Genomic DNA, 72,089 nt, shown 5'->3' on the forward strand with positions numbered 1-72,089 from the left:
GACAAAATCACCTTAAATCCAGTAGTCCCCAAGGGAGCAACAAAAACTAAAGCTGATTAAGGGAAATCGTTTTTCCAACATTGCTTATAGTGCATCTGTTATGTAATTGCTTGTTCTTCTAATTCTCCCCTAATTAGAGCTGTATTCTATGGCTACACTCTTGAGGTTTGGCGGGAATAGGTTCTTTTAAGTTATGCTTTTTGTATTTGGGCTGGCCCCTTGCTCAATTCCTCAAACTTGTCTAGAGAACTTTGAAGGTCCTAGGTTCCCTTAAAATAAAAATAAAAATCACATGAAAGGCTTGCACATTATCTGTATATGTTGAATTTCCTCAGGGTGTGGTTCTTGGGGCTCGTCTAGGAAATTTACACAATCATACCTGCAAAGCTACCAGTTACCATTAAATTTAGTAGTGAAGAATAACTTGGTGGCAATCATGTTGTCAGACCTGAGTTCCATCCCCATGTTTTGTTTGGCTAAACATATTACAACATGGAAGCATTGCAGTTACAAACATGCGTAGAGTTTTGACTGTGGGCTGTATTGGTCAAATATATTCTAAATACTTAAAAGTGCAAAGCCTTGTGATGTACTACTAATACTGACAGGCTTGTATATATGTTGGTAGATGCTGTCATCCATTCTTTCAACAACTCATAGGATCCATAGCATATACACTACACAACAAAGCAGTATTCTTCATTACAAGGCCTGCAAGCCAGTGGTGGCTTCCATCAATCTTAAGTGCTGTTCCCTGACTGATTGTCTTTTAGGCATGTGCAAAGCTTTGGCCAAAACCAAATACTCTTACAGCCCCCCTGGCATCACACAGAGGCAACCATTCCCACTGTGCAGCTCTGTGCTTTGTTCTGTGCTGGTGAGCCTCTTTTAAGAGAAATGGAGCCCCGTTGAGCCCCAGCCAGCACTTTGTACATGGAGTGCTGGGAAATAATTCCATCATTCCCAATGCCTTCCCCATAGAGCTGTATGGGGAAAGTGCTGGGAAGGACTAAGTGTTCTGCATATACTTTCCAAGATGGCACAGGTTTATGTTTCTCTTAAAGAGCCCCCGACCCCCCCACCAGGGAAAGTGCTGGAGAAAGTGCAGCATTGCACAGAGGTCAGTCTGGTGGGAAATAGCTCTCACATTGACAAAAAGCTTTAAAGTAGCCCCTGCTTGAAAGCCAGCGAAGATTGCTGCAGTAAAGCATATTAGCCATGACTTCATAGAATGAAGAAGTTCATTCTTTCTACGAATATCCTCTGAGAATTCTAGAACTGTGCTATTTTTTCAAGGGCCGTAAGCACAAAGCGACATTGAACTAAAACAAAACACTACACACATGAGATCAAAGTAAACAATTTGTTATGATGTAGCACAGTGGTCAGAGGAACAAGTCAAATCTTGTTCTCTGCTCCAAGTTTGGTCACTGTGTTTCTAGTCACAGTCCAGATATACATTTTAGCCTGTTACTGACTATCATTTGGGTCTATAACTGGTGAGGTATGAATTCTCTTTACAGAATTTAGCAGATCCTAACAAGGCATACTTGTTCATGGCCCCAGCAACTTGAGTTCAGATTTTTGCATTTTTCTCACTTTGGTAGATAACTTTTAACGCGGGTTACCTCTAGTTCTATGTACTTTTTCCTTTTTAATCCTTTTTCATTCTGGTGATTTATTACTTGTTATGGACTTACTCCATCTCTTTGATTCAATTCATTTTATGTGGTTTCCTTCAGCTGTAAGCATTCTTAGAGATCTCTGTTGGGAACTGAATGTTCATTTTACAAGAGGGAAGATCCAGCCCCTATCCCCCCAAATTTTACTAAGTCCTGCTTGTCTAAAGAGTATCTACCTTACTCTCATTATTTAGCTTACTCATATTAGTCACCTGTAATATGTGTGCTGTGTTCAATAGATTACAAATTTATTTAAAATATTTCTGTACCGCCTTAAACTTGCGTCCATATCACAAACTGAGGCCCAATTTCTAGAGCAATTATTTTGCTTTTCCCCTTAAAGTGCTTGTGTGATGTACTGAAATGATTTAAAATTTTTATATAGAATTTGCACTCAGTTCAAAATGTGCGCTCAGGATACTGAGTGCAACTCGGTATTCTGAGTTTTAAACTGCCTTGAGTTGATTGGCAAAAAGGTAGGTACATGGATGTAGTGTACCAAAAAAGAAAAAAGAGAAAAAGAACACCTCCGACCGAAACACCATAAAATAACCTAGCCACTAGTGACTATCCAGACATGACTATGCATAATTGAAATCGGAGACAATTAGACTGGATGCTATTTTTTTATCTGAGGGTTGCAACTGGTTATCCTCTTGAAGCAAGCTTTGTGGCTTTGACAAGTAGAAGTGTAGCAGGTGCTCCATTCTCAGCATGGAAAACCTCATGGTGAGTGGGGAATGTACACCTGCAGGTAGAGTATATTCTAATGTGCAGCTGGACACATCTTGTGCAGTGGGGGGAAATTTTGTGCAGTTGGAAATATCAGTATTGAATAAGAAATTGTTGTAGAAATAGGTGAGGAAGAAATAAGACTTTCCATCTTCATAACTTCTAATCAATAGCAGATTGATATACTGCTTGACTGGTCAAAACCAATTCTACACGCAAACAGCATGGCTGTGATATAGGTGGTGCATGAAGCATATCAGCTAGCAAAGCTGCTATAGGTGGTGGTGCATTGTTGGATGGTACAAGCCAGCGTTGCAGAAGGCCTGGTTTTGTACCAGCAGTCTTGATGTTGTTTCATTCTGATATAAATTAGTATACCAATTGACTTACCAAGAGGATTTTAAAAGTAGGAGTGAATCCAAGGGATACAACTGAATGGCTGTAAGACAGCAGAATAACTAAATATGTAAATCACACAGCACAGGCCTTGTACTTGCCATGTCCTAGCCAGTAATAAACTCTCTCCAAAGACAAAGCGGCTTAGTGAAAGCTGAGCTTCTTTAGCAAGTTACTCTATCAGCTGCAGTTCTCTTTAGCAGCTACCTCTGAATGGACTTCTTCCTTCTCAGCCCTTCACATTTTTAGCAGACAGCACAAAACAGGCCAGGCCAACCGTGCTTCCAGCTCTTTCCGTAGGCTTCTGTTTTCCTCGTAGTTTTACTCTTCTATCTCCTCCCAACTACAATAGCAGCAGCTGCAGTTCAGGACTTTATTATGACATATTACAAGTTCCAGGTTCCTTTGGGGCCTTGTTATTCCTCTTTATCTGCATTAGTTTTGTGCCTCCTTCACCCTCCCTAAGAAATGTAGAATTCTTGAAAAATGCTCATATCACATTCCTAGACTTCCAAAAAGTTTAGTTCAGGAGGCAACATCTCAGAAAGACCCTGGGACTGCAACAAGGCCTAAGCCCAGCAGTGTCAGGCTTTAGAGACTATCGATTGTTTTACAGGTTGTGTCTAGAAGTCCTGAGGTCTTAGGCCACATCCAGCATTACAGACTAGGTTTGGCCCAAGATCTCAGGACTTCCAGACACAATGATTATATCTATTGATAGTAATGTACATTTCCAGAGAAAAATAAGACAAGGAGTTTATTTTTACACTATAGGAGGAGTGTGTGTCTGTTTTGCTTGATAGTCTGTATGGTTATCTGCACTCCCCTACCTTCTAGCTCCATTTTCTCCCCTTGTGGTAAAATGTGTGGCTTCTGAAAGGTTCTCCATCAATTCCTGGTGAACTTATTTCCAAATGTTTACCCTGTTAGATGAAAGTTAGATATTTTTGTGTCCAAGTCAAACCTCTTCATGTTTTGTGGTCTCTTCAACAGGTTTGCAGCTAAAGTACATTAAGGGCAGGAACAGCTATGCAGTTTTTGAGCAGTCTTGTCACGAGCCTTTATTCTGTGGCAGCTTTAGAACTTTCAACATATTTTGTAGGACAACCATTTTGCTATACAGTACACAATAAATTTTACAGAGTATAAATAATCACCTCCCCCAATTACACTTTTTGCAGAGAGGGAGTCCCAGTCCCTATAGTTTAGGGAAGGTAAATCATCCATCCATCATACACTCCCCAGAGCCTTTGGGTAGGGCAGTATAGAAATGTAGTTAAATACTTTGCAAGGCACTTTCCTTTTTCTTTTGTCTCATTTTTCTATCCTCCCTCTCTGAATCTTCAGTTGTTGTTATATTTATATCCTGCTCTTCCTCCAAGGAGCCCAGAGCAGTGTACTACATACTTAAGTTTCTCTTTCACAACAACCCTGTGAAGTAGGTTAGGCTGAGAGCAAGAAGTGACTGGCCCAGAGTCACCCAGCTAGTTTCATGGCTGAATGGGGATTTGAACTCGGGTCTCCAGGTCCTAGTCCAGCATTCATTTTTATTTTCCCCTCCCACTGTTTTTTGTTTTTTTAAATCCCCCCCCAGAAAAAGTGGGAGGCGCTTATGGATTGGGGATGGGGGGGGCTGCACCAGTTTGTGCAGTTGGAAAAAAAACTTAAACCAGGGCTGCTCAACTTTGGCCCTCCTGCAGATGTTGGCCTACAACTCCCATCATTCCTCGTTAGTGGCCACTGTGGCTAGGGACTATGGGAGTTGTAGTCCTAAAATTGCTGAGGGGCCCAAGTTGAGCCGGCCTGGACTAAACCCTGCTGCAGGCTGCCTATCGCAGCCTTTACTGTGATCTATGTTCGTGCTCTTCTTTGTGAAGCGCGAGGATGTGTCAGGCCAGCGTTCCATCTTAGACGGGCCCGCCCCTTTTCTTAGCCGTGCCGAACACTTTGAGGCGAGACTTCGCAAGGCACCGCCTCTAGTGGGCGATGGAGGAGAATCGCACGGCTACTTCCGTGATTGTCTATTCATGCCATAATATTCCGGCTTCCGTAGTGGGTTTTCGCCGGTCTCGTGTGTCAAGGGAAGAAATAAATCCACCTGCCGCTAGAGGGCATCAGGCGGAAAGGCGATGCCATCGAGACAGGAAGGCTCCAACATATGCTCGCCTCTTCCCTTCCCTGCCCAGTGCTTTTCGCGTTGGCTTTTAGTAAAGCTCGATATTGAAATTGAAAGCCAGCCGGGGGACTTGGGGCGCGGTGGTTCTGCGCCTGCGCCCTGGGGCCGGCAGGTGGCGGGTGTTGTTGTTCGGTGGTAGTGGCGGCAAGATGGCGGCGCCCGGAGGCTCAGCCGCCGCCGCCTCGGCGCTGAAGGAGTTAATCCAGCAATTCACCGCCATCACGGGTGAGACGCGCGAAGACTCGGAATAGGCCCCGGAGGCCCGAGGTCCCCTCAGCCTTGGGAAGGAGGGCTGCAAGGCCGGGCGCGGGGAGAGCTCCGGAAGAGAGCGATGTCTGTGGGGGTCTTGGCGGGAGACAGAAAGGAGGGAGCTCAGGCGGGCGGCGGCTCCGGCCAGGTGGAGGGATGGTGGCGAGCGGGGTGGGGGACCCTGAAGAAAATGGGGCTCTGTCAGGGGATCCGGGATGGAGTCTGAGGCTCTTGTTGCTGGAGGAGCCCTGGTTAGTGGAGGAGTGTTGTATAGGAGTTGAGGGGAAATCCCTTTGTGGGAAAGAACATAATGGAAGGGGCGGGGGGGGGGCACTGCAGCGAAGGCGCTGAAGGGGAGGCTCGATTCCTGTCGTGCAAGATCTGTCACTAGAAATCCCCACCCGTCTCCCACTCACTCGGTGTGCGAGAAAAGGCAGTCATTACCGTCTCGACGTCTTGCTTTCTGTAATGCTAATGAAGTTGCCATTGAGCTGGGGGAGTTGAAGTGCAGTGTGGAGTAATTATTGATGGAAGTAATACCTCAGAACAAAACACCCTTTTAAGTAGATTAGTCATCAGGTGAAGCTGCTATTACTCTTGCTAGGGACTGTGTTTTGAGAGCAAGAAGGTCTTTCAGACACACTCCTTATTATCAGACTTCTAAACCGTGCTTGCCCCATGTATGTGCCCCACGCATCAAAATGGACTATGGTATGTATATTTAAGGTGAAATTTTGCTAAATTATGGAGGGGAAGATAATTCAGAATGTAAAGATTGCCTTCCTAGATCAGAGCAAAAGTAAAGTTGTGCTTTCGAGTCGGTGTCGACTCCTGGCGACTGAGGCCTACTTAATTCAGCATTCTGCCTTTCACAGTGGCCAGCCTTACGTCACATCTCCAACCCCTTCTGGAGCGCAGAAGCACAGCATGATAATAGTAGTCAACCCGTCACTTGCCCCTAGTGTCTAGCAATTAGAAGTTTATTGCTTCTGAATATAGAAGTGCCATTCAGCTATTGTGGTTACTAGCCTTTGATATAAAAGCCAATGGTATGCGTATATATCAGGTTTTTTAAGCTAATAAAGCTGAAATATGTACACTAGTGCAGCATAATGGATTCAAAAAATAACTTTCCCTCGTTAAGCTACATGTTGTACCAATAATATTTTGAATGTTCCAGTTGTGTGGATCTGTGGTAATGATGTTGTTGTGTGAGATAACCACTTGAAATGGGCAACTTACAAACAGCATTTACTGGTACAACATGGAGCCTAGCCATGGAGAAGTGTGAATTTTGGCGCTGTTGATAACACATTAACTGTCCTTATAGCTTAGTATTAGACTTCACAACTTATGTGAAGAAATACTTTATTTTGTCTCTCCTGAAGTTACTGCTGATCAGCTTAACTGAATATTAGTATTCTGAGAGAGGGAAACTTCTTTAAGAACATAAGAACAGCCCTGCTGGATCAGGCCCAAGGCCCATCTAGTCCGGCATCCTGTTTCACACAGTGGCCCACCAGATGCCACTGGGAGACTACATGCCGGAGTTGAGGGCATGCCCTCTCTCCTAATGTTACTCCCCTGAAGCTAGTATTCAGAGGCATCCTGTCTCTGAGGCTGAAGGTGGCCTATAGCCCTCAGACTATTAGCCATTGATAGACCTCTTCTCCATGAATTTATCCAAACCACCATTAAAGCCATCCAGGTTGTTGGCTGTCACCACATCTTGTGGCAGAGAATTCCACAAATTGATTATGCGTTGTGTGAAAGAGTACTTCTGTTTGCTGGTCCTAAATTTCCTGGCAGTCAGTTTCATGGGATGACCCCTGGTTCTAGTGTTCTGTGAGAGGGAGAAGAATTTCTCTCTATCCACTTTCTTCACACCATGCATGATTTTATAGACCTCTATCAGGTCTCCCCACAGACGTCTTTTTTTCTAAACTAAATAGCTCCAGGTGTTGTAACCTCACCTCATAAGGAAGGTGCTCTAGGCCCCCGATCATCTTGGTTGCCATCTTCTGCACCTTTTCCAGTTCTACAATGTCCTTTTTTAGATGTGGTGACCAGAATTGTACATAGTACTCCAGGTGTGGCCGCACCATAGTTTTGTATAAGGGCATTATAATATTAGCAGTTCTATTTTCAGTCCCTTTCCTAATGATCCCTATCATGGAATTGGCCTTTTTCATAGCTGCCACCCATTGAGTTGACACTTTCAACAAACTGTCCACCACGACCCCAAGATCCCTCTCCTGGTCAGTCACTGACAGCTCAGATCAATCAGCGTATATGTGAAGTTGGGGTTTTTCATCCCAGTGTGCACTACTTTACACTTGCCAGCATTGAACCGCATTTGCTGTTTTGTCTCCCACTTACCCAGTTTGGAGAGATCCGTTTGGAGCACCTCATAATCTGTTTTGGATTTCACTACCTGAAAGAGTTTGGTGTCATCTGCAAGATTTGGCCACCTCACTGCTTACCCTAACCTCTAGATCGTTTATGAATAAATTAAAAAGCACCAGTCCCAGTACAGATCGCTGGGGGACCCCACTTCTTACATCCCTTTATTGTGAAAACTCTCCCTTTATACCTACCCTGTGTTTCCTGTCCCTCAACCAGTTAGCAATTCACACATGTACTTGTCCCCTAATCTCATGATTGCTAAGTTTTCTCAAGAGTCTTTGATGAGGATCTTTGTTGAAAGCTTTTTGGAAGTCCAGGTATACTATGTCAACCGGATCACCTTTATCCACACACCTGTTGACACTCTCAAAGAACTCCAAAAGGTTAGTGAGGCAAGATTTACTTTTGCCAAAGCTATGCTGGTTCTCTCCCAGCAGGGCCTGTTCTTCTGTGTGCTTTACAATTTTATCCTTGAGAGTGCTTTTCATCAGTTTGCCTGGAACAAACTAGCTGGCCTGTAATTTCCTGGATCACCCCTTGATCCCTTTTTGAAAATTGGTGTTACATTTGCTATTTTCCAGTCCTCCGATACAGAGCCTGACTGTAGAGATAATTTAAATATTTTAGCAAGGAGGTCGGCAATTTCACATTTGAGTGCTTTGAGGACTCTTGGATGGATGCCATCTGGCCCAGGTAATCTGCTAGTTTTTCGTTTTTCCAGACAGGTTAGAACATTGTCTCTTGTCACTTCTATCTGACTCAGTTCTTTAGCCTCTGTCCTCGAAAACCCTGGTTCAGCAACAGGTATATGCTCAGTATCCTCTGCCATGAAGTCAGATGAAAAGAACTCATTTAGCTTCTCTGCAATCTCCATATCCTCCTTAATAATCCCTTTCACTCCTTCATAGTCGAACGGTCCAACCACCTCCCCCTGGCAGGTTTCCTGCTTCTGATGTATTTGTTATTCCCCTTGATGCTTTTGTTATTTGTATTTGATGTTTTTGTTATTTCCCCTTGATGCTTTTAGCTAAATGTTCCTCAAACTCTCTTTTTGCCTCCCTTATTGTCACCTTGCATTTCTGTTGCCATAGTTTGTGCTCCTTTCTGTTCTCCTCATTTGGGCAGGCCTTCTAGTTTCAGAAGGAAGTTGTCTTCTCCTTTATGGCTTCTTTGACTTTACCTGTTATCCGTGCTGGCATCCTCCTGGACTTAGTGGTACTTTTCCTCCTTTGGGGTATACAATCTGACTGGGCTTCTAGTATTGTGGTTTTGAGTAAACTGCATGCATTCTGGAGTGAAGTGACTCTCCTGATTTTCCCTTTCAGCTTTCTTTTCACCATACTCCTCATTTTGGAGAAGTTTCCTCTTCTGAAATTCAAAGTGTGTTTGACTTCCTTGGTGATTCTCTCCTCACATGTGTGCTGTATTTGATTGCACTATGGTCACTGTTCCCTAAAGGGTCGGTGACACTGACATCACGCACCAGGTCCTGGGTGCCACTCAGGATTAAGTCTAAGGTCGCCTTCTCTCCAGTTGGTTCCATGACGAACAGTTTTAGGGCACAGTGTATCTAGAAATTCAGATTCAGCGTATCTAGAAATTTGACCTCTTTGTCATTACCTGACTGTGAATTTACCCAGTCTGTATGTGGATAATTGAAGTCACCCATTATTACCCCCCTGCCTCTCCTTGAAGTCTCCCTGATTTCCTCTTGCAACTCCCAGGCACTGTCAGCATTTTGATCTGGAGGGTGATAGCACGTCCCCAGTAGCACATTTCCTTTTAGTCCTTGTATTGTCACCCACAGGGTTTCTGTGGAGGACTCTGGTCCTCCTAGGTTTTCTAGCTTGCTGTTTTCTATCCCTTCTTTAACATACTGTGCTACTCCATCTCCAAGGTGCCCCTCCCTGAATGACACCCAGGACCTGGTGCATGATGTCAGTGTCCCTGTTGACCTTCTCTATACCTTTGATAACTTTATAAATATCCTTTATTTCACTATCTCACTCTCTTTTCTCTCTTTCTCTTTCCTAAATCAGAAAGCCCCAGTCTCTTTAGTCATTTCTTCTGGGGAATGCTGCAATCCCTTGACTATTTTTGTTGCCCTTTTCTGCCCCTTTTCTAGCTCTGACTGATTTCAATTAAACTTTGCTAGACTTTGTGCACAGCTTAACCTGGTACCGTAAAACATCATAGAAACAGTCATGCTTATGTTTTGGAAGCCCCTTTTTCATGCCTAACTTTTATATCAAAATAGATTACTCCTCTTGCTACAAATGTTATCAAAAGGTCTGTATTCAGGTCAAGAGGGGGACACTATGCCCTCCTAAAGAAAGAGGCATAGTATGTGTACGTGTTATAATCTATTGCACCAGGTTAAATCATCCTCCTTTAATTGGTTTTGCTATTGAATCCTTGGTACTGAAGCAGCTTTACCCTAGGGAAGCTAGTGTGCCTGTGAAAAGTTTTATTTGTTAAATAGAATGTGGTCATAATAGTAAACTGAATATTCATCTTAAAACAACATATTTGTGTTTTGCTCAAGTTCTTTCACCTGACAAATGGTTCTGATTCTGTGTCCGGGGGTGGGGAGAAACAAATATGGTATCACAGAAATTGTGTTAAATAATAGCTATATTCAGACTTTTTTTCATGTGTGCCTTAAGGTATCTGTACATGGTACATGTTTTTGTGTGAATGATAGTATGTGCATTCATTTTAAAAGTGGACTTAGGTACAGGACCCCTGAAATGCAGAATACAGATAGGAAGTGTTCTGCTAGACGTGCGTTTAACATGACATGAATAAGTGCACATGCACTGAACATAACATGTAAATAGGTCTAATGAATATGAAATTGGTGACATTGACTTCTCTAACTTTTTTTTTTTTTTGGTAGAGTTTGATGCATTTTGTTTGGGGTAGATTAAATACAATGGAGTTGTATTGCATAGCTATAAACCATTCTGGTATAAATTTGCTGCTTTGTTAATAGAGGGGCAAAAAGAAAAAGTATGGCAGATGATTTCCTGACTTAAACAATTACAAAAAACATTTCTGAAGAAAACCAGAGAGAACGGCTTATGTTTGGGATCTCATGTTCAGATGCTTTTATATTGCAGTCTTTAGACTCCGTTTTTTCCTTCGAATTCCATTTAACTACACTACATAAAGATGAAACCTCTTTTGTCTCCTCAATATTATGAGGGAAATAATTTGTTTTTACTTTGAAAAAATCCTTTATAGACACAATGAATGCATGTCTCATGCATATCAAGTATAATCTCTTTATAACTGTGCACTTAATGCTGGGTTTTAAAAGGTTGCATTTGGTTCTTCAATGTTTGTCAGACTGATGTGTCTGGTACAATGTTAGCCACATTATAGAACTTGTATTTGCTGCAGATCCCATGAGTTTTCTCAGCTTGGGAAATCATGACCTGGTTTAGATTATTGCTGTCAGGCCTCCAGGTTGCGTGCTAACCACCTTGATGACCTCAGAGTCCAGTATAAGGAGTGGGGAGATATCTCTGCAACTACTTCCATTGTCTCTTTGTTAGCATGATCAACAATCTTCTGGCTGTATTTCAAGATTCCCTGGGAATCTTGCATTTCTTAGGACAGTGCTGTTCTCCTTACATGTTAAGATTTATCGTTGCCCACCTGAACTTTAAATAGTGCCCTACACAGCTCTCCATAAGAACATAAGAACAGCCCTGCTGGATCAGGCCCAAGGCCCATCTAGTCCAGCATCCTGTTTCACACAGTGGCAGCCCATCAGATGTCGCTGGAAGCCTACAGGCAGGAGTTGAGGGCATGCCCTCTCTCCTGCTGTTGCTCCCCTGCAACTGGTACTCAGAGGCATCCTGCCTTTGAGGCTGGAGGTGGCCTATAGCCCTCTGACTAGTAGCCATTGATAGACCTCTCCTCCAGGAAGTTATCCAAACCCCTCTTAAAGCCATCCAGGTTGTCGGCTGTCACCACATCTTGTGGCAGAGAATTCCACAAGTTGATAATGCGTAGTGTGAAAAGATACTTCTGTTTGCTGGTCCTAAATTTCCTGGCAGTCAGTTTCATGGGATGACCCCTGGTTCTAGTGTTCTGTGAGAGGGAGAAGAATTTCTCTCTATCCACTTTCTTCACACCATGCATGATTTTATAGACCTCTATCAGGTCTCCCTACAGTCATTTTTTTTCTAAACTAAATAGCTCCAGGTGTTGTAACCTCACCTCATAAGGAAGGTGCTCTAGGCCCCTGATCATCTTGGTTGCCATCTTCTGCACCTTTTCCAGTTCTACAATGTCCTTTTTTAGATGTGACCAGAACTGTACACAGTACTCCAGGTGTGTCCACACCATAGTTTTATATAAGGGCATTATAATATTAGAAGTTCTATTTTCAATCCCTTTCCTAATGATCCCTAGCATGGAATTGGCCTTTTTCACAGCTGCTGCCCATTGAGTCGACACTTTCAACACACTGCCCTCCACAACCTCAAGATCCCTCTCTTGGTCAGTCACCGACAGCTCAGATCCCATCTGCATATACTTGAAGTTGGAGTTTTTTATCCCAATATGCATCACTTTACACTTGCCAACAATGAACCGCACGTGCCACTTTGTCACCCACTCCCCTAGTTTGGAGAGATCCATTTGGAGCACCTCACAATCTGTTTTGGTTTTCACTACCTAAAAGAGTTTGTTATTATCTGCAAATCTGGCAACCTTGCTGCTTACCCCTACTTATAGATAATTTATGAATAAATTAAAAAGCACCAGTCCCAGTACAGATCCCTGGGGGACCCCAGTTCTTACTTCCCTCCATTGTGAAAAATCTCCATTTATCCCTACCCTCTGTTTCCTGTTTTTCAGCCATTTAGCAATTCACATATGTACTTGTCCCCTTATCCCATGACTGCTAAGTTTTCTCAAGAGTCTTTGATGAGGAACTTTGTCGAAAGCTTTTTGGAAGTCCAGGTATACTGTGTCAACTAGATCACCTTGATCTACACACTTGTTGACACAATCAAAGAACTCCAAAAGGCAAGATTCACCTTTGCAGAAGCTATGCTGGTTCTCCCCCAGCAGTGCCTGTTCTATGTGCTTTACAATTTTATCCTTGAGGACGCTTTCCATCAATGCCTCTGCTAACTGGGCAAAGAGGCACCTTTTACCGTGGTGATTCTCATTATTTAGCAGGGGGAGAGTAACTGGCCCTATCCACCCCCAGCACAGTACTTCCAGTAACTGTTGCTGGTGTGTGTCTTATGTTTCTTTTTAGAATGTGAGCCCTTTGGGGACAGGGAGCCATCTTAATTGTTTGTTATTTCTCTTTGTAAACCGCCCTGAGCCATTTTTGGAAGGGCGGTATAGAAATCGAAATAATAATAATAAAGCTAACCCATCTGTAATTTCCCAGATCGCACTTGGTCCCTTTTTGAAAATTGGTGTTACATTTGTTACTTTCAAGTCCTCCAGTACAGAGCCTAATTGCAGGAATAAGTTATATATTTTAGCAAGGAGATCAGCAATTTCACATTTGAGTTCTTTGAGAACTCTTGGATGGATGCCATCTGGCTCTGGTGATTTGCTAGTTTTCAGTTTTTCCACACAGTTTAGAACATCATCTCTTGTCACTGTTATCTGACTCAGTTCTTCAGCCTCCATCCCTGAAAAGCCTGTTTCAGGAACAGGAATATGCTCAGAATCCTCTGCCGTGAAGACAGACGCAAATAATTCATTTAGCTTCTCTGCAACCTGCATATCCTCCTTAATAATCCCTTTCACTCCCTCATTGTCCAGCGGTCCAACCACCTCCCCCTGGCAGGTTTCCTGCATCTGATGTATTTAAAGAAGTTTTTGTTATTCCCCTTGATGCTTTTAGCTAAATGTTCCTCAAACTCTCTTTTCCCCTCCCTTATTGTCACCTTGCATTTCTTTTGCCAGAGTTTGTGTTCCTTTCTGTTCGCCTCATTTGGTCAGGCCTTCCAATTTCTTCCAAAAGGAAGTCTTCTTCCCTTTTATGATTTCCTTGATATTACCTGTTATCCATGCTGGCATCCTGCTGGACTTAGTGGTACCTTTCCTCCTTTGGGGTATACAATCTAACTGGGCTTCTAGTATTGTGGTTTTGAGTAAACTCCATGCATTCTGAAGCAAAGTGACTCTCCTGATTTTCCCTTTCAGTTTCCTTTTCACCATACTCCTCATTTTGGAGAATTTCTTCTTCTGAAATTCAAAGTGTCTGTATTAGACTTCTTTGGTGATTCTCTTCCCACATGTATGCGGAATTTGATCACACTATGGTCACTGTTCCCTAAACGGTTGATGACACTGACAGCCTGCACCACAGGTTCTGGGTGCCACTCAGGATAAAGTCCAAGGTCGCCTTCTCTCCAGTTGGTTCCAAGGCTTACTGTTCTAGGGCACAGTCATTCAATGTATCTAGAAATTTGACCGCTTTGTCATTACCTGACTGTGAATTTACCCAGTCTATATGTGGGTAATTGAAGTCATCCATTATTACTGCCCTGCCTCTCCTTGAAGTCTCCCTGATTTCTTCCTGCAACTCCCAGTCACTGTCAGCATTTTGATCTGGAGGGCGATAGCACATCCCCAGTTGAACATTTCCTTTCAGGCCTTGCATTGTCACCCACAGGGTTTCTGTGGAGGACTTCGGTCCACTTAGGCTTTCTACTTTATTAGATTCTATCCCTTCTTTAACATACAGTGCTACTCCACCTCCAAGGCGCCCCTCCCTGTCCTTTCTATAGAGTTTATATCCAGGGATAACAGTGTCCCACTGGTTCTCACTGTTCTACCATGTTTCTGTTATGCCCACTATATCTATTTCTGTGTTAGTAGCCAAGCACTCCAACTCACCCATCTTGGCTCGGAGGCTTCTGGCATTGGCATATAAGCACCTATATACTCAATCTCTTCCCTGGTGTCTGCTATCTTTCTTTTGACTCCTTGACCAGCTGGCACAGCCTCCTGTCTGCTCTTTTCGTGGTTCTGCTCTGTCCCATTCTGTTCTATCTGAATTCTCTGCCCCCTCGCACTTTAAGGGATGGCATTTGCCGAACTGGATATTGTCCAGCTCCTGTCGGCTGTTCCCCAGGAATCATTTTAAAAGCTGCTCTGCTACCTTTTTGATTTTAAGTGCCAGCAGTCTGGTTTCATCTTGGTTCAAGTGCACCATGTCCCTTTGTACAGGCCTTGCTTGCCCCTTAATGTATCCCAGTGCCTAACAAATCTAAACCCCTCCTCCCGGCGCCAACATCTCATCCACGCATTGAAACCCCTCAGCTCTGCCTGTCTTATTGTACCTGTGCGTGGAACAGGTAGCATTTCTGAGATACTCTGCCTTGTTTAGGGTAGGAACTCCTGCCTTGTGCGAGTTCCTCTTTTGAGTTTTCTGGCCCCAGATTCTCCCCTGCATGCAACCCTGTTGCCCCAGCAACCAGTAGCCACTTCTCACTGTTTTCCACCAAAGTGCCATCTGACAGTGAGGCTGGTTCAAGCTTGTTGGGAAAGGAGAGGGCCACACAGAGGCATACCCACCAGGTTCTTGAGATTTGCAAAGAAGCTGCATGCTTGCAGGCTTGATTCAAACAATAATCAAACCATTATTTAGATTATCATGAACACAAGCCACAATGAGCCTTGTGTTTGCATGCTCCCCCTCTCTTAATCTCTGCACGAAAGCTTTCACTTTAAGAACAAGTCATAGTTCTCTGTTGCATATGAATTCAGGGAACTGTAGTTTAACAAACTAGAGTTGGGAAAAGTCAGATAATCAAACCATACTCAAACTGTGGTTTCATAGCATGGCCTATTTTAACTCTGGTTAGTTAAAAACTGCAGTACCCGCATTCAAATGCAATGAGTACAAATTTAACTGCTTATGGCAGGCATCCTCAATTTTGGGTCCCCAGATGTTTGACATACAAACCATGTATGCAACTGCGGCTGGGGATGATGGAAATTGCAGTCCAGTAACATCTGGGGAACCAAGTTTGAGAAATTGGCTTATGGAAAGAGGAGAGATGATGCAATTAGTAATTGATAGAACACATCAATGTAGATCTAAGGGCCTTTATTCTCATCAAAGTAAAGATGCATTCTGTCTATGGAAGATGCCACATTCATTCACTCTTCTCTTGCTATATGAATTGCATGAAGCTGAAGCCAAGTTCTGGGAAACAGGTGTGTCCAACCCAGTTATTTCTGGTTGATCTGCCTGGTTTTGTTAAAAAGGAAATACCTTATATGAACAGGGAGCGCTTCCTGTTTGTCCTGATGTCACTGTAGGCACAAGAGTCAAAGAGAAGTGAAGTCATAGCCTGGAGTCCACAAATTTTGGCTTGGTTCTGTAGCCAGGGCATTATATTTGTGGTTACTGTTGACCCTTCCCTCTCCAAGGTCTCTGGTGTGTGCAGAAGACTCAGATAATGGGTTTGAGGATCTCCTGTCATGCTGAGCTTTGAAGCATGCAAAAGAACAAATGAAGTTTTGAGAGCAGGAAGGTCTTATGTTGTACTTGTCTTTGGAGCAGGCACAAGCTTCTGTTTTCTCCAAAGCTCAGTACAACAAATGAGAATTTCCTTGAGTTCTCTGCAATTCATGAGAACTTGTGGGAGGAGATCTCTGTGTGTGGCTGGACATCCTAGAGAAGAAGCTTGACAGAGTGCTGGGGTACTCATAGCTTTGGCAACCTGATAAGCAGACCTGTGAAGGCCTGGTCATAGCTCCATATTATTACAGGCATTTCAGACTGCAAGGGGAGCGAGGGAGTGAACCTGGGAAGCTGCCATATATTGAGTCAGACCATTGGTCCATCTAGCTCAGTATTGTCTACACAGACTGGCATCAGCTTCTCCAAGGTTGCAGGCAGGAATCTCTCTCAGCCCTATCCTGGAGATGCCAAGGAAGGAACTTGGAACCTTCTTGCTCTTCCCAGAGCGGCTCCATCCCCTAAGGCAGGGGTGGGGAACCTTGGTGCTTCAGCTGTTGTTGAGCTACAACTCCCACCATTCCCAGCCACAATAATTGGAAGGCCAAGGTTCCCCACAGCTGGAGGGCCAAGGTTCCCCACCTCTGTCCTAAGGGAAATATCTTCCAGTGCTCACACTTGTAGTCTCCCTTTCATATGTAACCAGGGCAGCCCTGCTTAGCTAAGGGGAAAATTGATGCTGGCTACCACAAGACCAGCTCTCTTCCTAACATAGGGACATAGGAAGCTGCCATATACTGAGTCAGACCATTGGTCTATCTAGCTCAGTATTGTCTACACAGACTGGCAGCAGCTTCTTTAAAAAGAGGGATGTTGTATTGGAATGCTTCCTGTCACCAATAGGATTTGTGTATGTATTTAGTATGGAATAAGTCCTGAATTCTTCCCTGTGGTGCAGAGCAAAAAGATAATCCTAATTGTGCTTTGGTAATATGTGTAGGCTGTTTCAGATAATCCTTTCAAAAACACAAAATTCAAAGCAAACTTTCTATACAATGAAATGGTTTTTAATAAACTAAATTGCTTTTTCTAAGTGTTCATCTACTGTTTTACTTTTTAAATATGTTTGAAGACTGACCTTTCTCTCTCTTCTGTTGTAGGTGCCAGTGAAAGTGTAGGCAAACATATGCTTGAAGCATGCAATAATAATCTGGAAATGGCTGTCACTATGTTCCTTGATGGTGGAGGCATAGCTGAAGAGCCCAGCACTAGTTCAGCAAGTGTATCAAATCTCCGACCACATGCAGAGTACGTACCTTTATGAAATATCCATAGGAATTAGCTTTGACCTTTGGAAAGTACAGATACTGTGGGCTTATTGGTTTCGCTTAATAAACTACTTCTGTTTTGTTATTGCTCTAGGAGTCTGTCTAATGGCTTAGTCTGTTTTGCACATTTCAAAGAAATGGAAAAGGCAGAAGTTCCAGGTTATGCAGTGCCAGGCCTGCTGTCCCCTTTTAAAAAGTTCCCCCCCAACTTGCTCTTCATTCCTGTTCAGTCTTCATTCCTGTTCAGATATAATTGTAAAAATACAATTACAAATCTGACATTATATTACAAGAGAAAAGAGTTGACTAGATTCACCAAAGCCTTTGATGTTGGTACTAACTGCATGCAATTAGACTTTCTCAGGGCAGATGAAACTATTTTTAAAAAAATATCAAATATTTTAAATGTTAAATCTGATGTTCCTGATTTAAATCGGATCTTTTAAACATGTAAGCTGTAACTTTCTATTTTTAAAATAACCTGGTTTAAAATATGATCTGAAGGCAAATGTTAAATATCTTAAAACTGAACTTATGTCCTGCTTATGAAAGGCTGTTTTTCTCTGTAAAGAGAGATCTGTGGGGGAAACATCCTCTTTAGTAGTCCTACAGCACAGTAAGAACATGAGAAAAGCCCTGCTGGGTCAGGCCAAAGGCCCATCTAGTCCAGCATCTTGCTTCATGCAGTGGCCAACCAGGTACATCTGCTTATAATTATGACTTAATTATAATTACTGGAGGCCAAGGACTAGCGTGTCACCACAAGTGTCATCTACAGATCCATTTGGGCACAGTGACTTACCCATTGACTTCCTTCTTTGAAAGTAGGGATGAGGTAGGACCACAGAGCAGCCATAAGGAAGAGAAGGGGCAAATTAAGACAGAAAGCAACACTGGAAAGAAGAAGCACTCCTAGTGTTGATTCCAACTTGTATCTGTTTACAAAAGCCTGCCAGGTCTGCAGAATGTAAAAAGAGACCCAATTTTGGAATACTTTGAAAAAATCTCTTCACTGGCTAAAAAAGGAAAATATGGCAAATGTAAGGGAATACAACAATGAGAAGTGAGATCTGGTTGTTGTCACAGTGAAACAAGATTAAATCAATCAATATATATATTATGGTTAGCGCAATGCACTTTTATTTAGGAAGTATCTGAATAATTTTTAAAAAAAGTTTAAATCTGCCTTTTTTCCTTGGTGATTATGCAATCTTGATTTAAATCAATCCACTCTGCACATTCCCCCACTTCTGCTGTTGCATCTGAAGTACCATCTCACTTGCATTTCTTCTGTCTTTTCTAATTTCTGTATAGCAGCTCTGAACATCTACACTTGTCATGCCCATGTAACTGCAAATGATGGCAGTTGCTTGGCTATGGAAGTGAAGGGTTCTTAAATTAGATTTTATCATAGGTAAGTTACTTCTTGACTCTGTTTTATCAAAGGATGTTTGCTTGATGTGAGGTAAGGGCTTTATAACATTGAAGTACAGTGAGGGAAATAAGTATTTGATCCCCTGCTGATTTTGTCCGTTTGCCCTCTGACACAGAAATGACCAGGCTATAATTGGAATGGTAGGTTTATTGTAGCTGGGAGAGACAGAATAACAACAAACAACCCTCAAAAGCCCAGTGCCCAAAAGTCAGCAATGGATTTGCATTGTAGTGAGGGAAATAAGTATTCGATCCCCTATCAACCAGCAAGATTTCAGGCTCCCAGGTGTCTTTTCACTATATGCAGGTAACGAGCTGAGATGAGGAACACCCTCTGTAAGGGAGTGCTCCTAATCCCAGCTTGTTACAGCACCTGTATAAAAGACACCTGTTCATAGAAGCAAGCAATCACTCAGCTTCCATACTCACCACCATGCCCAAGACCAAAGAGCTGTCGAAGGATGTCAGGGACAAGGTTGTAGACCTGCACAAGGCTGGACTGGGCTACAAGACTATCGCCAAGCAGCTTGGTGAGAAGGTGACTACAGTTGGCACGATAACTCGCAAATGGAAGAAGCACAAAACAACTGTCAATCTCCCTCGGTCTGGGGCTCCATGCAAGATCTCACCTCGTGGAGTTGCAATGATCATGAGAACGGTGACAAAGCAGCCCAGAACTACACGGGGGGAACTTGTCAATGATCTCAGGGCAGCTGGAACCATAGTCACCAAGAAAACAATTGGTAACACACTACGCTGTGAAGGACTGAAATCTTGCAGTGCCCGCAAGGTCCCCCTGCTCAAGGCAGCACATGTACAGGCCCGTCTGCAGTTTGCCAATGTACATCTGAATGATCCAGAGGAGAACTGGGCGAAAGTGTTGTGGTCAGATGAGACCATAATCGAGCTCTTTGGCATCAACTCAACTCGCCGTGTGTGGAGGAGGAGGAATGCTGCCTATGAGCCCAAGAACACCATCCCCACTGTCAAACATGGAGGTGGACACATTATGCTTTTGCGGTGTTTTTCTGCTAAGGGGACAGGACACCTTCACCGCATCGAAGGGACGATGGACGGGACCATGTACCATCAGATCTTGGGTGAGCACCTCCTTCCCTCAGCCAGGGCATTGAGAATGGGTCGTGGATGGGTATTCCAGCATGACAATGACCCAAAACACACAGCCAAGGCAACAAAGGAGTGGCTCAAGAAGAAGCACATGAAGGTCCTGGAGTGGCCCAGCCAGTCTCCAGACCTTAATCCCATAGAAAATCTGTGGAGGGAGCTGAAGGTTCGGGTTGCCAAACATCAGCCTCAAAACCTTTCTGACTTGGAGAGGATCTGCAAAGAGGAGTGGGACAACATCCCTCCTGGGTTGTGTGCAAACCTGGTGGCCAACTACAAGAAACGTCTGACCTCTGTGATTGCCAACAAGGGTTTTGCCACCAAGTACTAAGACATCTTTTGTGAAGGGATCGAATACTTATTTCCCTCACTACAATGCAAATCCATTGCTGACTTTTGGGCACTGGGCTTTTGAGGGTTGGTTTGTTGTTATTCTGTCTCTCACAGCTACAATAAACCTACCATTCCAATTACAGCCTGGTCATTTCTGTGTCAGAGGGCAAACGGACAAAATCAGCAGGGGATCAAATACTTATTTCTCTCACTGTATTTAATCCTAGTTCATTGATTAATGTACGAACTGGACTAATGATAAACATATTTGGGAATTTTAAAAAAATGGTTGACTTAGTCCACTTTCCATATTCCTTTGGAATAATTGAGTTTCTTAGTGTTGTGGGAAAGTTTAAAAAATGACCACTGCATTGTCCTCTCATGGTGAACTCCTAGTTGCATTGCATGTTGTGGAGAAATTTCACAGTAGTATTACATAGAGTACCACCAGGAGTAAGTAGATTGTTGAAGCCATCGCTTGCCAAAAAAAAGAAAGGGGGTGGGGGTGGGGAGCTAGCATCACTGAAAATCCTGTTTCTGAACTTGCTGTGATCAACTGAATTGCTTAACATAATATGTTGAAACATAAATGTTGTTGGGAGTTCAGTTTGCTAGTCTTTACTCCAGTGTTCCTGCTCCAAACTTTATGTGGATAATTGTGGCAGGACAGATTTAAGGTGAAAAAGCTCTCTTGTCAGTCTTTAGGTTCTATACATTTTTGTTTGCTTTCTTATGGAATGCTTTTTGTATGTCCTAAAGAACATTTGTACTTTGTCTACCAATTATTAACATGCTGTATTGCCTGAACTGGGTTGTAAGCCCCAGGTACAGGTTCAGGTGGGCATAACCTTTGACAGACAGTGGGGCACTTGCTTTAATGCTCAAGTTGTTGTGTGTTCTTTACAGAGATGAAGTACGAGCACCTATTCCTCAAAAGCAGGAAATACTAGTAGAACCTGAGCCTCTGTTTGGTGGTAAGTGAGCTTCATTTTAATGTGTTGCCCTCCAAATGTAATAGTGACTAATGTGGGGGGAAATGGCCAATGCCTTCTGTTCTAGGTAACTATTGTCCATCAGCCCTCTGTAGCAGGGCAGCTCCCCCACAAGGCAAGATGAGGCAACAGCCTCAGGCAACAATGATGGGCTTCCTGCCCTCCCCTCTGCTGGGAGCCTTGGGGGCATCACTCACCTGCCTTCCACTGCTGCCACCCCAGCCTCCCTCCTACCTTGCTGCTCTCCCTGTGTATATTCCTCCTCACTGGCCCTGGGCCCTGTCTGGAGGCAGCATTGACTTGCCCAGCCCTCCTCACCAGTCCCCTGCTTCACCAGCTCAGATGCTGACCCTCTCCCCCCAGCACCAGTCTTGCCTTCTGGCACATCCTGACCTCTGGATGGTCTACTAGACTGCTGTTTATAGCTGCAGCATCTCACTGGTCTCTCTTCATTGTCGCTCTCTCTCCCACTACTGCTCCAGCACCAAATTTGGTCTTTAGGTCATAGCAGGAGAGAGCATAAGTGATTGTCCTTGGGCAACAGCAACAATAAAGAGAGGCCAGCGGGACGCTGCAGCTAAAAGCAGTAGTGTGGGCTGCCCAGAGGGCAATGTGCTGGAAGGTGAGGCTGGTGCTGGGGTGCATCTGCACTGGTGAAGCAGCAGGTGGGGCTGGCAAGGAGGGTGGGCAATGTTGGAGACATGGGTAGCACATTCTCATCTTCTCTAGTGGCAAAATACAGTGTCGGCCCTGCTCTTTGTTTTTCTAAATTATTATTTTATTCAATTTATATACCACTCTTCCTAAAGTGGCTCAGGGCAGTTTATATTAAAATCAAAAATACATAATAAAACAACTAAAATAAAAATTAAACCAGATTAAAATCAAATCTAGATATCATTAAAAGCCGAGCTAAAAAGATGGGTCTTTAAGGCTCTCCTGAAGGCCTCCAAGGAAGTTTATAGTTACAACATGTGATCTTGCCATTTGTATTGAAGTCTTTATGCTCCATTCACATTCCCAGGAGAGCTAATCATGCATAAAAGTCTGACTTAATTGGCACTCTTGGGAACATGACATTCCTTATACTTTGTAAAAGGTACTCTTGTAATTCCCATTTTTATAGGTGGGGAACTGAGACAAAATGATATTGACCCATCTGAGTCACCACTTAGTTGATTTCTAGTAAAATGTTCTATCTGATGGGCTGCATTGGCTCTTTCTAATTAGCAATTTATAATGCTCAGTGTGTACTAAGTAGTAGATTTCATACATTCCAAGTATTGTTATTGAGAATTTAGAAACTAAGATACTATGAAAATAGATTAAGTCCGTGGCTTTATTTGACCTTCTGGTTAAATACAGTTTCCAAAGTCCTGGTCTGATAGACTTTCTTTATTGTATTAGCAAATTGAATGGAAACAAAGTTTTGTTTTGTTTTTAAAACAAGGTGAGGTTGTGACAGGGACCGCATAGCCAGCCCTTTAAGGAAAACTACAGGTGGCCCTCGTTATTCGCGTGGGTTCCTTTCCAGCCTACAACCACAAATAACGAGACCTTGAGTCTATGGAGATTGGGGGGTTAGGTTCCAGAGCCCTGGAAAATAACCGGAAAATAACCAGAAATAAGGATGGAGCACAGCATGGTACCTTGGCCACCTCAGCTCTCCCACTTTCCAGATGCTCCAGCAGTGGTCCCCAGTAATTACTCCTACAGTAATGTGTAATCATGAAGTTTCCCCACCCCACAGTTGAAGTCCATCACTTAGCAGTGCAAACCCCTGGCGTGGTTTGTTGGTAGGTTTGCCAAAGAGGCAGCACAAAATTCGATACATTTCAAGTAAACACACTTGGGGGAGTTTCTTTGCTCCACTGCTGGAGTTTGCAGCATTCCATATCTCTCTCCAGTCTCTGGCCTGCAGCAGCAAAAATCAAACTGAAAAAGCACTGGAGTTCTTTCATGCCACTGCTGGAGTTTGCAACACTCTCTCTTCCCCCCCACTCTAGTCTCTGGCTGGCAGCAGCAAAAATCAAACTGAAAAAGCACTGGAGTTACCTCACTCCACTTCTGGAGTTTGCAGCACTCCCTCTCTCTCCCTCCAGTGCAGTCTCCAGCCAGCAACAGCAAAAGTCAAACTGAAAAAGCACTGGAGTTCTTTTACGCCACTGCTGGAGTTTGCAACAATCTCTCTTCCCCCGCACTCCAGTATCTGGCTGGCAGCAGCAAAAATCAAACTGAAAAAGCCCTGGAGTTACCTCACTCCACTTCTGGAGTTTGCAACAGTCTCTCTCTCCAGTCCAGTCTCCATCCAGCAATAGCAAAAGTCAAACTGAAAAAGTACTGGAGTTCTTTCACTTCACTGCTGGAGTTTACAGCACTCCATCTTCACTCTTCTGCTTGGAGCACAGTTCAGCTAGCAGAAGAAGCAGGCTCTGCAGAGGTAGACCTGCTGCCTGTATCATCATCGTCGTCATCCTTTTCCTCCTCGAAGCCATGGAAAGTTCAGGTGTCACTTTCCTATGATGACCACTCCACAGCTGTGGTGGTGGGTGCAGCTATTTTTCCAGAGCAGCTGGTGATGGTCGTTTGTTTCCCCTTGCTTTGCAGAGCCTGGTACGTGTCCTTATAGGGTTGTAAAGCAGCCTGGAGTTGCCTTTTGAACTTGAAGCTGCACTCCATCATGGGATCAGTCTTGAAGACTTTGTCCGTCAGTCCCCAACTGCAGAACTTTGTGGTTAGGGGCTTGGGGAACATCGCTTCCTCTTTCTCCTCTCTCCCTCACTCTCAGGAGCTGCCTGGATGATGTCCTCCATTTCTTCCTCTGTCAACTCCTCCTGATGGAATTGGAAGAGTTCCTCCATGCCATGTGGCTCAATGCATTGCAGGCCTTCTCTACCAACAGAGTTTGCAAGTTTGGTGATCCGCTCCTCTTTGTCAGCTACTGAGGGAATGGCTGCAGCAGATGAAGAGGTGACCTCCCCAGGCAACAACTTCTTCCAGACTGTGGTCCATGTCTGGGATTTGATCTCTGCAGGAGATGCTGTGATGTTTCAGTGCAGTCTGCAATGTTGCAGCTCTTCCAGCAATTGCTGACTGACAGAGAGTGATCATCTTCCATGAGATCCAGCATCATCCTGAAGGTGCGGCGAGTGTAATAGGACTTGAAAGTTGCAATCAGACCTTGGTCCATCGGTTGGATCAAGGAAGTGGTGTTGGGCAGCAAGAAGGTGATCTGCAGGTTCAGGTGTGTGAACTGCAGGGTTTCAGGATGGCCAGGGGCATTGTTGAGCACCAGTAGGATTCTTGAGGCCAGATATCTCTGCACCTCATGCCGAAAGCAGTTGTGGACCCAGTCAGAGAAAACTGCTGCAGTCAACCATGCTCTCGTGTTGGCTCTCCAGAAGATGGGAAGCTGGCTTTTATTCTTCACTTCCATGACACAAGGGTTCTGTACTTGGTACAGGAGCACGGGCTTAACCACACAGTCCCCTGCAGCATTGCTGCACACCAGCAGAGTGAGGCGGTACTTGGCTGCCTTGAAACCCATAAAGAAGCAGTTATTTCTTCTTTGCTGATGAAGGAGCGGGATGGCATTTGTTTCCAGAACAGGCCTGTCTCATCAGCATTGAAGACCTGCTCGGGCCTGTATCCTCTGGACTCAATCAGCCACTGGAACTCTGCCAGAAATCTTTGTGCTGCCTCATAGTCCACTGATGCTGCTTCGCCTGCCAGTTTGACACTGTGGAGGCTATAGCGGTGCTTGAATATTTCAAACCAGCCCTTGCTTGCCTGGAAGCCATGCTCAGCACCTTCACATGTTCCTGCTGCTTGATCGCCTTCCACCACTAATTGCCTGTAGAGACACAGCGCTTTCTCACTCATGACAGGTTCACTCAGTGGCATGTTCCTCTGGGCTTAGTCCTCTGTCCACAAACTGAGGGCCTTTTTCATCTGTTCCATGTGGGGTTTGCATAGATGTAGCGTCGCCTTCAGACTCCAAGAGGTGCTGGACACCACACTTGCACAGATACTGGCTTCACTTTTCTTGATGGAGTGGACAATGGAATCATTGATGCCGTAATGTCGTGCAATGGATGCCACACTGTCCCCATGAGCCAACTTGTCCAGCAGCGTCACCTTGCTCAAGGGCAACACTTTGCAAGACCTTTTGCCACTCCCCTCAGCAGAGCTCTCTGATGTGTGCTTGCACCACATTTTGACGGTGGAGGAAGGAAAAACTTGTACAATGATGTACAGTACAGTACAATAATTGTGCAAGACACCCCCCACAAACACAACACTGATAAATGACAGTGCAGTAACTGATTATTAAAATCAATTTTCAGTGGATACGTACTTAAAATAATTTTTTGATGGATATAGTACAATACTTGAGATCAATTTTTAACAGATATAGTATTTGAAATCAATTTTGAATGGATGCTTAAAATCAATTTTAATGGTACAGTATGTACTTAGAAACTTCAATTGATTAAATTTTAATTGCAATTTAAATTAAGTACAATTATACAGCACAGTACTATAATTAACAAGATTAAAATTAATTTTTTATGTGAACTTTTAAATTAAAAAAAAGAATTTCATAAAAAAATAAATTTATTAAAGTGATAATTAACATCTTACCAGGACTGCACAATGCTGCAAGAGGATCCTCCAAGATGCTGCACAGGAATGTCTGAAGAAGGACTCTCACAGGCTTGCAGAGGCTCCAAAGAAATACATAAAAAGTCCCCCAGAGCTCTAGAGAAATGGCTCCTAAAGGCTCTCAATGGATCACTGAGAATACCAAAGTCTGCCCAGGGCTGCCAAATGCTCTTGAAATTGTCTTTTTGAAGCAAAAATCACTCAGTTGCAAATCACTTCTCCGTCCTCCTCAAAACTCCTCTCGCTACTCACGAACATATGCAGGAAGAGCATGACTATATATGAATGGATTTGCGCAACAAAACCCAGAGATACGTGAGACCGGTCTGCCATGGACACCAAGGTCGGGTCTATATATCCCATTGTGGATATGTGGAACTGCGGGTGCCGGGACTGCGATTAACTAGGGCCACCTGTACTGCTTTGGGACATACTGAGAAATGCAGGGGCTAGCTGTTTAGAAGACATTAGATGAAAATTGTAATGTTACACACTAAAAAGTGTGATTGAAGTAATAAAATAACATGAGATCTGGTGACTGCCCCAGAGATGTATGAAGCTGCATACCCAAAAGTAGGAAAATCGTCAGAGAATGTCTTGCAGGAGGTGACTATCTCTTGACAGTGGGTTAATTAAGACACAGATCACTTTTATAGGGGAAAGTAACTGCTCTAAAATCCATTTGTTGTACATTTATTTATAAAGCAGCTAAGCAATGTACAGGGATGAAAATACAAGCCTCATTTGTAGGCTTACAGTCTAGTTAGTTCATCCTATTCATTTAGGATGGGGCAGCCATTAATGTTACGTGTTACTAATAACTTAGTAAAACTTCTTAGGCAATCGAGTTCTTGTTAACTTTGTCTGAATATCCTTTTAACACAGTTTTCTGCCACTTTTGGCAAAGTTTGTGGGAGTCAAGAGTGCTGCAATTTTTTTCGTGGCTACAGCAGCACTTTGTGTTGCAGTCCAGCAGTAACAATGTAATGTTCAAGCATTGCATTTGTAGCCTAATTCTGGGGGCATTTCAGATAGAGAGAAATGACAAATAAAATGCATGGTATCAGTTGAAGGAATTGAACAGAACAGAACTTGCCCAGGGGAACTGGCTTTATGCTTGTGGCTTTTTCTGGGCATTCCTCCTTTGGTAGGTATGGTGACGACAGGACAGGCAGCATATTCATCAACATGTTCAAACATCATCTGAGAACATAGAAGTCATGTGCTGATAGTACCCATGTGTACACAAATAGCATAATGCATTTTTGACATTCTGAGGTGATCCAGTCAGCCATGAGTACAAAACTGTCTTGAATCTTCAGCCTTTTCTACCATGGATCTTCAGCGTGATTATTATGACTAATCTATGCTTACACTCTGTTTATACTAAGCTCCAAAAAGACGCAGACCTGCTCGTTCAATATTTGATGGCTTTCGGGATTTCCAGACAGAAACCAGTAGGTATCTGTGGATCATTATGGTATATATTTTCACACTGTTTGTTGGTTATATCTCGGATTATCAGTGTGAGCTCCAAAGAGCTCCTGGTACTATGTTGTGCAACCAGCCAGTTCCATATTGATATAGAACTGGTGAAGAGTTGCATCAAGCAAGCAAAAAGAAGAAGCAGCAGCCGCTAGCCCCACATGCGGTGGCATTACGATGTGCATAGGATCACTTTGCAAAGAGGGAGGAGACTGTAATAGAAAAAGGCCCTTTGTGTCGGCATAGGAGATGCATCTTCAGTCTTAGGAAGCCATCCAAGTTGCTCACTGTTGGTTGCAGTCCTTAAATATGTGGTAGCTTTCATGAAGTACAACTAGAATTTGAAATCCAGCTAGTTGCAGTGGGTGACTTTCATTTGCAATATAATTTATTACATTAGAACAAGGGTGGTGTCAGAGATTGGCCAAGTGGGGCGGTGGCTGTACCGTCAGGCCTCTACGTTTGCCCCTCTCAACTAGGCCAGCCCAGGCTCAGGCTGTTGGAAAAGGAAGTTGAAGATGCACACTCCTCAAGTTTCTTTTTTGACACAGTTTGAAGTCATGCTAGCCTGCTGCTCCCCTAAGCACCACTCTCACTGACCCAGCACAGCACAAAGTCGGAGAGCTTTCAGCCTGGAGGAGGGGGTGAAGCCAAGTAGTGCCTCAAATGACTCTACCTGGCCATGAATGAACAGGAAATGCTGCTGCCCTGCTCCTACCCGAGAAACTTGTATCACTCTTGGCCTTACAAAAGGAGAAAGGGGGGAGTGGTGGAGAAGACTGAGGCCACTGTTCCCTCTTTTCCTCAAACACAGATCCTTTACCAGAATTCTTGCCTCAGTAAAATAAAGAAAGCTATATGTTGACTTTACTCCTCCATAGGTTTTTGTGTGCAAATACCTTTCTTTTCTATCACAAAGTAGTCAAACAATTCCTATTATTTAGTATTTGTAATAAAAACATTGAGATTAATGAATTATTCTCTGTCTGTGTGTATCACCTCTCCTCCACTTATTTCTTTTAAAAACAAGTTAATTTGCTCTGCCTGAGAGCAGTTAGTGAAAATATGAATACTTCAGTACTTTCTCAGAAGTGCATGTGCCAGCTGTATGAGAAAAGGGTTTTTGAATATAACACACAGCATCCCGACTGAGACTTGCACCTGCAGAGCACTTTCTTTCACACATGGGGTGCAATTTTTGCCAATCCCTCTTCTCCTCTCCTACTTACTACCACCGGTACTACGAATACTTATATACCACTCTTCAACCAAAGTTCTCAAAGTTGTTTACATAGAAAAATAATAATAAATACATAAGATGATTCCCTGTCCCTAAAGGGCTCACAATCTTTAAAAAAAAGGGGGGGGGTCTTCTCTGTAGCCTCTTGTGCCTGTCAAAAAAAATCTTAAAAAGGGGGAAAGTATATTCCCTTTAAACTGGAAATGCTTCATAAGCAGAAGTGTTCCTTATTAAACATAAACCTGCTGTTCTGATGCAAAAAGAGCAGATGTAAAAAGAGAGATTTTGCCAGAAGGCTGAAAAATGTATTTCTGTAACACTTCAGTTCTAAACTTGGGCAGCGAATACCTCCTTGCTGGGCAATTTAAAAAAAAAAATTGATAAGCTTGTAGCAGTATCTACTGATGGTCACTTATGTAGAAAGGTATTTTACATTCGTAAACATGAGCAGTACTTAAATGTCTTTATCTCTTTATTGAAGTTGCACATTGTAGACTTTTAGGTCACGGTCTTATATTTTCTTACTCCTCTTCCATTTGTAGATTAACAAAATTTAAAACATTTTGTTAATAGTTGATGGAGGGCATCTGAGCATATGAATATTTGGTCTAACTCGCTGTTTTTCCTTCTGGGGCTCTACAGTTCGGCAGGAGCAGGAGTTGAGGAATGGAGGGGCAATAGACAAGAAACTCACCACCCTTGCGGACCTCTTCAGGCCTCCAATTGATTTGATGCATAAAGGAAGTTTTGAAACAGTAGGTCACTAAACTTCAGCACAGTTACTTTTGTGATCGCTTGGGCACAGTTTGTGTGTCTATAAATTGTAGTATGGTGATTCCGTATATTCAAAGAGTTTGCTTGTATATTAAGGTAGCCCGCTGTGTTTATATTACTTTGACACAGAGCTAGTCTTCATCATTTTGAAGTTCTGAGAGAGTGCAGTTTTGTGACTGTGTTCCTCTTCTCATCTTCATCTTCTCTTCTCTCTCCCCATACTTCTTTCATAAAAGCTTTTCAATAAATGTCACTAAAGAAGTTATGGATACCTATGTATGAGTGAATTGTGTGGAAAGGCTCTAGTTCCATTCAGTGGTAAGCTGTGTACATAAACAGCAAATTTGTTAACATCAGATTAATAGGGGTGTGCATGAACTGTTCGATCATGAACTGGTTCAGTGTTCAGTCCACAATCGAACCAAGCCCGGTCTGTGGCAGACCAGTTTGGTGCAGTTCGAGGGGCTATGCTTGTAAAGGGGACTCCAGTGAGGATTCCCCTTTACAAGCAAAGGGGTGGAGGAATCCTTGAAAAATCTTCTAAAGGGCATCTGGTGGCGAGAGGGCACTTTTAAAATATTAAGGTTTTCACTGGCCCGGTGGCAGCTGCAGCAGCCATCGCCACTCCTTGAAGCCCCGCTGGCACAGCCCAAGAGTGTAGCGGTCCCTCCAGCAACCTACCTGCAGAGGTTGGAACTGTGCTGCTACCTGCAGAGGCTGGAATGGTGGAGGGAGCACCACACACACTTGGGCTGTGCCAGGAGGGCTTCGAGGAGCTGCCGCCGGGCCAGTTAAAATCGTAATTTTTTAATGGTGCTCTCTGGCCGCCACCCCCTGGCTGCCCTTTAGAACACTTTTCAAGGATTCCCACTCGCCTTTGCTTGTAAAAGGGAATCCTCGCCAGATTCCCCTTTACAAGCCCACCGAACTGGTTTGACCCCATTCAGTTGAAAGGACCAGACCACCCAGTCGGTTTGACCAAATCAGGTCACGGAACCCGCAGTCCAGTTCAAATTCTTTCCAAACTGGTGAAACCAGTTTCATGCACACCCCTACCTTCTAAGAGTTGCTTTTCTTTGCTTTGAAACATTTGGGTTTCCCAGTAAAGAAGGGGATGTAACTGGCTGGTAGAGAACATGCTTTGCGTATATAACATCCCTAATTCAATCTTTGGCATACGAGGACAGGGAAGGACTTCTGCCTGAAACGTGAAAGAACTGCTCTTGTCAAACTAAACAGTTTTGGCTTATATTGGCCAATGGCCTGACTTGGTATAAGGTAGTTCAGTGTATAATTTCCCCCCCAGCAAAATTTGTCAAGGCCTTTAGTTTTGGACTTTGTTGCACTGAAGATAATTTTAATGTATGTTTAAACTGAGTAGAAACTAAATAATTGTCCTAAAAACATATAAAGGGATTTTTAATAATATAGGAAATTTTTGTATCCATTACAGCTGTTGACCAATAAATCAGTTCCTTTAAAGATTGCTATATGCAAACAAATGTGTGTATAAATTAAAGAATATTCTGTAGTAGAACATGCAGAATGAGTCAAGGGATACATTTTTTATTTTCTTCTTCTGGGCTGCAAGAAACCCTACCATTATGGCCATAGGGACACGGTATCAGTCCGTTCATATTTTCAAGAATTAAAACCTGTGCAACACCATCTTTATAAGTAAGCTCATCTTCATATCTCTTTCTCCACTTCTTCATAAGGATAAAACCAGTTTCCTGAAGCTCTCCCAGAGTTAGAGCGCAGTTTGTCTATAAGCTCTTCATAGGCCAACAGTGTTGTTGTTATCTGGCTTGTAACTCCTCCATGGGCATCTGCAGGAATTTTTCCAGGCAGGACAAAGTATATGTATACAAACATATATATAAAATATGTAAATGGACCCTAATCCAGCCGTGCCTACAAGGGGAAAATCGCCGCTGTCCCCTGTGAACATCCATGGGCCCATCTTTGTTCCGTGTTTGATAGTTTGATAGACAGCTGCATTTTTCATGTAAATGTTAGCCAAAAAAATCCATAGGAACCTAGGAAGCTACCTTATACAGAGTCAGACCGTTGGTTCCCTCTAGCTCAGTATTGTCTACACAGACTGGCAGTGGCTTCTCCAGGGTTACAGGCAGGGGGCTCTCTCACCCCTATCTTGGAGATGCCAGAGACAGGAGGGAACTCAGAATCCTCTGCATGCAAGCATGCAGATGCTCTTCCCAATGTGACCCCGTTTCCTAAGGGGAATATCTTAAGCTCACATGTAGTCTCCCATTCAAGTGCAAACCAGGGCAGACCTTGCTTAGCAAAGGGGACAATTCATGCTTGCTACCAAAAGACCAGCTCTCCTCCACACAGATTTGTTCCCCTTGGTTTCTTGCAATGTATCTCTCCATAAACTGGCAGTGATACTCCTTCTCATGTGCCTTTACCCTTTTGCATATTTAGTCACTCATTACTTTTTAAATTTTGCATAACTGCTCCTGAGACTAATTTCTTAAGTTATCGATATAATTAATTCTCCAAGATGGGCCATGCGTGGGGACGTGACAGAAAGGAGGCGATTGGCTGACGGGGGGAGAGTTCCAGAGCGGCAGGGACTTTGGCGGGCTGCTGGAAAGCAGTTTGACATTTGGCTAGGGAGCGCTGTGAAGTGGCAGGGAGCGCTGTGAAGTGGCAGGGAGCTCGGAGGCTGGGGGCGGCTTCGGGAGCTGGACAGTTGGATCTGGGGGCTGCAGGTGGCTGACGGTGGGCTGCGCTGCGGCAGGGAGCTTGGAGGCTGGGAGTGGCAGGGAGCTGCTCGGGAGCGGAAGGGAGCCGCTTTGGGAGCTGCAGAGAGTTTGGTGGCTGCAGACGGCTGGTGGGCGGTGCTCCAGAAAGCCAAAAGGAGTTTGACTGCAGGCTCTGGGGGTTGCGGGCGGCTGTCGGCTGTCGGTTGGTTGCATCGTGAAGCGGCAGAGATTTCAGAGGCTGGCAGGCGAGCGAGCAACAGGCCCTGGCAGTGGCAGGGGGGAGCAAGGATTGAGAGACAGAGACAAAAAGACTGAGGAGAGAGAGAGAATTGCAAGAGAGAGAGAGAAAGACGGAGGACAGAGAGAGAGAGGGCTGTGAGGAAAGCGAGTGAGAGGTGGGGGGGCGAGCGAGCAAGGTGGGGGGGAGCGAGCAAGCGAGTTGTGGGGACGGGATACCACAGGCTCAGTGCATTACGGCACAGATGCTCTGTGCAGGGTCAGCTAGTATATTTGTATTTGGCATTATACTTTATATTAAAATTATTTTACTACAACTTGAAAGCTGTTGGAGAAACCATCCACCCCTTAGGAGGTTGATTCCAATATTTAATCGTTTAACCACCACTGTTATCCTAACTGAGTGCAATTACAATTACAAATCTTTCAACAAATTTTTAAGTATTAATATTATATGGTAAACTTGTATTGTGTTGGCTGGTATCTGTGTGAGGGTGGGGGGGTGATGTGCAAAGGCAATATGGTGAGTGATATAGTGTTACCTTGCTGAAGTAGATGGCCTTTTGTTCATTCTATCTGTCTGGTTCTATAACCCTGCTTGCCCTCTGTCTGTCTTGTTGCTCCAAACCCAGACAAAGTTGACCATATGCTAGTTAAAGGGACTGGAGAGACCCGAGTTCAAATCCCCATTCAGCCAAAATACTTGCTGGGTATCTCTGGGCCAGTCGCTTCTCTCTCAGTCTAACCTACTTAACAGGGTTGTTGTGAGGAGAAACTTAAGTATGTAGTACACCACTCTGGGCTCCTTGGAAGAAGAGCGGGATATAAAATGTAAAAAAACAAAACTGCCAAGCTCAAATCTGTACATTGCAGACTATTATGAAAACTGATGTTGAGATAATCATCCATTTCCATAGCACTTTGCAATGTGCATTTCTTCTTCTACAACTTTAACTATCCTTTTGTCCTCTCTGTACAGTTAAAACCGTTTATTCAAGCTGTAAGACCTTAATAAAAAAAAGAATAGCATATCCCATAATCGTGCTTCGATGTTTTTCCTTGTTGATTGCTCAGAACAAATGTGTAGCCAGTACTTTCCAAGCTAAATCAGTGGAAGAGCACAATGGACAGTCACTTGCATTCTGTAACTGTGTCATCAAAATTGCTATTTCTTAGCTCTGCAGTCATTTTTTCTTAAATATATGTTCATCTTGTGTGTGTTGAGAGGTTTCATACCCATATTAAAGGTGAGTTCAGAGAACTGGCTGCAAGTATGGTTGGCACAAACGTCAGTTCTAGTGAGCACGTGCTCAGCTTGGGCCACAAGTCAAGCTCATGTGGTGTGAGCCCAGAAATGTTGGGTTCCCAAGCACAACTTCCCTCCACTGCCATCCAACTTCAATCTTGGTTACAAATGGGTGGCGGGAGGGAAGTGCTGCTTGGGAACCCAACATTTCTGGATTCACCCATTGCCAAATGAGCTGAATTTGTGACTCATGTCAGAAGTGCGCACTCACTGTAACCAGTGGTTGGTGCAGTGGGTTGTCTGAACCTACCCTAAATCTAAGTTTATGGTATGTAGAAGGAACTGTAAAACTGAGAATATGTTTAAGGATGTTGCAGTTCAAAGTAAAATGTAAACATTAACGTAAAATAAAAGTCAAGCATCTACTACTATTGTTGAATAGGTCTTTGAATAATTTGCTTCAGCAAAGTTGACTAAACTTGAAATAGACATTTTACTTAAACTATTGCAGCGTAAACCATATACCAGTCCAACGGCACAGTGTATTACCCTGAGTTCATGAATTGGCTATTTCCCAAGATATATGAATACTTCTGCAATTTGAACACAAAATTAATACATACAGCTTTGAAGATAGCTGTGTATCACTAACAATAAACTGACTATACAGTTTAATAGCAATTGGGTAGTTGTTTTTTGGACGAAATTTATCTTTTAGTTGCTGGTGTTGGTCTGCTCCAGAAATGTGTTAGCTGGACTGTGGTCTAGTTCCTGATCTTAACTTTGATATAATTTTCTTCAAGTACTTCTGCAAGTTAAGATCAAAATTTCAACTGATTTTTTTACATGCAAGCATTTAATTGTCACTGCTTGTTTCTTGTGCAATATAGACCATTTGATTCCAAATAAGGGGTTATGATTGCAGCTTATATGTCTGCCATTCAGATTTATTTTTTAAGGGTAGCATCCATGGTAAAAGCTGCATGAGCAGGACACTTCTTCTCAGCGTATGGGGGATATTCATAGGTCCCCCAACTCTTATAAATCTATTTTCAGGGGGTACAGGGAGTGGCAGAGGCAAGAGGGAATTAATGAAAATCACCACTCCTCACATTGTGTAAGCAGAAGCATTCTGCACATGCAGTGTTTACTCTAGCTACTGCATATAGTCTTTGTTTCTATACCACATCAATCATTTATCAAATAATTAAAATTCTCACAATATTGCTAAATGTTTACCATACACTTCTTTTTGAATGTATATACCAATTGTTCAGTTTCAGATACTTGATAATACACTTGAAACATTCCAGACATCTTTCTTTTGCAACACCCTTTCCTAGGGCTTTAATATATGGGCTCAGTGTTTGCTGGGCCATGCCGATGTATTACTGTGCATGGCTACAAAGTCTGAACTGGGATTATATCTACAGTCCCCACCAGTTTACTCTAACCTCCTCCCAGGAAAAATTAATTGTTCAAGCTAGCATATTGAGAACATTTGAGAGCTGGCATAATTAAAATGAAGTTTTATAGCTTCCTTTGAGTTAAACCAGATTGTTCAAATTATTTAAGAACTTATATTCTAAGAGTGTATATTTTGGTATTAAAGTGCCTTCACTAGAACACTAGTGGTTGGCCTGAGAACGCTGCTTGATGTAAAATTCTAGTAAAGAGTTAGCTGTACTCAGTATTACTCTCTTCCAGTATAGGTGAGTGCTTTGGCTTCAGCCTTGTTCCCTTTCATGAATAATTCAGGTGCAAACTCTTAAATAAATTTCCCTTAAGGAAGTCCATGCACTTTTTCCTATTTATTCAGGAAATCTGAGCATTCCAATTTTTGATATAGCACTCTTTTTTTCAACAGGTATGACAATTCAGCGATCAGAATTACATTCTTGATCAAACTCCTACATTAACTTGCAACCAACCAATCAGGCAATGCCAGCTTTGTGACTCAAACCAGTAAGATCTCTTCCTGCAACTTCAAACCCTCCACCTCCCCCACTTGCAGTCTGAATGGTCATCAGAAAATGATTCTTGGTTTTCCAATAATACCAAAATATAGCATATAAGAATGAACAGAAAATGAGAGGGAATGAATAGTGGAACAAGAAACTGCAAATCTATCAATAATGCTAATCTACCACAACTTTGCCTCTTGAACCAGCTGGTCTGTTTTGCAGTCAGATCAACTTGACTCGCTTCATATTCTTCCAAAATGTTTTGTCCAGATTTTCTTTTCCGCTCTCAGTTCTGAATTTAAAATAAAAGTTCTTCTGCCCCCCACTCTCTTGTGCTTGGCATGTTGACACCCACCACCTTGGGATTACCAAAGTGTGATCCTTAATATGACAAGTTGACCTGCAGCGTCCTCTAACCCTGCACGCTGCTTGTCAGGTTTGTTTGCGGATTACCTTTTTGAGTCCTGATTGTACTTTCCAGTGTGAAGAGGTTTTAGTGAAGCCTGGCACAATAAGTTGTAGCCATCATTGCTGGCATTGTTTCTGCTAATGTTCATTTTTAACTAATGTTCTTTGTATTCTTTCTGTTTCTAGGCCAAGGAGTGTGGTCAGATGCAGAACAAGTGGCTCATGATTAACATACAGAATGTGCAGGATTTTGCCTGTCAGTGTTTGAATCGTGATGTTTGGAGCAATGAGGCTGTGAAAAACATAATCCGGGAACACTTTATTTTCTGGCAGGTAAGGAGGTTTTCTTACCCTAAATGATTGAAAGGTTAGTTCTGGCTACTTTTTTCCAGTATTTGCCCTTTCTTCACTAATCTTGCCCAAATAATGTTTGGTAAGGGCAGAGGAATTATTCACATAGAGCCATGTTGTAGCTCAAAATTAGGTTATTTTTCCAAATGAAGTCCCTTTAATACTGGAATGTGTTCAAGCAGTAACATTTTTTCTTTGCTGTTCTGCAGGTATACCATGACAGTGAGGAAGGACAAAGGTATATACAGTTCTACAAACTGGCAGACTTTCCTTATGTCTCTATCTTAGACCCTAGGACAGGTAAGAGGGGAAACCAATCATCATGAAATAAATATGATTACAATAGAACAAGTACCTGATCTTTAGGTCTGCTTTCCTTACATGTGGATAGTTAGCTAGCCACTTGTTAAGTTGGCAGGAAGCTAATTACAAAGTAAAACTCCCAACACCAAACACACATTTTGTATACAGTTAAAACATTGCCAAAAAAAGAATCACTGACCCAGAATCCACTGCCAGCCACAGTTCCTGTGCTGCAGTAACATCATTGGCACTAGTTGCTCTCTCACACAATTTATGACTCTTTCCGAGCTTTGCAACAGCTGCCACAGCAGCATCATTAGCAGTAAGCATAGTCATAAGCTCAACTAGTGCAACTTCAGCTACATTTTGACTGAGTATACCTTGCAATGCAGATTGCAGAGCAGTGAGTGGAGCACAAGTTAGTCTCAAGACCAGACATAAAGCTCATCACAGCAATCACCAAGAAATATTACATACAGAGAGCTGCCACTATCCATTTCTTGCCACAATACTATCTCATAAACAAAACAAAACAAACCACAGTTCAAGGCAGGCAGGCACCCAAGTTCTGTCTTTGTCAATCTGAGATCCAGCAAAACCAGATAGATATAGCAATAGCACAGCATATTATATTCAGTGCTGAGAAAAAGACAAAATCAAACTTTCCTTCCTTCCATCCTTATGTATCCTCTTCAGTAGAGGCACATTATAAAGTCTCTCTATGCCTTCCAGTCCCTATACATTTTAAAACTCCCTCCTTTTATGTTCCCCCCTCCTCCCTCACCCCCCCCCCCAGCCAATGGAGGCACAGTTGCCCATGACATTTGATTTGTATGATAATGAGCCAACCAAGGAGATTGCAAGTAAATTATTATTTTTTATTATTTTTACATTTATATCCCACTCTTCCTCTCAAGGAGCCCAGAGCGGTGTACTGCATACTTGAGTTTCTCTTTCACAACAACCCTGTGAAGTAGGTTAGGCTGAGAGAGAAGTGACTGGCCCAGAGTCACCCAGCTAGTTTCATGGCTGAATGGGGATTTGAACTCGGGTCTCCCCGGTCCTAGTCCAGCACTCTAACCACTACATCACGCTGGAAAATCAGAAGCCAGTTTCAGAAAACCAGTCAGCAAGGGAGGAAAAGGCCTCAAAAATTGTGCTTAAAACATCGAAATGCTTAGACTCAAAATGGTGTTGTTTTATTTAAAGGGTGTTTTGTTTCAATCTCGAAACTGCCCATTTCGAGTTGAAATGTTCTGCATATCCCTACTTTGAAAGCATCAGGCTAAGGTTGATTATTTGGCATTTGGGATTAAGAGAGTTTAATATCTCTTCCTGTACTGTCACTTGTTCTTAGGGCAACTGCTTTTGTCTCTAAAGCTTCATTTACGTGTATATTGGTAGTGAATTTTATATTCTCTGTAGTGGTCCTATTGTCCTGTCACTCTTAGGATATCTACACATGTGCAGACTACACTTTGGAACCTTCCAGAGATAAATCTGATTTTGGCGATAGCCCCACCCCCTTATAATACCACAAGTATTTATCTGCCCACTCCCTCATTCTTTTTCTGACCTCCGCAGCAGCGACACCAGAGAACCTTCCTGTCACTCCTATCTGTGAGAGAGTCTTAAAGAATAAGAAAAAACCATCTATCAATCTTTCTGCCTCTTATTGCTTTTGGTTTTTATTCCAGATTTCTATTATCTCCTTCTTCTCAATTGGTTGGCATTTTTAGTTTGTTCTGTGCCCTCCGCCCCCGGCATGGTCTGTGGCTCCTAGAGCCATTTCTAAACTCTGCTGTCCTGTTCCAGGAAACTCCTATCCTCTGGCGATGCAGAGCACCTCACGTGTTTGGGAGAAGTGCACAGAGTTGACCAGTGTGAATTCTGCCTCACCTTCACCAGACAGGTGTGCCAAAATCAGGCCTTCAGATTCCATGCACTCCTCTGTGAGGGCATTGTGGGCTAACTCTATCCTACAAGAAAGGTCCTCCCAGCTCAGCATCAAGGAGCCCCTTACTAGCTCCTTAACATGCAGTTTGAGGAAAAGTCTGATTCGCTCAAACCCGACACATCTCAAGTGGCCTCGCTGGTACAGAAACCCAGTCCCACCTTCCCACCACCTAAAGAGCAGCCAGTATTGTTGAACCCAAGGGCTATGACGCATTGGGACAGGAAGCCCCATAAGAAGATCAAGTCCTCATCAGACCTGGGGCAAAGAAAGTATCTGCCTCACCAGATCGCAGAGCAGCAACAGTTTCTGTAGCTAGCTCGCCAGTACTAACAGTGTTATTGGATTTCGAGGAGGAATTGCATCTGGACCCGGCACCCAACTCAGAAGGGGAAGAGAATCTCAATTTGCCACCAGAATGGGAACCTGACCCTGACCAGCAATCCCAACATTCTGAGGGTGACCTGGAATCCCCAGGCAGGGACTATGGAAGTAAATGCCTTACATTTTGGGAAAGAAGGAGATACGAGTATTCCCTTGAGTACAGATATGAGGCCTGCCCTGAAAGGTATGACATGGAGTTCCACAGGAGAACTGATCTTGTGGTAGCAAGCATGACTTCTCCCTTTAGCTAAGCAGGGTCTGCCCTGGTTGCATTTGAATGGGAGACTACATGTGAACACTAAGATATTCCGCTCAGGGGATGGAGCCGCTCTGGGAAGAGCAGAAGGTTTTCCCTCCCTGGTATCTCCAAGACAGGACTGAGAGAGATGCCTGTCTGCAACCTTGGAGAACCCACTGCCAGGCTGTGAAGACAGTACTGAGCTAGATAGACCAATAGTCTGACTCAGTATATGGCAGCTTCCTATGTTCCACAGGCCCTGTGTAGAGTATATTCTAATGGAACCATGATCTATGTCATCCAAGAGGACGCAGTTATTGGAGACCTGATGACTGGAATAGGTACAGCCCCAGACACTATAGATCTTGTTCCAACTCCAATTCGCCACCTGTGACCCATTCCACTTAAAGCCCCCGCAGCTACGCCTGGGAAAAATAAGCCAACCAAAGAATCCAAACCAAACCAGAGGCCAAAGGAACGCAATGCCCAAGTAGGTATGAAATCAAACCCAGGCTCACTGGTACTAGAACCGAGGGCTCCAAGCCCTCCAAGGGACCTGGTGGTGTCTGACACGGAGGATGAGACCCTGTCAGGCCAAAAAGACTTGGAACTCTTGCTGGACTCTCTCCATTCAGAGGAGTTGATAGGCAGTGAGAGAACAACTTCTTTGGCAGATGACTACCGACCATATTTGGGACTAATACAAAGAATGGCATCTTCTTTGGGTTTGGAACAGACTACACAAGAGACAAAAACCCCTGTTTTTGGTCTTGTACAATCAGCAACGACCTTGCCAGTCTCCTTGCTGTTGTTACCCACAGTCACAGAAGTGGTGAAAGGCTCATGGGCGAAACCTGCTTCTATTCAGCCTACCATCAACAGACTAGAAAACTTGTATTGTCCATCAGAATAATGCCCCTTACTTGTTTAAACACCCCAAGCCAAACTCCATCATAGTAATGTAGAATCATAGTAGAATCATCACAGCAGGGCACTAAACAGAAATGATTATCGTCACCAACTGACCAAGATGGCAGGAAATTAGACTCCTTTGGAAAGAGGATCTACACAACAGCCAGCCTCCAACTACATATTTCTACTTACCAAAGATGCATGGTGCGTTTATACCCACTTTCTGTTCAAAAAGCTAGAACTGTTGTTAATCAACTACAGATAGACCATTGAGGCAGCAATGACCTTCCTCTCAGGACTGCAGATTACCAAACAGCAATTACATTCAGCTTTCCATTAAGCAGACTGTGGATCAAGAACCATCGCAGCAGCATAGCCCTGTGGGGAGACACCTGGTTGAAATCTACATCATTTACTGCTGAAACTAAGCTAAGGATTGAAAATCTCCCCTTTGACAGCAAAAACCTATTCGGGAAAGAGATGACACTCTGGAAAGAGTGCACATGTTGAAAATGACTGCAAAGTCCATAGGCCTACAACCTTATCAACCACATTAATCTAAACCACATTCCAGGTCATCCATCAGAAGCCTTCCTACTAACCCTTCCATCCACAGGGACAGAGACGGAACAGCTACCAGCCTTTCAGCTCCTTCCGGAAGCCTTTCTCACAGGCCTTCCACACAGAAGCCAAGCCAGATTTGGCCATCAGCAACCATATAGCAGGGAAACAGAACTTGTGGGCATAATTGTTAAGCCTTCGGAAACGGCGAGACTCACATGAGTGGACCCTAGACCACACAATAGTACAAGAACTATTCCAGCTATGGGGCCAACCATGAATAGATATCTTTGCAACACTAGAAAACAAGCACTGCAATGAGTTTTGCAGATGAAGAGGACACAAACTGAAATCACTAGGAGAGGCTTTCCTATCTCCCTGGACTTTGAAACTCTTGTACATGTTATCCCTGTTTCCATTAATACTGAAGATGCTCTGGAAGATCTGGATGGATAACTTGAACTGCATCCTATGGTGGCCACACCAAGCTTGGTTTGCCACTCTCCTATCCCTATCGGATACATAACATGTGTCTCTACCCCATTGTGCTGACCTATTCACCAGGGAGCAAAGAACAGCGCTCTACCTGGGTGTGGGAAGCCTTCATCTTACAGTCTGGCGTATTCACCTGAACAGACATGAGACCACAAAATCTTAAATATCCTCAGGGCATCCAGGAAGCAGTCAACACGCTTGACCTACAAGGCAAAGTGGAAACATTTTACCAGTTTTGCTGTCACAAAGAATGTCTCCCCTTAGCCTTAATTTACTTTCTTATCTGTTGTTGTATTTGAAAAAGTTGGGATTTATCTGTTGTTTTGTTGAAAGTTCACTTGGCTGCCATCGCGGCCCATACCACACATGCTTGCATATTCTCCAAGGAACTGGTTAAATGCTTCTTCAAATGCTTTCTCAGCTTGTTCCCCCCACTAAAAAAACCCAGACTGACCCCTCACTCCTGGGACTTAAAACTTGTACTTACCTCATTGATACAGAAGCCATTTGAGCCCATGGCCAAATACCTTACCTTCAAAAATGCATTTCTTCCAGGCATCACTTCAGCCTGCCAAGTATCATAACTCCGTGCCCTTTGGGCAGACCCACCGTTCTTGTCATTACAACAGGACAAAATGCTCCTTTGCTTAGAAGTAACATACTTGCCAAAGGTGATCTCACAGTACCATGTCTCCCAAGACATCTGCCCACCAGTCTTCTTTCCCAACCAGATTCAGAATGGACTTGGCATAACTTGGATGTCAGACAGACCTTGTCTTTCTACTTGCACCACACACGGGCCTGTTTGGTTTTTTATATCTATGTAAACTGCTTTGGGAACCTCTTTTGAAAAGCGGTATATAAATATTTGTCTTATTCATATTAGACAGTGCACTGCCTTCTTCGTGTGCTTTGTGGGTCCGAACAAAGAAAAGAAAGTCTTATGTCAACATCTCTCAGCGTAGATCACCTCTACGGTCGGACTAGCATACATGCTGTCCAACTGGGAATCCTCCTGATACCCTCCATGCCCTTTCAACGAAGGCTGTGGCAGCTTCCACAGCCTTTCTACAAGGAATTCCACTAGATGCCTATGCAGAGCAGCGGCATGGAGTGGACCTCTGTCCTTTTGTTCAACACTACGCTCTTGACACCAGGTCCACAGTCACGCTCAGTTTGGAGCAGCAATTCTGAAAACAGTCCTGCAATAATGTCACACAGATGCCTGCTTCACCCTCCATCCAGGTTTGTAGCTCACTAGTCTCCTAAGTGTAACTGGGACCGCAGGACCACTATATTTATTATTTTATTTATTATTTATTTATTATTAAAACTTTTATACCACCCTTCCAAAAGGCTCAGGGCGGTTTACATTAAAACACCATTAAAATCAATTAATAATTAAAACAAAAATTATATCATAAAAACAATAATTAACAATTAAAAACATCATAAAACAACAATTAAATAATCAGAAGAATTTGAAAACAAGTTTTAAAAAGCTGAGAAAGCCTGGTTGAAGAGATGTGTTTTCAGGTGTTTTTTGAAAAATGCCAGAGATGGGGAGGATCGTATGTCAGCAGGGAGTGCATTCCACAATCTCGGGGCAGCAGCCGAGAAGGCCCGTCTCTGTGTAGCCACCAAACGAGCTGGTGGCAACTGGAGACGGACCTCCTCAACTGACCTCAATGGGCGGTGGGGCTCATAGTGAAGAAGACGCTCTCTTAAATACCCAGGGCCTAAGCCATTTAGGGCTTTATAAGTTATAACTAGCACTTTGTATTTTGCCAAGAAAACTGTTGGCAGCCAGTGTAACTCCATCAACAAAGGAGTAATGTGTTCTTTCTATAGAGAAAGTTAGGTTACTTACCTGTTACTGTAGTTCTCGTAGTGGTCCATTGTCCATTCACACAACCCTCCCTGCTGCAGTGGTCACCTTTTAGGGTACTGTTGTGAAGGTCGGAGACTGAGGGTGTGGGTAGGTATGTGCTTGTGATACTATAAGGAGGCAAGATTACTGCCAAAATCAGATCTGTCTCTGAAAGGTTCAGAGGTGTGGTTTGCGCATGTGCAGAATGGACAATAGATCACAACGAGAACTACAGTTATAGGTAAGTAACCTAAGTATAACACACCTGTGACTATGCACTTCCAGCATATCACAGAGCAAAAGTACACCTGTCTACTCGCTTTGTTCCGTTTGCTATTTTGGTTATTATTTGAGATCCCTGTTGCTAAAATACGTTTTTGCTGTACTCTTTCAACAGGACAGAAGCTAGTAGAGTGGCACCAGTTAGATGTAACTTCATTTTTAGACCAAGTGACTGGGTTCCTAAGTGAGCATGGACAACTGGATGGACATTCTACAAGCCCTCCCCAGAAACGCACTCGCTCTGTGAGTAGAATGTTGTGTGATAACTGGGAGAAGGTATATTAAGCACATTTGTATCAGTGAATAACAGTACTCAAAACTGCAGTGAAATATAGTTCCCTTCACTTTTTTTTTTTGTACTAGCTTAACCCCCGCAGAGCATCACACTAGTACTTTATTGCTCCCCTTGCCCCCCGCCACAGCCCCCTTACCTGAGCCCCTCTGCGGCTGCTCCTCCTCCTCCACCACCACCACACACACGTCTGATTGCCATGTGTCCCCCCCCCCCACAAACCTTTTTTCTTTCTCCCCCCACCCATCCACTAGCCTGCTTTGCTCCACCCATCCCATCCCATCCCTAGGAAACAAAGACAGCAGGCTAGTTTTCTCCTTGGCATGCTAGTTTTCTGTTTTCTCTCCTCCACCACAGGCATGCTTGGGGCTCGGCTTCCTCACTTGTGCTTGTTCTCCGCTCGCTCACTCCTCCTCACCGGGCGCACTTTCACTGCCACCACTTCCTTACCCGCCCACTGGGCTCTGTCTTTTCCTCCCTTCCCTCTCTCCTGTAGTTGCCATGTGTGTGGGTTGGCGGGGGTGGGGGAGCCAGAGGAGCCACCCCTTACCCTCAGAGCCAGAGAGAAAGAAGGTGTTTGACGTGGCAGCATTCTTGCACTCCACTGCTTTCCTCGGTGGGATTGGTTGCAGCTGCTGCGAGCTTGCCACGTACCACCTAAGCCTTTTCTTTTATTTACACACACACACACACACACAGATTTTGTGTTCTGCTTCTTAAAATTGTTCATCACTTTGTTTTATGTTGTATTTTGCTTAGGGGTATTTTAAATTGTGTATTATCTTTCTATTAATATTTTTGTAAACCACTTTGTTACATTGTAAAAAAAACCCTGCATATAAACAAATATGTATGTCTGGAAACAAAAATGTTATTGAAAAGGAGAAATATTTGGCCTCCTTAATCCTAATTTTCTTTTTTTTCCTCCCCCCCCCCCGGCTCTTAGTGTATATTTGTAATGTAATTTTCTTCATCTTTTATTTTATGGTTGCATTGACTAGGAGAGTCTCATTGATGCGAGTGAAGATAGTCAGTTGGAAGCTGCCATCAGAGCCTCCCTACAGGAGACGCATTTCGACTCTGAACAAGTCAAACAAGAGAGCAGATCAGATGAGGAGTCTGAATCGGAGCTTTTCTCTGGAAGTGAGGAGTTTATTTCTGTTTGCGGTTCTGATGATGATGAACCCGACAATCCTGCCAAGTCTAGGAAGTCTCCACACAAGGACTTGGGGTGCAGGAAAGAGGAAGGCAAAAGGCCTCACCTTGAACCCACAGCAAGGACCGAACCTGAGGTGGTAACAAACCATCAAGGACTGTCTTGCATGGATTCTGGGGTACTGGAGGAGGCTGGGGCTAAGCCAGAAGCTTCAGTGAAGGAGCTGAATGTGAACGGTAAGCTCAGCATTTAATTGTACTCCTACCTGTTTCTAGAAGCTTTGAAGTTGGTGAAACTGGTTAATATAAAAACCTGATGCTTGCATTTGACAGTTATTACTATACATCACCCACAATACAATAATAAAATTGACAAAATATGTCTGTCATATCCATCACATAACATCTCCAAGGAAAAATTTGCAAATTCTACAGTATAGTAAATCAGCCTAACAAGTTGCCACAACTGAACTTCTTTGAAAGTGCCAGGCATATTTTAACCAAAATTTTCCTTGGCAGCTGTTCTGATTACTCTCTGGACAGTATCCACAATATGAATACTGAAATACATATAATCGAATACAATAAGATGCATATCCTCTTCACCATTGTTCTCTCTAACAGGGATTCCCAGATGTTCACTACAACTCCCATAATCCCCAAGCAAAAGCCATTGCAGCTGGGGATTCTGGGAGGTAGTCAACATGGGAATACTTCTTAGAGGGAACACTGCTCTTCCCCTAAATATGTGTATGTATCTAAGAAGGAGGGAAAGTACTCATTACAAGTTTTTAAATTTAGAATGTCTGTACCACATTCTTTTTTCATCCTGTAGTTTGAAAGCTGAACCCCCCCCCCCCGCAGGTGTATATCGAAGACTTGTAGCCATTAAATTTCCCTCTTGATTCTATAGTTCATCATGGGCTTGCTCTAACAGAAATGTTGGACAACATTTTTGTCTTTGCTAGTACAAATCCCATACAATCTATATTCCTCCAATATCTTCAATCCTTCAAAGATTTATCAGTTCCTGTTGGTCAGTTCATATTACTAAAGCATAAATATTATGCATCTTTGCAGACCTCAGTCCTGCAGAGATTTACTTTATGTGAATAATTAATATTTCCATGAAAGTAGGAAGGTATACGGCAACTTACAAAAGATGGCTGTTACTACTACTTAAAAAAAAAAAATTAAACACAGGACCAACACTTAAGGAGTAAAGGCCAACAGAAAAAGGATGTGTGTTTAAAAAGGGGGAAAGTGAGGTAAATCGTCCCACTCTGGATTTTCTTGCCTTTTCTTATCTCTTATTAGATAAGAAAAGGCAAGAAAATCCAGAGTGGGACAAATGAAAGATGGCATGTAGTAGGAGTTCACACAAGTGCAGAGAAAGGAACCAGTTCAATCAAGACTTTAAAAGTACAAAGCCGTAATTTAAACACAAGACAGTACAAAAGGGAATGGACCAGAGGAGCACAATCAAGGTGTTAAGTGGATATTTGGGGCAGCACAATTCAGAGCAAAAAGTAACTGTTTGTGATGGAAGTAGTGAAGATCAAGAAACAAAAAAAATACAAATGAGGAACAATCTAGTTCTAAGTCATGTCCTATGATACAAATGGAAGAAAAGTAAAGGAGTTTTGCAGAGTTCAGAAATAAAAGCCACCAGCCTCTAGTGAGAAAACTTTAGTTTGGTAACAATTCAAAATTGTTGCATATTGTGAGCTGCCTTTAATTCAGGAGAGAGGCAGGCATGAAATGTTTTAATTTTTAAAAAGAGGGGGTGTGTGTGTGTGTGTGAGAGAGAGAGAGAGAGAGAGAGAAAGAGAGCGAGCGAGCAAGCCAGCCAAGTTTATATATGAAAAGTGATGCACATTGGGACGAAAAACCCCAAGTATACGTTGATGGGATCTGAGCTGTCGGTGACTGACCAGGAGAGGGATAAGAATATAAGAACAGCCCTGCTGGATCAGGCCCGAAGCCATCTAGTCCAGCATCCTGTTTCACACAGTGGCTGCCCACCAGATGTCGCTGGAAGTCTACAGGCAGGCATTGAGGACATGCCCTCTCTCCTGCTGTTGCTCCCCTGCAACTGGTACTCAGAGGCATCCTGCCTTAGAGGCTGGAAGTAGCCTATAGCCCTCTGACTAGTAGCCGCTGATAGACCTCTCCTCCAGGAAGTTATCCAAACCCCTCTTAAAGCCATCCAGGTTGTTGGCTGTCACCACATCTTGTGGCAGAGAATTCCACAAGTTGATTATGCGTCGTGTGAAAAAATACTTCTGTTTGCTGGCCCTAAATTTCCTGGCAATCAATTTCGTGGGGTGACCCCTGGTTCCAGTGTTATGTGGGAGGGAGAAGAATTTCTCTCTATCCACTTTCTCCACACCATGCATGATTTTATAGTCCTCCCCACAGTCGTCTTTTTTCTAAACTAAAAAGCTCCAGGTGTTCTAGTCTTGCCTCATAAGAAAGGTATTCTAGGCCCCCGATCATCTTGGTTGCCCTCTACTGCACCTTTTCCAGTTCTACAATGTCCTTTTTTAGATGTGGTGACCAGAATTGTATGCAGTACTCCAAGTGTGGCCGCACCATAGTTTTGTATAAGGGCATTATAATATTAGCAGTTTTATTTTCAACCCCCTTCCTAATGATCCCTAGCATGGAATTGGCCTTTTTCACAGCTGCCGCACATTGAGTCGACACTTTCAACGCATAATCAACTGTAGGCTTCCAGCGGCATCTGGTGGGCCACTGTGTGAAACAGGATGCTGGACTAGATGGGCCTTGGGCCTGATCCAGCAAGGCTGTTGTTAAGGTTTTTTTATATACTGTATTGAGAAAAAGATAAAGAGAACATGAGGGTTAGGAGGGGGGAAAACCATATGAAGTTTAGGTTGTTGCTGGAGCATCCATGCAGAAATTGCAAGAAGGAAAAAATGAATGGAGAAAGGGAAGGAGCAGAAAAATACAGTTGGATGTTGGCATAGAAATGATGATCAAGGATGGATGAATTTACTACAAGGCAAACTTTAACTACTAAAAGGAGGGAAAGAAGAACAGAATCTTGACGAGCCACTGAGAAAGAGATGATGAAGACCCACTAACTGACAACCTAGTGGCACTTCTGACTGCTGACCAATGCCACGTGTGGTGTAGTGGTTAGAGTGCTGGACTAAGACCGGGGAGACCCGAGTTCAAATCCCCATTCAGCCATGAGACTAGCTGGGTGACTCTGGGCCAGTCACTTCTCTCTCAGCCAAACCTACTTCACAGGGTTGTTGTGAGGAGAAACTTAAGTATATGTCACACTGCTCTGGGCTCCTTGGAGGAAGAGCGAGATATAAGAAAATGTTTTTTAAAAACCCCAAACCTTAAAAGAGCAATAGGATGATAGCTAGATAGAGGAGGCAGAGAAACAGAAGTTTGTTTAAATGAGACTGCAATAAACTAGATTGGTTAACTGGAAGATTAATATTGTTTTATATGTAGAATTCTTTCATTGTGGGTCTTTTCTGGTGACAGTGAAGAAATGATTGCAAAAATATGTAGAAAGTAGCTGTACAACTGCAAAAGGAACATATGAAACTGCCATATACAAAGTCAGGCCATTGGTCCACTTAATTCCGTATTGCCTACTTTGGTAGCAGCTTTGAGAGATCTTTCCCATCACCTGCCATCTGATTCATTTTTAAATACAAATGCTAGTTAAAATGCATGGAAGCAAAGCATATGTTCTACCAACTAAATTACATCCCCACAAGCTCAAAGTTTTAGGGAGTTCACCTTTTGCAACTTCATTCATCCCTGCACTAGTGTTTGTGTGGAGTTGTTTTTTTAATTATCAGCTAAAGGTAAATTAAGATGACCAATTTAACTTGTAACCTTCTTCTACTAGGACCAAAGGCACAGCTTATGTTAAGGTATCCAGATGGGAAGAGGGAACAAATTTCACTGCCTGAACAATCTAAGCTTCTGGTAAGTAGAAGTGGAAGACTCCAGTAGAGTGCATCTTAATGTTGTTTCCAGTCTGTGTGTGTGTGAATACTTTGGAGGGGGCACTTATTCCTCTTTTTATTTAGATGATTTGTGTCCCACTTTTTCAACAAACTCAAGGCAGCTTATGTCAATATATAACAATAAAATTAAAATTAAAATTTTAAAAACCCAAGAAACTAAAAAATACTATAAGTACAGTACAAGGATTTCCAGAAGAGTCATTAGCAAAACCAAATTATAGACAGAAGACAGGGGAAAATGAGAGTATAAAAGCAACTTTAAATAAATACGTCTTTAAACAATGGTAAAAGCAAGGAACTGAGGAAAAAGGATGGATCTCATGAGGGAGGGAGTTCTGTAGGCTAGGTGCTGCTGATGAGAAGGGTCTCTCCTGCATGTTCATCAACTATCTTTCCTATTTAAAGGTGAAACACAAAGGAGGGCATCTCTAGATAACTGTAGAGAATGTACAGATTCAACCTCACAAGAGTTGTGGTGAGGATAAACATAAGCATGTACACTGGTCTGGGCTCCTTGGAGGAAGAGTGGGATATAAATGTAAATAAGTAAAATATGGGAGGAGATTGTCCTCCTGATACTTTGGTTTCAGGTTGGTTCTTAACAATATTTGTATACCATTTTTCAACAAAAAGCTCTTTAAAAAACCTTTTAGACAGTTTATTCAAACTTGAGAAGCTCTGAGTGGAACTACCGTCCCCAGACACCCATGCAGGGTTCCCAGGTTGCCGTGTGTCACTCCTTGATTGCCCCTATCCAAGCTCCTAAGAATCTCTGCACTGCTGAGCCACCCCCTTGCCAGTGCTGGGTGGGCAGTTAGAGGTCCCTCATCACCGCTGCACTATCTTGGACACTTACTCCATGTTCTGATGCCTCCTGGTGGGCAGAGGGTGGCTGGGAGAGGTTTCCGACATCAGAAGTCTAAATTTACCATCACACACACTCTATTTGAATCATGGGAATCCTAGATTTCATTCTTCCCCCACTCTAATAATTTTCTAATAATTGTAGTGATAGAAGAAGTTAAAAGAATGAAGCAGTGGTTCTGTGACCCAGAGGGACTGTCAATCCCAAAAGAAACATGTGAGACACTGAGAGGAATTCTGTGCTGGGATGAATAAGGACTGTTGCTCTCCACCTGCTAAGTATATGTGAACCACCACTTTAAACAGTTCCTCTTGCCCAATAAGCAAGGGAATTCTGTGGGAATCTGACACATAGACTTAATTTGCTGCTTTCAGTGCTAAGGTGAAAGAGTGGGAAATGAGATACAGCAGGTGCCATATCTCATGGTCTGAAAGCATGGCATATGCTGTGCTGTTTGCATTAGGATCCCATTTTCCTCTCCATCTGTGGTGTAGGAAGACAGGAACTAGTGAGGAAGTACTTGAGACACCCACTTGCCTTGAAGAACTGCAGGGCTTCCAAAATTTCTGTGCAAGTGCTATGACTATATATCAAGGTCTTTCAGAAGCTAATTTGTTTCTCTCACGAGGGTAAGAAATGTTGAATGTCTACCTACTATTGTTAGGCATCTTCCAAATGTTTCTGCGTTGTTTAAAATTACAGCTGATTGTAATAAGCAAATGGACTTGCGGTCCTTTTTCTCATTTACTGATGCAGCCTTCAGCGGTGAGCAAGTTGTAATCCCTTCTTCTGTTGCATTCAACATTCTATTGTGTGCTGTTACATCATGACTGACTCTGGTTTCTCCTTTCTGTGCAGGCTCTCATCAAACATGTACAGTCAAAAGGATACCCCAATGAACGTTTTGAACTCCTCACCAACTTTCCTCGGAGGAAACTTTCCCATCTGGACTATGACATTACATTACAAGAGGCTGGTCTTTGTCCTCAAGAGACTGTGTTTGTGCAGGAAAGGAATTAGTTCTCACAATCTTCCCCAATACATCATCTTTGCCTACAATACTAACTCACTGTGTATGCAGTTGACTCCATGGGACTCCAGAGCGGAAATCGGGCAGCCATTCACCATCCCTTTTCTTTCCCTCCTTTATGCTACTCTTGGCAAGTGAGTCGTGTGGAATAAGCAGGATAGGTTTACTTAGCTTTGGTGCTGGGAGAGGGCATGCTTCGGTGGCTAATGCTATTTCAAAATAGGAAGGGCTGTCTGTACATCCAGCATGCTGGGGACACTGAGCAAGAGGATCAAGGAGTATTTCTCCTTCCCGCCCACCCCCCGAAAAGCTTTAATAAGGCTTATTTCTAAGAAGTCTCATGACCATCCACTAAAGGCTTCTTTGCACAACCATCTGAGTACAGAGTGACAGCATGGGGGCAATTGTGTGTTCCCACTACCACACGCAAGATCAGTTTTCAGCATGCATTGGAAAACACGTTGCTTTTTCTTGGGATGACAACATCCTGCTGATTCCTGCATGTGGCAATGGATTCATACAACCTAGCCATGAATTAGGAGCCACAGTCTGCAGGCTTTCCAAGTAGCCAGCATGTGCCAAGATTGTTGTGTGAAAATGCCCTGAGTCCTGCCCACTTGTGAAGGAATTGTAAACTGAGCTGTGAATCCAGCACCCTTGTAGTCCTTTGGAAGTCATAGCAAGCGCAGTTTCAGGAAGGGCCCTGAATTATCAACGTTGGAGCAGTTGTCTGGATTGACCTGTATGTATTTTCCATTTGTTACGGATGGGATGACTTGCTTTAAAAGAAGGTGATGTAGCCAGTAAATGTAGTGCATCCTAGCTATTGTCATCTAAGCCTTCCTGCTTGGTCTAGAGTGGCAGGGCTTTCCTTTTCATGATTAAAAGGGGAAAGGGGTTGTTTTCTATCAGGATTGTACAGACAGTGAAATATGGCAAGATGCTGACTATGAATGTAAAACTAATTAAACCTTTTCTGTCATCACTTAAAGGTGTTTTGATTCACCACGCCAGACTGAAATTCTGTTATATTGGGTTTTAATGGACTTATTTGTATAGGTTCTGGGTTACAAGGAAAAGGCAATCTCTTGTGCTTTTTTGTTTTTAATTCCTTTAATTAACACATGAATAGCAAGCAGGGTAAAATGGTTCTAGATTGACAGTGTCAGTGGTTCTGAACTCTAGCTATTCAAACAGCTATTGATTTGTTTTTAGCAACAACAGAAAGTACATGTACACAAGAAATGTGGGTCTGACAATATCTGACCCCAAACACAATGCTATTTGCAGCATGATGACCATATTCTCACCACACAGTTTTCATCTCTAAGTCTCAACTTTCCATAAGGTTGTTCCTGAGAGCAAAATACTTCTACTGCATTGTAGAATGAAAGCATGTAACCCCTTCCTCCTTCCCTTAAAACAACAAATATAAGACGACTTAATAACTGTGTTCAAATACATCACCACAATTACAGAACATAGTGTTATCTCTCAAAGGCCCAAACTGAACTTTTGTGTGTTTTTTTTTAAAAAACCACCCATACAGCTGGCAGGAATTCAAGATTAGAGCAAGCTGATAGTGTGGGATAAGATATCTAGCTTTTGACCTCCCTATCAAGGCCTGGAGCTTCTCTTCTTGGGAACAAATGTCAGCAAACATTTGATATGCATAGCTGACAAGGATAAGGTATTCTTTGAAACTAGAAATATGCAATCAAATAACTGGCTGGTTAATAATCAGTAAGTGAAACTGAGCCCCTTCTCGCCCTCCTTGTCTTTGTTTCATGTCGCTTCTGCTCTTTTCCACACGCTTCCTTCTTGTTCATCTATCATTTTATTAGGTTTCTGTTTCTTGGTCTATTGACTTCGACTACAGATATTTATATACCACATATCCTTCAGCCCCTAATGGGTTTCCTGTCCCTTGTTGCCTCTGCTTCCAGAGATCTTTCAGGTGCCCAGCCTGCACCACAAAGCTACCGCTCTCCATAAGACAAGTGTGAAGTTTTAGCCAAATGGACAGCTTTCGCCCTCCCTCACACTCAGCAGTTCGACTGCAAACTTTATGGGAGCTCTGTTCCCTGGACACTTGGGGTGTGTTTGAACAGTCCATGCCATTACATCAGCTGAGCTAATTTGGTGCCACTGCTAAAGCACAATGCAATATATGGTAGATTGCTTTTTCTGTCACTTGTGTTAAGGCTATAAAAGGAAATCTCGATAGTTATCCAGTATACAGTAATTCCTTTGGCCACCAAGCCTGTGAAACCTTTGGTGTGCATCTGTATAAGCTGCCTACATTATGAATGCCTTCAGTCTTGCTGACATGCAGTGATCTTGCCAGCATTTGTTTTGCTCTCTGCCTGCTTCAGGAGATCATGCTAAGGTCTCTGTTACTTTGAGGAGAAAGTGTTGTTGCTCACCTGGTATTACTCTAGTCAGATTGCAAAATGCAATTATACGAAGAGAGAACCAAGTTTGGTTCAAGAATTGCCTACGGAATGAACAATGGCTTTGGCTGTCAGGAATGGCGTTTGCAAGATAACACAGTTAATTCTGGTCTGTCCTTGGTGGTTAAGTTTTTCAATGTCTGTTGAGCTCTAATAGTATTGCTTTTCCTTGTCTCGTATTTCTTCCGCAACTAATCTATTTAGGCATTGATCAATGAAATGTTATCAGTGCTTAATGCCCAGCAATATTCTTCTGAGCTGTTGTATTCAACTTAAGTAGACTGAAGAGGAGGAATCTTATGGGCATCTACACAAGCAGCACAAATAGATTATTCCTTATAATCTAGAATTTTTGCATTCAAAACTGACTTTAAAACAGACTTGACACAGTACTTTGGAATTAGTCAGGTAAATGTCCCTTTTGCTTAATCACTGTTTAAAATGACTGTTCCATGGATCAGCTATTTTGCAGCTGCTTTATACAAAATCCTCTGACAGATAAGTGATGTGCATGGTTCCTGAATGAGAAATGCTGGATGGACTATGAGTGCTCATAGAGAAACAGTTTGATATAGCAAACTGTATAAAGTGGACTGGAAATGGGGTAGGAAGAAGAATAGCACTGTTCCAACACAGAAGAAGAGTAATCTGGAAAAATTCTGTGATTTGACCTATTATTTAGTTTGACCCGTTATTTAGGCAATTCAGATGCTTCTTGAAATGAGTGATAACTCTTTATCTCTTCCCATCTCTAACTTGGCAGCTCTGATGAATCAGAATTTAGACCTTTATAGAAGCCTCACCGTTCCTTTTAGTATGTTTTACTCTGTCCTTAGAACCATTCAGCAGATTAACATAAAGTTATGTAGGATTGTTCCAAGATTCACAGTCGGGGGCGGGGCTGGGGGGAGGTATTCAACACCAATGTTCCCATAAAAAGTGCCTTGACAGTAGAAAAGCAGCATATACATTCTATTACAAATAAAGAGTATATTACTTCTGACACTTGAAATCATGCTCTTCTTAACTGAGGTACTCTTGCAGGCTTTCTACATTGACTGCTCAAGAAGGAATATTGTCCTAGATTATGTGTTAATTCTGAAAGGCACTTGTGCCTGATTCGGGATTGTCCATAGGTGCCTGGAAGCTTAACAAGATCATCTGTACTAGCTAGAATAGTTTCCCTTGTGCTACTGTTTGCAGAGGCAGTCTTAATCAGGTTTGCCATGTGTAAGTCATGTTAACCCCCTAGGTTTCTTATTTAAACTTTTATTTTTTGCTGTTAAAACTTATGGCTCATCTCCATTATTCATCTTCATCTTGCACCACCTGGCAAATCAACAAATGTTAATGCTAGTATTTTAGTGGCAAAGGTAGTATGCCAAAATGTTCAGAACTATAGAATGACCTGACAAATAAGATCCTACTTTAGGTATCTTGCATACCTGCAAGAATAATATTGAAAGGCACATTCCAAACAAATCAAACTGAAAAGCAAGTTAGGAGAGTGGAGGAGTTGAGGTTACCTAAGAAACTAGGAAGATATCACTTAGACACACTGTTGTAATCAGGAGTATGGAAACTGATAAGACATTTAGTTGACCTTTTAAAGTTTGGATTATCTTCTTAAACTGATTGAAATTTTATAGCTTGAGCTGTATAGAATTGTGACCTACATTTTCAATAGAAGCCATTTTCTTTGTAATGATGAGTTAATTCTAAGGTGGGTGGGAGAAGAGAAGATTTCAGCTTGCTGTAACGGGCAGGACCAAACTCAAGGCAACTTCTGATCTATATATGTAACTGCTGCATTTTTATAAATATGTGTAAATTCCCTTCCTACTGTAATATTTTGATCCTGGAAAATAAAACAAACCTTTTCACTAATTCTTAGCCTGTTGATTTTAGAAGCAAATGGTCCCCTGGAACACAACAGAATAAATGTTTTGCGTGGAGACAAAATTGCATGGACCAGGACTGAATTACATGTGCTACTGCCAAACTTTGATTAAAGAAATGTGTAATGTGACATCTTGAGTGTTCACATATGGTAGTCAATTAATTTGAGCCAGTGTGGTGTAGTGGTTAGAGTGCTGGACTAGGACTGTGGAGACCCGAGTTCAAATCCCCATTCAGCCATGAAACTAGCTAGGCCAGTCACTTCGCTCTCAGCCTAACCTACTTCACGGGGTTGTTGTGAGGAGAAACCTAAGTATGTAGCACACCGCTCTGGGCTCCTTGGAGGAAGAGCGGGATATAAATGTAAAAATAAATAAATAAGATAAATAAATTTGAATAGAGGTGGGGAAATAATCCACATAATGTCCCATTGTGGTGTGTTTTGGTTTTTTTAACTAATCATTACCAGAGAGATCCAGGTCAGTGGCAGCCATGCATCCCCACATAACATCATAATGTCATTAAACCAGCTGATCCTAGACATCTGCTGCCTGCTACAGCAAGCAGCGACACTAGCTAGAGGCAGGCATCATAGCGGCTGGTTTTCCTTGCATGCACACTCTCCCAGCAAGTAACGTCCGTGCTTTTATCTGTTCCAAAAATGGAGGTGGCAGCACAAATGTTTGCTGAAGGAAAGAGACAGACCAGCTGGCGATGCTTAATGCTGGCTGGAAAACAGCACTGAATGCCCCAGAGAAGAAGAGTGACAGCAATTAGAGTGGAGCTTTCAGCTCAGTGGCAAGTCCAGCTGCTGGGGGCAGGGGCAGTGATGTAGGAGTGGGGCAGCATCATGGCTTGACCAATGCAGGGAGCAGGGCACACACGCCTGCTTCACTTCAAGCTGCACTCCTCTTCAAGCCGCCCCAGAATACCGCTGCCAACCGCTGTATGTGGTTGCCCTGAATACCGTTGTGAACTACTGTATGCAGTGACATGCTACCATAAGGGGATGGAGCAGCTCCTTTCTAGGGTTGGTTGCTAATGGTAGCTTTTGCTTACCAGCAAGACTTGTGCTGGCTATGTCTCTGCTTTTTCTAATCACCTGAATTGTGGGGTGGTTCAGAATTATAGAATGACTTGACAAGATCCTACTTTAGGTATCTTGCATACCCGCAGGAATAATATTGAAAGTTAGGAGCGTGGAGGAGTTCAAGTTACCTAAGAAACTGGGAAGATATTTAGACACACTGTTGTAATCAGGAGTATGTTCAAGAGACAAGGATGCAAATGAAACTTTTGTTAAGACTGGCTTTTCAAACTGGAAGAAAGCATTGTTAATGAAACTGCTCTGGGGTGATTGGTGAACACCCCGAAATCTACCTTTGGGCTTGCGTGGGGGAAATTAGCTCAGAAAGGAACAGTTTCATGTTAGATTTTAATATGCGCAAAGTATGGACTCAGGAACTGACTGATTGAGACAAGATTTAAGTTTCAAAATAAAAAGATATTTATTGTAGGGAGTGGTACAAAGGAGAGAACTGTGTGATTAAAGCAATATTACTATCAACAAGGTGTTCTAGTAAGAACGAATCTGCCTACTTTCCTTTCACTATCCCTACAACTGGACTAAATTTGGTTCAAATTGATGTCCACAAGTTAGACTTCTTGTGTCTCAAATGTTCATGTGTCCATCATCTTGGACTGGGGAGGATGGCATCATTACAAACTACACCATTGAGGTGTCCCTGTGTGTCACTCACGACGGATGTACCAAATCTGGTTCAAATTGCTTAGACAGTCCATAAGTTAGTGCACTTGTGCCCCAATAGTTCACACACGTGCCATCTTGGATTGGGGTGGATGACATCATCACAAACGACACCATTACTCTAAAGGCGCTCAGAAAATCCCGACAGCGCTAAGGGTATAACAGTCGAAACCTCGGGCTCAGATGCTGTATGGTGCCCAGATTTTTTTTCAGCTGAGAACTTAAAATCTCTTGAAGTTGTTCAGTCAAGGTTCTTACGGGACATCTTCCAACTTCCCAGCTGTGTCCCGAACGCAGCTTTGCGTTTGGAAGCAGACGTTATTAGATTAACTGCCCAGGCCCGGCTGCAAGCGGTTTTATATTGGCTTAAACTTAACAGCTGCCCCCAAGAGTTAGGCTCACTAACTTTGGTGAATGATTTCTGTTCCACTTGGGGGAGGAATATACATGAGACCCTGTGTAATTGTGGCCTCTCGGAGCAATATATACAATCACTAAATTATGATCAGGCCAAAAAAAAAAATCATTACACAGAAGGTAAGAGACATAGAAAAGCAGAGTGATCTTAGCCTGATTTCTTCTAGATATAATTATCTTGGCTTCCCAAATTACCCAAGGCCAGCTGCATACCTTACACACTTGCCTACACCCAGGCTGAGGAGGGTCTTTTCTCAAGCCCGTTTTAATGTCCTCCCTTCAGCTGTTTTGGAGGACAGGTTTTGAGGGATTCCCTTGAAGGAATGTTTGTGCCCATGTGGAGCTGCTGAGGTGGAAACATTAACACATATTTTGTTCAACTGCCCTTTTTATGATATCGCCCATTCTATTCAGATCGATCCCTATCAAAAGAAACACTTGGATTGATCTGAGGAACATTTTATTGTTTATTTTTTAGAAGATAAGCATGAAGAAGTCACCCATAGGATTGCTTGTTTTTGTTTGGAGGCATGTAAAATAAGATGTCTGCAAACTGATTTTTAAATTTTTACTTATGTTATTGTATTGTTTTTTGCTGTAGTGCTTATTTGGTCATTGACCGTAAATAAATGAATCTGAATCCTATGTGTCCCTACAGCTGTAGCAAATTTGGTTCAAATCATTTAGGTGGTTCACAAGTTAGACCACTTGTGCCTCAAATGTTTATGTGTCCACCATCTTGAACTGGGGTGGAAGACAACATCACAAACTACACCAATGAGGTGTCCCTCACTACAACTGTACCTAATTTGGTTCAAATCGGTTAGACAGTCCACAAGTTAGCCCACTTGCGCCTCAAATGTCCACATGTCCACTATCCTGGATTGGGGTGGATGACATCATTGCAAACTACACCATTGGGCATCCCTATATGTCCCTACAGCTGTAGGAAATTTGGTTCAGATCAGTTAGGCAGTTCACAAGTTAGCCCACTTGTGTCTCAAAAGTTTACACAACTGCTATCTTGAATCAGGGTGGATTACATCATCACAAACTATGCCATTGAGGTGTCCCTGTGTGTCACTCACTAAAACTGTACCTAATCTGGTTCAAATCAGTTAGACACCCCACAAGTTAGCTCACATGTGCCTTAAATCTTCATGTGTCTACCATCTTGGATCAGGGTGGATGACATCATCACAAATTATGCTGTTGAGGTGTCACTATGTGTCCCTACAACTGTAACCGATTTGGTTCATATCAGTCCAGGCATTGTGAAGTTGATGCGGGGGGGGGGGGGACACACACGAAATGCCTGGTGATCTCATAAGCCTACTGGAAAGTAGGCGAAAAATACATTTAACTGCAATGAGGCACTTTAGCTGAGAGTCCTAATTGTGTAAATTCCCAGGTGGGCAAATTCCCAGGCTTTTAGAGAAGGAAGCAGATTTAAGAAAGGGGAGTAGAGATAGAATTTGGGCTGAGGGAGTGGCAAAGATCATATCACTTGGTCTTGATGAAAGGTTCTAGGAACCGCCAATGAACCCCGTTCCTCAGGAACAGTTCGGCCCAAGGCCTGTACAAGAAGGTTGGAGGGGTTAGTCGGTAGAGGTGAATCCAGGAGGGTGCTTCCTCTATGGACCAAGCTTCTTATGTTAACGAGGAAGACTGGGAAGATCAGGCTGGGCAAGAAAGCCGATCTGGAGAGTGGCACGAAGTACTGAACACAGCCTTGCGTAATGGCCTGTGGACATTAAATCATCCAAAAAGCTGATGGTAACTCCAAGGTAGCTGGTGCATAGAGAGCATGAAGATCCCAAGGAGCATGAAGATCCCAAGGAGCACACTGGGTCATGTAACTGAGGGTTCTTATACCCAAAATCATATCCTGGAGGCAAATTCCGATTGGCCGTTGCTGTCTGATAGGTGTGTTGGCAGGGACCAGCTGGGATCCCATTGTTATTATCTCTCTTCCTGCTTGTGACAATGTGGGAATTGCCAAGGTATGCCAAGGCTTTTGTCATGAAAACAGAGTGCATAGATGTGAGAAGGGGAAACTGCATAGACAGAAAGTCCAGTCATCCAATCACCACTTTTAATGGATGCATATCTTAGGTTTGTATCGCTTGCTCAACCTCTTTTGTGAGGGAGCACATTTACTTTTGCAAGCCTTGTCTGTGCCCTTTCCAGTGGAGCACATTAGCAGGCTCCTATCCTTTTCGCAAAAGGCGGGAAAGACAAGGTGGTTCACCCTGAGGGCTGAGTGGTCTTGATAGAGAGTTAACTTGCTTGTAGTTAACTTCTGGGGTCTACTTAGCATATATCAGCATTAGGGAGGGCGTGCATCTGCTCCCCTTTACAATTTGTTTGTTAGGAGCCAAATCTAGGGGCAACTGGCCCACTGTCACTAAGTGACCTGTCCCCATGTGCTATAAATGGAGAGCTCATGATACTGTGAGGCTCCTGAGCATATACAGAGTGAGATCTCCAAGCCTGGATACTCAAACACAAACGGGGCTCCTGAGAGCTGACAGAAAGGCTTTGCTAGTAACAATCCCCCTGTTGATGCCACCGTGATATTAACACTGGTGGTATCACCTTAAGGTTGGAGTTTGAACTTTGGAGAGTGCACTTTAAGGTCCTACCAATAAGCAAGAGAAGCCAGTCCCTATCAGAATCATGTTGTACATGTCTATCCATTCTCTTAACAGATATTTAAGTCACCTGTGTAGTAAAGGTAAGGTAAAGTGTGCCATCGAGTCGATGTCGACTCCTGGCGACCACAGAGCCCTGTGGTTGTCTTTGGTAGAATACAGGAGGGGTTTACCATTGCCTCCTTCCACGCAGTATGAGATGATGCCAATGGCTCAGGGCAGTTTACACAGAAAAATAATGAATAAATAAATAAGATGGCTCTCTGTCCCCAAAGGGCTCACAATCTAAAAAGAAACATGATAGACACCAGCAACAGTCACTGGAGGTACTGTGCTGGGGGTGGATAGGGCCAGTTACTCTCCGCCTGCTAAATAAAGACAATCACCGCGTTAAAAGGTGCCTCTTTGCCAAGTTAGCAGGGGTTGAGAGAGAGGGGGGTGGGTGGGGAGGGGGGGTGTTATATTAGGGGAGGGATGTTAGCAAAGGGTAGTACATTTCTCTTGCCAGTGCTAGAGATATAATGTTTTAATTGGGCCCAGAGACGAGATTTTAAAATGCCCGCCCCCCTCAAAGTCCAGGGCCTCCGCACACCCCAGGCTCCCAAAGACTTAAGTCTGATATTTCAAAATAAGTATGCTGCCTGGAAATACATTTCACTGTCTACACAGATGCACACTTCACAATATAGAGTGATATACATTGAATACTATATATCTGTGCTACTTTTAATGCCTAGAACACACTAGAAACACTAATTATTAAAATGGGCCCCTCACTTCAGATTAGCAAAGGAGACCATGCAGTGTGAGCTTATGTATGTTTTCTCAGAATTCTGAACAAATTCAGTAAAGTTTGATTCCAGGAGGTTTTTCACACTTTAATTATTATTATTAATTATTTACACAGTCAGACAGGTGTTATTGACTGGTTTGTTTTATCCAGACATCGAGTCCTTCCCAAGGACCTGGGATGGCTGAATTTTATGGTCAATGTTGTTGCTGTTGTTATAGATATCGTCGCAGAATATAGGCTGTTCCCAGTAAAGCTGCTTTTTGTAATTGGCTGATGGTGATTTCTGTGGCCCCTATGGTGTTGAGGTGCTCTTCAAGGTCTTTTGGGACTGCACCCAGGGTGCCAATTACCACTGGGATTATTTTGGTCTTTTTCTGCCACAGCCTTTCCATTTCAATTTGTAGGTCTTTGTATTTTGTGATTTTTTCTATTTCTTTTTCTTCTATTCTGCTATCCCCTGGTATTGCTATGTCGATTATTTTAACTTGTTTTTCTTTCTTCTCGACTACAGTTATATCTGGTGTATTGTGTGGCAGATGTTTGTCTGATTATTATTATTATTACTATTATTATTACATTTATATCCCGCTCTTCTTCCAAGGAGCCCAGAGCGGTGTACTACATACTTGAGTTTCGCTTTCACAACAACCCTGTGAAGTAGGTTAGGCTGAGAGAGAAGTGACTGGCCCAGAGTCACCCAGCTAGTTTCATGGCTGAATGGGGATTTGAACTCGGGTCTCCCCGGTCCTAGTCCAGCACTCTAACCACTAGTCCAGCACTCTAAACACTACACCACGCTGGCTCCTTTAACACACATCTCCTCTGGAATGGAGGTGCTACATTCACATGTTGTCCAGATTTACCCTGAAGTCCCTGTGAGTTATTGGGGAGCAGTTCACACGCAATTCAGGTTTTTCACTGCTCATTAGAGTGTAGCTGGATTTATATCCAGAAGTTTTTTGGGTTTTTTTTAAACACACTATTTTGCATTGGTTCTTTGGGACAACTTCAATTTCGCAGTAAAGCCTCCCAGTAAAGCCTGCTGTGTGTAAAAGTCCCAGGTAAGTGTGTGGAGAACTGCAGCCTCAGGCAGCAAATCTAACCACATTTAGCTGGAAGTACATTTCATTGAAACCTAAAGGACTTACTAGCAAGGAAAGCATGTCTATTTAAAAATAAACTCCATTGCATTCAAATGTCTGAGATCCTTCCCTGGTAAGTGCATATAGGATTGCACATGCTCAGGGATGTAAAGCAAACCAAACTAACTTGTGCTCCTAGCATATTTTGCTCCCTATAGGAGACCGGTAAGTCCCACTGAAGCAAGTAAGATAGGTGGGGAGAAACAGAGAAAAGAGCAAGAATTAGCACCATTCCTCAGGAGAAAAAGAGGTGTGTGTGTGGGGAGGGGGAAGAATGAGGAATCTGCCTCTTCTTGGTAAAATTTTAAGATAGATGAGACATGCCAGGGCTCAAGGAGCTCCTGAAGTTACGCCCTCTGTCCTAAAAGTAATTCTCCCTGCTCCCCAGTGTGGAAGTAGGGCTGGTTGTGGTCTCTCATTGTTTGTTCCAGAAGTTTTTGTAATTTTCTGCCATGAAACAAGCCACTTATAGGACTTTCTAGATAGTTTTTTTTTTAAAGTCTGCAAATTTTCCAATCTGTTTCAAATTAAATATTCAGAGACTTCTCAGTCTCTCCCCCCAATATCAAGGCCCTACAGCAAGCAAGCAAATCCTTATATTGCGGTGTGTGGGGTGTGTGTGTGGTGGTAGTGGTGGTAGTAACCACAAAAAGGAATTCACATTTTACTTCCATTACTGGCAAAGGCTGGCCTGGCTGGCCTGGGCAGAGGGTCTGCAGAGAACTGTGCTGGGTGTCTTGCCCTCGCTCTCAGATAGCGAGGAGGAAAGGGAAGCTGACAGCCCTTCAGCCGATGCAGGGGTGCCTGAGGGGCAGAGCCCGGCTGTCGGTTCCCAAGAGATGGCTGAGGCAGGTCCTGCTGATGTTTCAGAGCAGGAACAGCAGTCTGAGGCAGCAGAGACAGCAACGGACGAACCGGAGGATGAGCTGTGCAGGCAACCCCCACTGACTCCACAGCAGAGGCGCATCACAAGACGGCAGGCACAACTGGAAACCATCAGAAGTAAGCACCTCTTGCAGAAGGCTGATAAGCCTTGAATCCCTGCCAGCTGTTATCAGCTTGGACTATAAAGCACGTCTATAACTTGCAGTTAGCCACTAGAAGGCAACCTATGTCATCCCTGGTGTTGACAGCTTTCAGCCTGAGCCAGAGAGAGAGAAATATTTCCGAGCCGTGTTCCGCTTCTGCAACCCAGTTTGGTCTTTTGGTGAACTATCATCCTAGACTTCCCTACTGGGTGGCCAGATTGCTGACAGTGGGTAAGGGCAGTCCGCACTGGCCACTCTGCCTGCCTCCGTCCTTCCTTCCTTGCTGCCTGCTGGCACTCGAGTTCAGGCTTCAGGGAGGCCTGCACAGAGGCCTCTCTGGAAGCCCTGCCCACCTGCCGATCAGCTGAGAGGCGGAGAGAGAAGGAGCTCTAACAGCTTGCAGGCAGCTTAGATTGCCGGCCAGGAGGGCAAGTAGGAGAGAGGGCAAACAGGGCAACTGGGACTTGCTGAGTGAGGGGCCTTGGGGCTGGGCAGGTGGGCAATGGGGAGTCATGTGACATATCTCTGGGTGGCCCTCAAGGCAGTGGGGCCCCCAGACAACTGTCTCCCCTTGCCCTATCGTAGTTATGCCCATGTCTTTCACTCTGAACAGGGTGGTGTTCTGTGGGTGGGGACTTCTGTGATTTCCCCATTGTTCCCCCCCACACACACACACTTTAATAAAAGCTTAATTAGAACAAAATTCACAGTGCAGAACAAAATTGATCCAAACACAAACAGCAAAACTTCTTACCGCAAACCCCGATTCATAAATCCATCCACACTCTAATAATGTCTGGGGTAAGAAAACAACCATAATTCTCCCAATTGGTGTAAAGAATGAAATCTGACCAAATTACATAAAAAGAGTTATTTGTGGTCTGCTTTGCACAGGACCGAATAATATGGGTTAACTTTTCTGAAATCGCGATATGCCATACGTTCTTGTATTAGATATCCATTGACATGTTTTGATATTTCCAGTGCTTGGCTATAGCTAACCTGGTAGTGGTTACCATAAACACTACTAATTGTTTTGATGATGCATCTGTATTGACCCCAGAAAATATATTCACTAACTCCAGCTGGGGGCATAATCCTATTTTCTGATTTGTGATTTCTGATTTACTCATCTCTGTGAATACCTCTGTCCAAAAGTGTAAGACCCTGGGGCAGGTCCACCAAAGATGAAAATAGATACCCTTCATTCCACAACCACTCCAGCAAAATGGAGGATACGAGGCGTAACTGGGGAAAATGGCGCCCAGGGCAAGCTCTGCCTCTGAAATAAGAACTGCGCAGGCGCACCTTGCAGTTGGGAAGCGACGCTGGGCCAGACAGCAGGCCTCAGCGTCGCTCTGTACTCGGCGATCCGCCGCTGCCCACCACTGCCCACCACCGTGCTCACTCCCCACAAGCCATCCCAGGGGGCACGCGACAACTCCGTCAGGCCGCCCACCGGCCAGGGCGCAGGTAGCGGCAGTGCTGTGAGCTGGCAAGGGCGTGCGGCTGCCGCCCTGAAAAAAAATTTTTTTTCAGGGATGGGGGGGGGGGTCATGGCACTTTTTGGCGCCCCCCACGTGACCCACCAAAGTGGCGCCCAGGGCACGTGCCCTGCCTGCCCCCTTATAGTTACGTGTCTGGATACTCTTTATGAATGTGTGCTAATTTTACTGGGGTCAGGTGCCATCGATGGAAAACTAAAGAAAGTTCTCCTTAATTTGGGCCAAGGAGGAAGTAACTGGCTTGCATTTCCATATGTTCAACCACTCCTGGTCTTTAATTTCCTGTTGGAAATCATTTTCCCAAGATGATTTACAGCCAGGTAGTGGGTTAAATGTGTGGTTTATGATCAGCTCATATAATTTTGAAACCACACCTTTGAGGGAGTCCAGGCTTCCAGAACCAGAACTTCAAATTTTGTTAATGTCTATTGGCTTGTGCTGTTATTTTTGAGGTGGATATAAAGAATCTGCGTTGTTAAAGATGTATCTATATACAGTGCAGAGGACCCAGAATTTCCCCTATAGCCTCCAGGTCAATAGGGTTTCCACAGTGGTAAAAGTTACATAATCTGGCAACTTCCAGATCATAGCTTCCAACAGTTGAGGAGATGTGAATAGTCCAACAAATTTGGGGTAACAAAAATTGGAATAAGAGGTGAATAAGGGGGCACTGAACTTTTATGCCATTTTGTCCAATTCTTGAAAGTGGCACTCAAAAAAGTCTTGTCTGCTGCTTTAAACTTGGTAATCCAATCTGGTATTAACTCTATAAGAGTATTGATCAGCAACATCCATCTTAACCCAAGAGTTAATGTCGACTTTGGTCAGCATCTGTAAGATATTTCGGAGGTGAAAAGCCTCATAATAGGCAGGTAGGTATGGGATTCCTATTACACCGTTAGCTGTTTTTGTGTACAGAATGCTATATCTAAGTCTTGGTTTTTTGTTAGCATGAATAAAAGAGATAAACATTCTTTGCCATCTCTGAAGAGTGTTAGTAGATAAAGTAATTGGTAAGACTTGAAACAGAAACAATAATTTTGGGTAGTAAATACATTTTAAGTACTGCTACTTGCCCCAGCCAGGACAGATTGATCCCTTTCCACTTCCAAATGTTTATTTTGATATATTTTAATACTGGAGTGAAATTCCAATGTTTAAGATTTGTGAGATTCTTGGAAATGTGCACTCCCCGATATCAAATCTTTTTAGGGACTTTGATGATGCCCTAGGATTTAAATATGTCCTTTTGAGACTTGGTGCTCATCCCAGTACCCAAGATTTCTGATTTAGAAAGATTTATATTGTAATAAGACACAATAATTCCATACTGCAATATTATAGACATAATGATAATCAGGATATTCCCAAAGCAATTAATTGGGATGCAATGAAAGCTTGCCTGAGGCAAGAATGTATTAAAGAGTCCATTTTAATGAAAAGAAGCAATACTAAAGCTATTAATGAGCTCTTAACACAAATCAAAGACTTGGAAACAAAGCATAAAGACACTGGCTCCAGTAGGATTTATAAGAAATTATTACAGAAGCAAAAGAAACTGGAGACTTTTGAGTGCCAAAAGATAGCTACTGCCATGACCAACACTAGATTCTATGAACATGGGAATAAAAGTTCTAAACTGTTGGCAAACAGATTGAAAAAAAAGGGCAAAGTGCAATTCAGTCCAGCAAATTAAAGAGGCTAATGGTAGAAAAATAATTAATGCCACAGAGATATGCAAGTCCTTTGCTAATTTTTATTCAAATTTATATTCCCCTGACCAATCAGACAGTATTGAAATTGACAAATTTATCGAGGCAGTATTTATCCCTTCGAAGCAGGACCATCATAGGCACAGCCTAAATGAACCATTTACTAATGAAGAGCGCTCAGAAGTTATTAAATCACTGAAGAGACATAAATCTCCAGGCCCGGATGGTCTTACAGCCCTTGCCTATAAAAAATCTGGTGATATATTGATAGCCAGACTCGTAGCCTTATTGAATTCCATTCTGGAAGGTCAAGTGATTCCCAAGTTAGGGCGATACTCTAGGATTATTGTGCTTCCAAAACTTAAGGAGTTAGTGGAATCCTATAGACCTATTGCCTTGCCCAATCAAGATCTCAAGATCTTTACAACCTGCTTAGCGAAAAGATTAAACAAATTTTTAGTCCAGTATATAAACCCAGACCAGTAGGGTTTTATAAAAGGAAGGCAGATTGCAGATCCCATTCATCGCATACTGAACTGTATATATTTCAGTAAAAGGAATAACATCCCCTCAGCCATACTCACCTTAGATATGTTCAAGGCTTTTGATCATCTGTCATGGTCTTATTTGGTCAAGTTAATAGATCATCTTAAAATGAGATCAGCATTCACTAATATTATCAGACAACTATATAGTGAATCTTACATCACTGTTTGAATAAATTCCTTGGATTCGGAAACATTCAGTATCAAAAGGGGCATGCAACAGGGATGTCCACTTTCTCCTCTACTATTTGTACTTGCCATAGAGCCCTTATCTCAGGCCTTTAGAGATTAAAGGACTAACCATTAATAGTACTAAACATAAGATCAGTTTATATGCAGATGACATTACCTTGATAGAATATCCCTTACAGGTTATTTCATCTATACAGGATGTGTTGTTAAATTTTGAAAAAGTAGCGGGTTTTAAATAAAAATTTCCCCATTGTCATGGACGGACCACATCTGATTAAGGCTGGACTCACAATCACGTCCCACCTCTGCAGGTGGTCCGCCCAAGAAGGTTATTGGATTCAATAAGATTCCGAGCAGCCTTGGAGGGATTTAGTGTTGGCTCTGCTGGTGACCCTGTTGATGCCCTGGTGGATAATTGGAACAGTCAACTCACCAGGGCAGTGGACACGATCGCTCCTAAGCATCCTCTCCAAACCACTTTGAGACTGCCCCCTTGGTATACAGAACTACAGCGGCTGAAGCGGTGAGGTAGACGACAAGAGAGCAAGTGGAGAAAGACTCAACTAGAATCCGACAGATTATTACATAATACATGCAGCAAAGAAGCTATTCTTTTCTGCCAGTATCACGCCAGCAAGTTCATGTCTAGTGGAGCTGTTGAGGGTTCTGAGGGGGCTAGTATGTGCCCCTTCCCCCTTGAATCAGTACTTGGAACCAACAATTACTCGCTGCAATTTTAATTGAGTTTTTTTTGTGGACAAAATATCTCGTATTCTGGCTGACTTGGATTCAAACTCCACAATTGTTACAGTGTCTGATGCTGAGGTGTCCAACAACTCCTCTTATGCAATGAACCTGGACCAGTTTCAGTTTGTGACTCCTGAGGATGTGGACACGTTGCTTGGAATGGTACAGACTACCACCTGCCCTCTTAATCCTTGCCCAACATGGCTTATACTATTGGGTAGGGAGGCTGTTGTAGAGGGCCTGGTAGAGATTATAGATGTTGTCTGAGGGAGGCCAGGATTCCCCCTTGTCTCAAGGAGGCAATCATTAGACTGCTTCTGAAGAAGCCTGCCTTGGATCCGTCAGAGTTAAGCAAACAGGCCTGTCTCCAACCTTCCATGGTTGGGCAAGGTGATTGAGAGGGTGGTGGCCTCCCAGCTCCAGACAGTCTTGGAGGAAACTGATTATCTAGACCAATTTCAAACTGGCTTTTGGGTGGGCTATGAGGTGGAGACTGCTTAGTCAGCCTGATGGATGATCTCCAACTGGGAATTGACAGGAGTGAGACTCAGTTCTTTTGGATCTCTCAGCGTCCTTCGATACTATTGACCACAATATCCTTCTGGAATGTCTGAGGGGATTGGGGGTGGGAGGCACTGCTTTGCAGTGGTTCCGTTTCTACCTCATGGGCAGATTCCAGATGGTATCTCTTGGAGACTGTTCTTCCAAATCTGAATTTTCCTATGGTGTCCCTCAGGGCTCCATATTGTCTTCGGTGTTATTTAACATCTACATAAAGCCGCTGGGAAAGACCATCAGAAGGTTTGGTGCATGGTGTTATCAGTATGCTGATAACTCCAAAATCTATTTTTCCATGTCAACATCATCAGGAAAGGCATAACCTCCCTAAATTCCTGCCTGGAGGCAGTGATGGGCTAGATGAGGGATAACATACTGAGGCTGAATCCAGATAAGATGGTGGTACTTATTGTGCGGGGTCAGAACTCAGGAGACGATTTTGATCTTCCAGTTCTGGATGGGGTCATGCTCCCCCAGAAGAAACAGGTATGCAGACTGGGGGTGCTCCTGGACCCAAACCTCTCCCTGGTGTCCCAGGCAGTGGCCAGAGGTGCTTTCTATCAGCTTTGGCTGATATGCCAGCTGCATCCATTTCTTGAGAGGAACTACCTCACAACAGTGAGGTAACCTATGCTTGTAACCTCCAGGCTGTGCTACTGTAATGCATTCTATGTGGGGCTGCCTTTGTATGTAGTCTGGAAACTGCAGGTGGTACAGCATGTGGCAGCCAAGTTGGTCTCTGGATCATCTCAGAGATATCATATTATTTCTGTGTTGAAAGAACTACACTGGCTGCTGATAGGTTTCTGGGCAAAATACAAGGTTTGGCTACCTATAAAGCCCTAAACAATTTAGGCCTTGGGTATTTAAGTGAACATCTTCTTCACCATGACCTCATTTCCCGTTGAGATTTTCTGAAGAGGTTCGTCTACATTTGCCACAGGCTCATCCGGTGGCTACTCGGGGATGGACCTTCTCTGTTGCTGCCCCTGGGCTTTGGAATGCACTCCCTGTTGAAATAAGAGCCTCCCCATCTCTGGCAACTTTAAAAAAGGCAGTGAAGATATATTTGTTTACCCAGGCTTTTAATTAGATTTATAGTTTTCATACTTTGAATGTTGGGTTTTAAATTATTGTAACATTTGTTTAAATGATTGTAATTGTAAACCCCCCAGTGATGCAAATTTTGGGTGGTATAGAAATACGTTAAATAAAATGAATGAATGAATGAATGAATGGATGGATGGATGGATGGATGAATGAATGAATGAAACAAAACTCTTTATCCATTGGTAAGAACCAATTTGAAACAAATCCAACCTGCCTTGTGAATATCTGAAACTGTGCAAATGTGATATTACCATGATGAAAATTGTATCCATTTTTAAAAAGAGCAAATGTCTCCTCTCCAACTGATCATGCTTCAAAGGTGTGGGTGAGAACAGCACGTCACAATTGTAGTCCAGGGCGTTTTTCTTGTTTGTTCATTCAGCCTGTTTCAAAAGTTAAAGTTCCCTGATTGTACTTCCCACAGTTTGCTAATGAAGCTTTTAATAGTCACTGCAATGAGAAAGAGCATGGGAAATACAAGACATTCTGCTTGTAGCAGCCAGATGCAGAATTATTGTGCAACTCTTACAAGACTGGCTTTTAAAAGCAGAAGATCTGAAGGAGAACAGGAACTACAGTATAGCATGTTCACTGTGTTTCTATGGACTAGCATGTTCACTTTGTTTCTATGGACTAGCATGTTCACTGTGTCTCTATGGATCAACCAATTGTACAAGAATAATTCAGCAAATTTGATACCAGACGTGCTTCTAATAGTAAAGTAAAGTATGCAGTTGAGTTGATATCGACTTCTGGTGGCCACAGAGACCTGTGGTGGTCTTTGGTAGAATACAGGAGGGGTTTACCATTGCCATCTCCTGCGCAGTATGAGATGATTGGAGAAGCCGCTGCCAGTCTGTGAAGACAATACTGAGCTAGATAGACCAATGGTCTGACTCAGTATATGGCAGTTTCCTATATTTCTATGTTGCCTTTCAGCATCTTCCTATACTGCTGCTGCCTGATATAGGTGTTTCCCATAGTCTGGGAAACAAACCAGCGGGGATTCGAACCGGCAACCTCTGGCTTGCTAGTCAAGTCATTTCCCCACTGCTGCTTATAACAGAGGAGTGCTGAAATGATCAGATGGATTAATACATCGCAAGCCACAGGACCAATTCTCATGAACATCAGTCCAAACTCATAAAGAGAGTTGGGATGTGGTGAGACCAAGCCCGCCCTGATGTCACTGAAGGATGTCCTGACATGCTGCCGGGGTGTCCTTCAGTGACATCAGGGAAGGGGTGTTCTTGGCATGTCCCCACCCTCTTTGGGCCAAAGTTCATGCAAACTAGCCCAGAGATTACCAACTCTTGCATCTGGAGCTGGGCTGGAAGTATATTTTATTGCACACTGCAATTCCTACAAGGGTTGTCAGGTTCCACTTAAAAAAACAAAACAAAACAAACTACTTGGAATAGGATCTGAGTAGTCAAGGCATTCCAGCCTAAAGTGATGTAGAGTGTGGAGTATCTCTCTCACTCAGCTTTTGAAAACAAACTTCTTTTGTGAAACTCTAAGGAACATTTTTACCATGCCTTGATTGAAATGTGGTAGGGCTGCTGGGGACAAGATACGAGAGCTGTGAGGGCCAGATCTGGCCTGCTGACTATCAGTTGGTCATCCATGCTATGAGCGAGGGAGAGGAATTAAGCATCCAGCTGGGCCAGTGAACAGAGTGCTTGAGGGTGGGTGGAGGCAGTTGCCCAGTCCTGAGAGACTGATTTCAGCTGATTTAGGGCCAGGGGCATAGGAAAGCTGGCAGTCTTTGCAGTCCCCCTGCAAAAGAGGCAGACGTGATATGCTCCAGGAGAAGGTGAATATCTAGGAAGCCTGCGGTAAAACATGGTCTCGGTATAGATTATCCAAGTTTCCTAAAGGTAAAGTGTGCTGTTGAGTCAATTTCGACTCCTGGCTCCCACAGAGCCCTGTGGTTTTCTTTGGTAGAATTTGTGAGGGGTTTACCATTGCCATCTCCTGCACAGTATGAGATGATGCCTTCCAGCCAGAGGCATATCTAGGGAAAATAGCACCTAGGGCAAGCACTGAAATTGCGCCCCTGTCCAAACATCTGACGCCCATCTTTCAGATAACTTTACCATAATATCAGCTCAAAAATACAAGTTCAGACACTTTCAGGAGAAACAGGTTGTAAGCAACACACACATATACAACCACACATGTGGCACATATGTGCCAGTTGCCTTCCCAAGGAAACGCAGCACATCCATGTGCTGGGCATGCCTCCATAGAACTAAGCAGTGAAAGCTCTCTTAGCAAATGCTCTGCCACCTCAGCACACCACACTACAGGTTGCTGCCTCCAAGAAATTCAGGGCTGGGTTTTTTCTGTCCAAACAGCTTTTGCCTTAAAGGGAGATGCTGCAATGGGAAATCCTAGGGGCCCCAAGCAATCTGAAATTATCCAGCAGCTTACAATAGCAATAGCAATAGCACTTACATTTATATACCGCTCTATAGCCGGAGCTCTCTAAGCGGTTTACAATGATTTAGCATATTGCCCCCAACATTCTGGGTACTCGTTTTACCGACCTCGGAAGGATGGAAGGCTGAGTCAACCTTGAGCCCCTGGTCAGGATCGAACTTGTAACCTTCTGGTTACAGGGCAGCAATTTTTTACCACTGCGCCACCAATAGGCTTGGATCCAGCAGCCTGATCAGGAAGAAGGTGGAAGTTGCAACTAGCCACAGAACAGCAAAACAGTGTGATATTCGAATCAGAAAAAATTGTGTGTGTGTGTGTGTGTGTGTGTGTGTGTGTGTGTGTGTGAGA

At 43.3% G+C, this 72,089-nt stretch overlaps 1 protein-coding gene across 3 annotated transcripts; it reads left to right on the forward strand.

Moving 5' to 3' along the window:
• Nucleotides 1-4,786: 4,786 nt before the first annotated feature.
• On the forward strand, nt 4,787-55,113 carry UBXN7 (UBX domain protein 7). 3 transcript variants are annotated; one of them, XM_053307454.1, is made up of 11 exons: nt 4,787-5,211; nt 17,257-17,404; nt 21,223-21,290; nt 27,365-27,430; nt 29,341-29,453; nt 36,246-36,392; nt 36,620-36,710; nt 43,525-43,652; nt 44,703-45,093; nt 48,758-48,837; nt 50,602-55,113. In XM_053307454.1, the coding sequence occupies exons 1-11, from the start codon at nt 5,136-5,138 to the stop codon at nt 50,761-50,763; spliced, it is 1,470 nt and encodes a 489-aa protein (XP_053163429.1). In that variant the 5' UTR covers nt 4,787-5,135; the 3' UTR covers nt 50,764-55,113. The 3 variants fall into 3 exon arrangements, with proteins under 3 accessions (XP_053163429.1, XP_053163430.1, XP_053163431.1); XM_053307456.1 differs by lacking the exon at nt 4,787-5,211 and adding an exon at nt 5,224-5,946; XM_053307455.1 differs by lacking the exon at nt 27,365-27,430.
• The last annotated feature ends 16,976 nt before the right edge of the window (nt 55,114-72,089 follow it).

This window comes from Hemicordylus capensis, chromosome 3 (genome assembly GCF_027244095.1).
Source record: "Hemicordylus capensis ecotype Gifberg chromosome 3, rHemCap1.1.pri, whole genome shotgun sequence".
Lineage (NCBI taxonomy): Eukaryota > Metazoa > Chordata > Lepidosauria > Squamata > Cordylidae > Hemicordylus > Hemicordylus capensis.

Coding starts and splice junctions, on each gene's coding strand:
- UBXN7 (XM_053307454.1), top strand. CDS start 5,136: ATGGCGGCGCCCGGAGGCTCAGCCGCCGCCGCCTCGGCGCTGAAGGAG. Junction 21,291..27,364: donor ACCTGAGCCTCTGTTTGGTG/GTAAGTGAGCTT, acceptor GTTTATACTAAG/CTCCAAAAAGACGCAGACCT. Junction 43,653..44,702: donor CCCAGAAACGCACTCGCTCT/GTGAGTAGAATG, acceptor TGCATTGACTAG/GAGAGTCTCATTGATGCGAG.